Genomic DNA, 71,912 nt, shown 5'->3' with positions numbered 1-71,912 from the left:
CAAGCTCTACATTACTCTCTTGGCACTTTCGATGTGGGACATACAGCGAGATGTTTGCTGCTTTTGCGTTTGGCTGTTGGGAGATTTACAGCACAAAGATATCTAGTTGATTTGAAGCAGTTCCGAGAAAGTTTAAGCATAATCCTCACTTTTCCCTCCTGGCACTTTCCTTTGTGAAGATATAGCAGGATGTATATTGGTTTTGAGGAAAACTCAATGGACAGTGTAGGGAGAAAAGTTCTTGGCTCCTTGAATGCCGTTCCTGGAGACACTGCGATCAATGAGGGAGATATGTCAAGATGTGTGTTGGTTTTGAGGACGGCTCTCTGGAGAGTCTTAGCAAAGAGGTCACACGGATAATGAGAGCAATTCTCAGAGACACTGAGAACAAGCTCCACAATTCCTCCTGGCACTTTCCCTGTAGGAGATACCGCAAGACGTTCCTTACATTGGGCACAGCGCTCTGCAGGATGTTAGCAGAGACTTTCCCGGGACAGTGAAACCCTATGTCAGAGACAGTGAGAAGAAGCCCCAATGGTCCTTCCAGGCATTTTCAGTGTGGGTGCCTTCTCCACGTGGTTCCTGGTTTCACTGCAGCTCTGAAGAGAATGTTAGCAAGGAGGTAACCGGGACAGTGAAAACAGTACTCAAAGACAGGGAGAGCAAGCTCTACATTACTCTCTTGGCACTTTCGATGTGGGACATACAGCGAGATGTTTGCTGCTTTTGCGTTTGGCTGTTGGGAGATTTACAGCACAAAGATATCTAGTTGATTTGAAGCAGTTCCGAGAAAGTTTAAGCATAATCCTCACTTTTCCCTCCTGGCACTTTCCTTTGTGAAGATATAGCAGGATGTATATTGGTTTTGAGGAAAACTCAATGGACAGTGTAGGGAGAAAAGTTCCTGGCTCCTTGAATGCCATTCCTGGAGACACTGCGATCAATGAGGGAGATATGTCAAGATGTGTGTTGGTTTTGAGGACGTCTCTCTGGAGAGTCTTAGCAAAGAGGTCACACGGATAATGAGAGCAATTCTCAGAGACACTGAGAACAAGCTCCACAATTCCTCCTGGCACTTTCCCTGTAGGAGATACCGCAAGACGTTCCTTACATTGGGCACAGCGCTCTGCAGGGTGTTAGCAGAGACTTTCCCGGGACAGTGAAACCCTATGTCAGAGACAGTGAGAAGAAGCCCCAATGGTCCTTCCAGGCATTTTCAGTGTGGGTGCCTTCTCCACGTGGTTCCTGGTTTCACTGCAGCTCTGAAGAGAATGTTAGCAAAGAGGTAACCGGGACAGTGAAAACAGTACTCAAAGACAGGGAGAGCAAGCTCTACATTACTCTCTTGGCACTTTCGATGTGGGACATACAGCGAGATGTTTGCTGCTTTTGCGTTTGGCTGTTGGGAGATTTACAGCACAAAGACATCTAGTTGATTTGAAGCAGTTCCGAGAAAGTCTAAGCATAATCCTCACTTTTCCCTCCTGGCACTTTCCTTTGTGAAGATATAGCAGGATGTATATTGGTTTTGAGGAAAACTCAATGGACAGTGTAGGGAGAAAAGTTCCTGGCTCCTTGAATGCCGTTCCTGGAGACACTGCGATCAATGAGGGAGATATGTCAAGATGTGTGTTGGTTTTGAAGACGGCTCTCTGGAGAGTCTTAGCAAAGAGGTCACACGGATAATGAGAGCAATTCTCAGAGACACTGAGAACAAGCTCCACAATTCCTCCTGGCACTTTCCCTGTAGGAGATACCGCAAGACGTTCCTTACATTGGGCACAGCGCTCTGCAGGGTGTTAGCAGAGACTTTCCCGGGACAGTGAAACCCTATGTCAGAGACAGTGAGAAGAAGCCCCAATGGTCCTTCCAGGCATTTTCAGTGTGGGTGCCTTCTCCACGTGGTTCCTGGTTTCACTGCAGCTCTGAAGAGAATGTTAGCAAAGAGGTAACCGGGACAGTGAAAACAGTACTCAAAGACAGGGAGAGCAAGCTCTACATTACTCTCTTGGCACTTTGGATGTGGGACATACAGCGAGATGTTTGCTGCTTTTGCGTTTGGCTGTTGGGAGATTTACAGCACAAAGACATCTAGTTGATTTGAAGCAGTTCCGAGAAAGTCTAAGCATAATCCTCACTTTTCCCTCCTGGCACTTTCCTTTGTGAAGATATAGCAGGATGTATATTGGTTTTGAGGAAAACTCAATGGACAGTGTAGGGAGAAAAGTTCCTGGCTCCTTGAATGCCGTTCCTGGAGACACTGCGATCAATGAGGGAGATATGTCAAGATGTGTGTTGGTTTTGAGGACGTCTCTCTGGAGAGTCTTAGCAAAGAGGTCACACGGATAATGAGAGCAATTCTCAGAGACACTGAGAACAAGCTCCACAATTCCTCCTGGCACTTTCCCTGTAGGAGATACCGCAAGACGTTTCTGTATATTGGGCACAGCGCTCTGCAGGGTGTTAGCAGAGACTTTCCCGGGACAGTGAAACCCTATGTCAGAGACAGTGAGAAGAAGCCCCAATGGTCCTTCCAGGCATTTTCAGTGTGGGTGCCTTCTCCACGTGGTTCCTGGTGTCACTGCAGCTCTGAAGAGAATGTTAGCAAAGAGGTAACCGGGACAGTGAAAACAGTACTCAAAGACAGGGAGAGCAAGCTCTACATTACTCTCTTGGCACTTTGGATGTGGGACATACAGCGAGATGTTTGCTGCTTTTGCGTTTGGCTGTTGGGAGATTTACAGCACAAAGACATCTAGTTGATTTGAAGCAGTTCCGAGAAAGTCTAAGCATAATCCTCACTTTTCCCTCCTGGCACTTTCCTTTGTGAAGATATAGCAGGATGTATATTGGTTTTGAGGAAAACTCAATGGACAGTGTAGGGAGAAAAGTTCCTGGCTCCTTGAATGCCGTTCCTGGAGACACTGCGATCAATGAGGGAGATATGTCAAGATGTGTGTTGGTTTTGAGGACGTCTCTCTGGAGAGTCTTAGCAAAGAGGTCACACGGATAATGAGAGTAATTCTCAGAGACACTGAGAACAAGCTCCACAATTCCTCCTGGCACTTTCCCTGTAGGAGATACCGCAAGACGGTTCTGTATATTGGGCACAGCGCTCTGCAGGGTGTTAGCAGAGACTTTCCCGGGACAGTGAAACCCTATGTCAGAGACAGTGAGAAGAAGCCCCAATGGTCCTTCCAGGCATTTTCAGTGTGGGTGCCTTCTCCACGTGGTTCCTGGTTTCACTGCAGCTCTGAAGAGACTGTTAGCAAAGAGGTAACCGGGACAGTGAAAACAGTACTCAAAGACAGGGAGAGCAAGCTCTACATTACTCTCTTGGCACTTTGGATGTGGGACATACAGCGAGATGTTTGCTGCTTTTGCGTTTGGCTGTTGGGAGATTTACAGCACAAAGATATCTAGTTGATTTGAAGCAGTTCCGAGAAAGTCTAAGCATAATCCTCACTTTTCCCTCCTGGCACATTCCATGTGGAAGATATAGCAGGATGTATATTGGTTTTGAGGAAAACTCAATGGACAGTGTAGGGAGAAAAGTTCCTGGCTCCTTGAATGCCCTTCCTGGAGACACTGCGATCAATGAGGACGGCTCTCTGGAGAGTCTTAGCAAAGAGGTCACACGGATAATGAGAGCAATTCTCAGAGACACTGAGAACAAGCTCCACAATTCCTCCTGGCACTTTCCCTGTAGGAGATACCGCAAGATGTTTCTGTATATTGGGCACAGCGCTCTGCAGGGTGTTAGCAGAGACTTTCCCGGGACAGTGAAACCCTATGTCAGAGACAGTGAGAAGAAGCCCCAATGGTCCTTCCAGGCATTTTCAGTGTGGGTGCCTTCTCTACGTGGTTCCTGGTTTCACTGCAGCTCTGAAGAGAATGTTAGCAAAGAGGTAACCGGGACAGTGAAAACAGTACTCAAAGACAGGGAGAGCAAGCTCTACATTACTCTCTTGGCACTTTCGATGTGGGACGTACAGCGAGATGTTTGCTGCTTTTGCGTTTGGCTGTTGGGAGATTTACAGCACAAAGATATCTAGTTGATTTGAAGCAGTTCCGAGAAAGTCTAAGCATAATCCTCACTTTTCCTTCCTGGCACTTTCCTTTGTGAAGATATAGCAGGATGTATATTGGTTTTGAGGAAAACTCAATGGACAGTGTAGGGAGAAAAGTTCCTGGCTCCTTGAATGCCGTTCCTGGAGACACTGCGATCAATGAGGGAGATATGTCAAGATGTGTGTTGGTTTTGAGGACGTCTCTCTGGAGAGTCTTAGCAAAGAGGTCACACGGATAATGAGAGTAATTCTCAGAGACACTGAGAACAAGCTCCACAATTCCTCCTGGCACTTTCCCTGTAGGAGATACCGCAAGACGTTCCTTATATTGGGCACAGCGCTCTGCAGTGTGTTAGCAGAGACTTTCCCGGGACAGTGAAACCCTATGTCAGAGACAGTGAGAAGAAGCCCCAATGGTCCTTCCAGGCATTTTCAGTGTGGGTGCCTTCTCCACGTGGTTCCTGGTTTCACTGCAGCTCTGAAGAGAATGTTAGCAAGGAGGTAACCGGGACAGTGAAAACAGTACTCAAAGACAGGGAGAGCAAGCTCTACATTACTCTCTTGGCACTTTCGATGTGGGACATACAGCGAGATGTTTGCTGCTTTTGCGTTTGGCTGTTGGGAGATTTACAGCACAAAGATATCTAGTTGATTTGAAGCAGTTCCGAGAAAGTTTAAGCATAATCCTCACTTTTCCCTCCTGGCACTTTCCTTTGTGAAGATATAGCAGGATGTATATTGGTTTTGAGGAAAACTCAATGGACAGTGTAGGGAGAAAAGTTCCTGGCTCCTTGAATGCCATTCCTGGAGACACTGCGATCAATGAGGGAGATATGTCAAGATGTGTGTTGGTTTTGAGGACGTCTCTCTGGAGAGTCTTAGCAAAGAGGTCACACGGATAATGAGAGCAATTCTCAGAGACACTGAGAACAAGCTCCACAATTCCTCCTGGCACTTTCCCTGTAGGAGATACCGCAAGACGTTCCTTACATTGGGCACAGCGCTCTGCAGGGTGTTAGCAGAGACTTTCCCGGGACAGTGAAACCCTATGTCAGAGACAGTGAGAAGAAGCCCCAATGGTCCTTCCAGGCATTTTCAGTGTGGGTGCCTTCTCCACGTGGTTCCTGGTTTCACTGCAGCTCTGAAGAGAATGTTAGCAAAGAGGTAACCGGGACAGTGAAAACAGTACTCAAAGACAGGGAGAGCAAGCTCTACATTACTCTCTTGGCACTTTCGATGTGGGACATACAGCGAGATGTTTGCTGCTTTTGCGTTTGGCTGTTGGGAGATTTACAGCACAAAGACATCTAGTTGATTTGAAGCAGTTCCGAGAAAGTCTAAGCATAATCCTCACTTTTCCCTCCTGGCACTTTCCTTTGTGAAGATATAGCAGGATGTATATTGGTTTTGAGGAAAACTCAATGGACAGTGTAGGGAGAAAAGTTCCTGGCTCCTTGAATGCCCTTCCTGGAGACACTGCGATCAATGAGGACGGCTCTCTGGAGAGTCTTAGCAAAGAGGTCACACGGATAATGAGAGCAATTCTCAGAGACACTGAGAACAAGCTCCACAATTCCTCCTGGCACTTTCCCTGTAGGAGATACCGCAAGATGTTTCTGTATATTGGGCACAGCGCTCTGCAGGGTGTTAGCAGAGACTTTCCCGGGACAGTGAAACCCTATGTCAGAGACAGTGAGAAGAAGCCCCAATGGTCCTTCCAGGCATTTTCAGTGTGGGTGCCTTCTCTACGTGGTTCCTGGTTTCACTGCAGCTCTGAAGAGAATGTTAGCAAAGAGGTAACCGGGACAGTGAAAACAGTACTCAAAGACAGGGAGAGCAAGCTCTACATTACTCTCTTGGCACTTTCGATGTGGGACGTACAGCGAGATGTTTGCTGCTTTTGCGTTTGGCTGTTGGGAGATTTACAGCACAAAGATATCTAGTTGATTTGAAGCAGTTCCGAGAAAGTCTAAGCATAATCCTCACTTTTCCTTCCTGGCACTTTCCTTTGTGAAGATATAGCAGGATGTATATTGGTTTTGAGGAAAACTCAATGGACAGTGTAGGGAGAAAAGTTCCTGGCTCCTTGAATGCCGTTCCTGGAGACACTGCGATCAATGAGGGAGATATGTCAAGATGTGTGTTGGTTTTGAGGACGTCTCTCTGGAGAGTCTTAGCAAAGAGGTCACACGGATAATGAGAGTAATTCTCAGAGACACTGAGAACAAGCTCCACAATTCCTCCTGGCACTTTCCCTGTAGGAGATACCGCAAGACGTTCCTTATATTGGGCACAGCGCTCTGCAGTGTGTTAGCAGAGACTTTCCCGGGACAGTGAAACCCTATGTCAGAGACAGTGAGAAGAAGCCCCAATGGTCCTTCCAGGCATTTTCAGTGTGGGTGCCTTCTCCACGTGGTTCCTGGTTTCACTGCAGCTCTGAAGAGAATGTTAGCAAGGAGGTAACCGGGACAGTGAAAACAGTACTCAAAGACAGGGAGAGCAAGCTCTACATTACTCTCTTGGCACTTTCGATGTGGGACATACAGCGAGATGTTTGCTGCTTTTGCGTTTGGCTGTTGGGAGATTTACAGCACAAAGACATCTAGTTGATTTGAAGCAGTTCCGAGAAAGTCTAAGCATAATCCTCACTTTTCCCTCCTGGCACTTTCCTTTGTGAAGATATAGCAGGATGTATATTGGTTTTGAGGAAAACTCAATGGACAGTGTAGGGAGAAAAGTTCCTGGCTCCTTGAATGCCCTTCCTGGAGACACTGCGATCAATGAGGACGGCTCTCTGGAGAGTCTTAGCAAAGAGGTCACAGGGATAATGAGAGCAATTCTCAGAGACACTGAGAACAAGCTCCACAATTCCTCCTGGCACTTTCCCTGTAGGAGATACCGCAAGATGTTTCTGTATATTGGGCACAGCGCTCTGCAGGGTGTTAGCAGAGACTTTCCCGGGACAGTGAAACCCTATGTCAGAGACACTGAGAAGAAGCCCCAATGGTCCTTCCAGGCATTTTCAGTGTGGGTGCCTTCTCTACGTGGTTCCTGGTTTCACTGCAGCTCTGAAGAGAATGTTAGCAAAGAGGTAACCGGGACAGTGAAAACAGTACTCAAAGACAGGGAGAGCAAGCTCTACATTACTCTCTTGGCACTTTCGATGTGGGACGTACAGCGAGATGTTTGCTGCTTTTGCGTTTGGCTGTTGGGAGATTTACAGCACAAAGATATCTAGTTGATTTGAAGCAGTTCCGAGAAAGTCTAAGCATAATCCTCACTTTTCCCTCCTGGCACTTTCCTTTGTGAAGATATAGCAGGATGTATATTGGTTTTGAGGAAAACTCAATGGACAGTGTAGGGAGAAAAGTTCCTGGCTCCTTGAATGCCGTTCCTGGAGACACTGCGATCAATGAGGGAGATATGTCAAGATGTGTGTTGGTTTTGAGGACGTCTCTCTGGAGAGTCTTAGCAAAGAGGTCACACGGATAATGAGAGTAATTCTCAGAGACACTGAGAACAAGCTCCACAATTCCTCCTGGCACTTTCCCTGTAGGAGATACCGCAAGACGTTCCTTATATTGGGCACAGCGCTCTGCAGGGTGTTAGCAGAGACTTTCCCGGGACAGTGAAACCCTATGTCAGAGACAGTGAGAAGAAGCCCCAATGGTCCTTCCAGGCATTTTCAGTGTGGGTGCCTTCTCCACGTGGTTCCTGGTTTCACTGCAGCTCTGAAGAGAATGTTAGCAAGGAGGTAACCGGGACAGTGAAAACAGTACTCAAAGACAGGGAGAGCAAGCTCTACATTACTCTCTTGGCACTTTCGATGTGGGACATACAGCGAGATGTTTGCTGCTTTTGCGTTTGGCTGTTGGGAGATTTACAGCACAAAGATATCTAGTTGATTTGAAGCAGTTCCGAGAAAGTTTAAGCATAATCCTCACTTTTCCCTCCTGGCACTTTCCTTTGTGAAGATATAGCAGGATGTATATTGGTTTTGAGGAAAACTCAATGGACAGTGTAGGGAGAAAAGTTCCTGGCTCCTTGAATGCCATTCCTGGAGACACTGCGATCAATGAGGGAGATATGTCAAGATGTGTGTTGGTTTTGAGGACGTCTCTCTGGAGAGTCTTAGCAAAGAGGTCACACGGATAATGAGAGCAATTCTCAGAGACACTGAGAACAAGCTCCACAATTCCTCCTGGCACTTTCCCTGTAGGAGATACCGCAAGACGTTCCTTACATTGGGCACAGCGCTCTGCAGGGTGTTAGCAGAGACTTTCCCGGGACAGTGAAACCCTATGTCAGAGACAGTGAGAAGAAGCCCCAATGGTCCTTCCAGGCATTTTCAGTGTGGGTGCCTTCTCCACGTGGTTCCTGGTTTCACTGCAGCTCTGAAGAGAATGTTAGCAAAGAGGTAACCGGGACAGTGAAAACAGTACTCAAAGACAGGGAGAGCAAGCTCTACATTACTCTCTTGGCACTTTCGATGTGGGACATACAGCGAGATGTTTGCTGCTTTTGCGTTTGGCTGTTGGGAGATTTACAGCACAAAGACATCTAGTTGATTTGAAGCAGTTCCGAGAAAGTCTAAGCATAATCCTCACTTTTCCCTCCTGGCACTTTCCTTTGTGAAGATATAGCAGGATGTATATTGGTTTTGAGGAAAACTCAATGGACAGTGTAGGGAGAAAAGTTCCTGGCTCCTTGAATGCCCTTCCTGGAGACACTGCGATCAATGAGGACGGCTCTCTGGAGAGTCTTAGCAAAGAGGTCACAGGGATAATGAGAGCAATTCTCAGAGACACTGAGAACAAGCTCCACAATTCCTCCTGGCACTTTCCCTGTAGGAGATACCGCAAGATGTTTCTGTATATTGGGCACAGCGCTCTGCAGGGTGTTAGCAGAGACTTTCCCGGGACAGTGAAACCCTATGTCAGAGACACTGAGAAGAAGCCCCAATGGTCCTTCCAGGCATTTTCAGTGTGGGTGCCTTCTCTACGTGGTTCCTGGTTTCACTGCAGCTCTGAAGAGAATGTTAGCAAAGAGGTAACCGGGACAGTGAAAACAGTACTCAAAGACAGGGAGAGCAAGCTCTACATTACTCTCTTGGCACTTTCGATGTGGGACGTACAGCGAGATGTTTGCTGCTTTTGCGTTTGGCTGTTGGGAGATTTACAGCACAAAGATATCTAGTTGATTTGAAGCAGTTCCGAGAAAGTCTAAGCATAATCCTCACTTTTCCCTCCTGGCACTTTCCTTTGTGAAGATATAGCAGGATGTATATTGGTTTTGAGGAAAACTCAATGGACAGTGTAGGGAGAAAAGTTCCTGGCTCCTTGAATGCCGTTCCTGGAGACACTGCGATCAATGAGGGAGATATGTCAAGATGTGTGTTGGTTTTGAGGACGTCTCTCTGGAGAGTCTTAGCAAAGAGGTCACACGGATAATGAGAGTAATTCTCAGAGACACTGAGAACAAGCTCCACAATTCCTCCTGGCACTTTCCCTGTAGGAGATACCGCAAGACGTTCCTTATATTGGGCACAGCGCTCTGCAGGGTGTTAGCAGAGACTTTCCCGGGACAGTGAAACCCTATGTCAGAGACAGTGAGAAGAAGCCCCAATGGTCCTTCCAGGCATTTTCAGTGTGGGTGCCTTCTCCACGTGGTTCCTGGTTTCACTGCAGCTCTGAAGAGAATGTTAGCAAGGAGGTAACCGGGACAGTGAAAACAGTACTCAAAGACAGGGAGAGCAAGCTCTACATTACTCTCTTGGCACTTTCGATGTGGGACATACAGCGAGATGTTTGCTGCTTTTGCGTTTGGCTGTTGGGAGATTTACAGCACAAAGATATCTAGTTGATTTGAAGCAGTTCCGAGAAAGTTTAAGCATAATCCTCACTTTTCCCTCCTGGCACTTTCCTTTGTGAAGATATAGCAGGATGTATATTGGTTTTGAGGAAAACTCAATGGACAGTGTAGGGAGAAAAGTTCCTGGCTCCTTGAATGCCATTCCTGGAGACACTGCGATCAATGAGGGAGATATGTCAAGATGTGTGTTGGTTTTGAGGACGTCTCTCTGGAGAGTCTTAGCAAAGAGGTCACACGGATAATGAGAGCAATTCTCAGAGACACTGAGAACAAGCTCCACAATTCCTCCTGGCACTTTCCCTGTAGGAGATACCGCAAGACGTTCCTTACATTGGGCACAGCGCTCTGCAGGGTGTTAGCAGAGACTTTCCCGGGACAGTGAAACCCTATGTCAGAGACAGTGAGAAGAAGCCCCAATGGTCCTTCCAGGCATTTTCAGTGTGGGTGCCTTCTCCACGTGGTTCCTGGTTTCACTGCAGCTCTGAAGAGAATGTTAGCAAAGAGGTAACCGGGACAGTGAAAACAGTACTCAAAGACAGGGAGAGCAAGCTCTACATTACTCTCTTGGCACTTTCGATGTGGGACATACAGCGAGATGTTTGCTGCTTTTGCGTTTGGCTGTTGGGAGATTTACAGCACAAAGACATCTAGTTGATTTGAAGCAGTTCCGAGAAAGTCTAAGCATAATCCTCACTTTTCCCTCCTGGCACTTTCCTTTGTGAAGATATAGCAGGATGTATATTGGTTTTGAGGAAAACTCAATGGACAGTGTAGGGAGAAAAGTTCCTGGCTCCTTGAATGCCCTTCCTGGAGACACTGCGATCAATGAGGACGGCTCTCTGGAGAGTCTTAGCAAAGAGGTCACAGGGATAATGAGAGCAATTCTCAGAGACACTGAGAACAAGCTCCACAATTCCTCCTGGCACTTTCCCTGTAGGAGATACCGCAAGATGTTTCTGTATATTGGGCACAGCGCTCTGCAGGGTGTTAGCAGAGACTTTCCCGGGACAGTGAAACCCTATGTCAGAGACACTGAGAAGAAGCCCCAATGGTCCTTCCAGGCATTTTCAGTGTGGGTGCCTTCTCTACGTGGTTCCTGGTTTCACTGCAGCTCTGAAGAGAATGTTAGCAAAGAGGTAACCGGGACAGTGAAAACAGTACTCAAAGACAGGGAGAGCAAGCTCTACATTACTCTCTTGGCACTTTCGATGTGGGACGTACAGCGAGATGTTTGCTGCTTTTGCGTTTGGCTGTTGGGAGATTTACAGCACAAAGATATCTAGTTGATTTGAAGCAGTTCCGAGAAAGTCTAAGCATAATCCTCACTTTTCCCTCCTGGCACTTTCCTTTGTGAAGATATAGCAGGATGTATATTGGTTTTGAGGAAAACTCAATGGACAGTGTAGGGAGAAAAGTTCCTGGCTCCTTGAATGCCGTTCCTGGAGACACTGCGATCAATGAGGGAGATATGTCAAGATGTGTGTTGGTTTTGAGGACGTCTCTCTGGAGAGTCTTAGCAAAGAGGTCACACGGATAATGAGAGTAATTCTCAGAGACACTGAGAACAAGCTCCACAATTCCTCCTGGCACTTTCCCTGTAGGAGATACCGCAAGACGTTCCTTATATTGGGCACAGCGCTCTGCAGGGTGTTAGCAGAGACTTTCCCGGGACAGTGAAACCCTATGTCAGAGACAGTGAGAAGAAGCCCCAATGGTCCTTCCAGGCATTTTCAGTGTGGGTGCCTTCTCCACGTGGTTCCTGGTTTCACTGCAGCTCTGAAGAGAATGTTAGCAAGGAGGTAACCAGGACAGTGAAAACAGTACTCAAAGACAGGGAGAGCAAGCTCTACATTACTCTCTTGGCACTTTCGATGTGGGACATACAGCGAGATGTTTGCTGCTTTTGCGTTTGGCTGTTGGGAGATTTACAGCACAAAGATATCTAGTTGATTTGAAGCAGTTCCGAGAAAGTTTAAGCATAATCCTCACTTTTCCCTCCTGGCACTTTCCTTTGTGAAGATATAGCAGGATGTATATTGGTTTTGAGGAAAACTCAATGGACAGTGTAGGGAGAAAAGTTCCTGGCTCCTTGAATGCCATTCCTGGAGACACTGCGATCAATGAGGGAGATATGTCAAGATGTGTGTTGGTTTTGAGGACGTCTCTCTGGAGAGTCTTAGCAAAGAGGTCACACGGATAATGAGAGCAATTCTCAGAGACACTGAGAACAAGCTCCACAATTCCTCCTGGCACTTTCCCTGTAGGAGATACCGCAAGACGTTCCTTACATTGGGCACAGCGCTCTGCAGGGTGTTAGCAGAGACTTTCCCGGGACAGTGAAACCCTATGTCAGAGACAGTGAGAAGAAGCCCCAATGGTCCTTCCAGGCATTTTCAGTGTGGGTGCCTTCTCCACGTGGTTCCTGGTTTCACTGCAGCTCTGAAGAGAATGTTAGCAAAGAGGTAACCGGGACAGTGAAAACAGTACTCAAAGACAGGGAGAGCAAGCTCTACATTACTCTCTTGGCACTTTCGATGTGGGACATACAGCGAGATGTTTGCTGCTTTTGCGTTTGGCTGTTGGGAGATTTACAGCACAAAGACATCTAGTTGATTTGAAGCAGTTCCGAGAAAGTCTAAGCATAATCCTCACTTTTCCCTCCTGGCACTTTCCTTTGTGAAGATATAGCAGGATGTATATTGGTTTGGAGGAAAACTCAATGGACAGTGTAGGGAGAAAAGTTCCTGGCTCCTTGAATGCCGTTCCTGGAGACACTGCGATCAATGAGGGAGATATGTCAAGATGTGTGTTGGTTTTGAGGACGGCTCTCTGGAGAGTCTTAGCAAAGAGGTCACACGGATAATGAGAGCAATTCTCAGAGACACTGAGAACAAGCTCCACAATTCCTCCTGGCACTTTCCCTGTAGGAGATACCGCAAGACGTTCCTTATATTGGGCACAGCGCTCTGCAGGGTGTTAGCAGAGACTTTCCCGGGACAGTGAAACCCTATGTCAGAGACAGTGAGAAGAAGCCCCAATGGTCCTTCCAGGCATTTTCAGTGTGGGTGCCTTCTCCACGTGGTTCCTGGTTTCACTGCAGCTCTGAAGAGAATGTTAGCAAGGAGGTAACCGGGACAGTGAAAACAGTACTCAAAGACAGGGAGAGCAAGCTCTACATTACTCTCTTGGCACTTTCGATGTGGGACATACAGCGAGATGTTTGCTGCTTTTGCGTTTGGCTGTTGGGAGATTTACAGCACAAAGATATCTAGTTGATTTGAAGCAGTTCCGAGAAAGTTTAAGCATAATCCTCACTTTTCCCTCCTGGCACTTTCCTTTGTGAAGATATAGCAGGATGTATATTGGTTTTGAGGAAAACTCAATGGACAGTGTAGGGAGAAAAGTTCTTGGCTCCTTGAATGCCGTTCCTGGAGACACTGCGATCAATGAGGGAGATATGTCAAGATGTGTGTTGGTTTTGAGGACGTCTCTCTGGAGAGTCTTAGCAAAGAGGTCACACGGATAATCAGAGCAATTCTCAGAGACACTGAGAACAAGCTCCACAATTCCTCCTGGCACTTTCCCTGTAGGAGATACCGCAAGACGTTCCTTATATTGGGCACAGCGCTCTGCAGGGTGTTAGCAGAGACTTTCCCGGGACAGTGAAACCCTATGTCAGAGACAGTGAGAAGAAGCCCCAATGGTCCTTCCAGGCATTTTCAGTGTGGGTGCCTTCTCCACGTGGTTCCTGGTTTCACTGCAGCTCTGAAGAGAATGTTAGCAAGGAGGTAACCGGGACAGTGAAAACAGTACTCAAAGACAGGGAGAGCAAGCTCTACATTACTCTCTTGGCACTTTCGATGTGGGACATACAGCGAGATGTTTGCTGCTTTTGCGTTTGGCTGTTGGGAGATTTACAGCACAAAGATATCTAGTTGATTTGAAGCAGTTCCGAGAAAGTTTAAGCATAATCCTCACTTTTCCCTCCTGGCACTTTCCTTTGTGAAGATATAGCAGGATGTATATTGGTTTTGAGGAAAACTCAATGGACAGTGTAGGGAGAAAAGTTCCTGGCTCCTTGAATGCCATTCCTGGAGACACTGCGATCAATGAGGGAGATATGTCAAGATGTGTGTTGGTTTTGAGGACGTCTCTCTGGAGAGTCTTAGCAAAGAGGTCACACGGATAATGAGAGCAATTCTCAGAGACACTGAGAACAAGCTCCACAATTCCTCCTGGCACTTTCCCTGTAGGAGATACCGCAAGACGTTCCTTACATTGGGCACAGCGCTCTGCAGGGTGTTAGCAGAGACTTTCCCGGGACAGTGAAACCCTATGTCAGAGACAGTGAGAAGAAGCCCCAATGGTCCTTCCAGGCATTTTCAGTGTGGGTGCCTTCTCCACGTGGTTCCTGGTTTCACTGCAGCTCTGAAGAGAATGTTAGCAAAGAGGTAACCGGGACAGTGAAAACAGTACTCAAAGACAGGGAGAGCAAGCTCTACATTACTCTCTTGGCACTTTCGATGTGGGACATACAGCGAGATGTTTGCTGCTTTTGCGTTTGGCTGTTGGGAGATTTACAGCACAAAGACATCTAGTTGATTTGAAGCAGTTCCGAGAAAGTCTAAGCATAATCCTCACTTTTCCCTCCTGGCACTTTCCTTTGTGAAGATATAGCAGGATGTATATTGGTTTTGAGGAAAACTCAATGGACAGTGTAGGGAGAAAAGTTCCTGGCTCCTTGAATGCCGTTCCTGGAGACACTGCGATCAATGAGGGAGATATGTCAAGATGTGTGTTGGTTTTGAGGACGGCTCTCTGGAGAGTCTTAGCAAAGAGGTCACACGGATAATGAGAGCAATTCTCAGAGACACTGAGAACAAGCTCCACAATTCCTCCTGGCACTTTCCCTGTAGGAGATACCGCAAGACGTTCCTTATATTGGGCACAGCGCTCTGCAGGGTGTTAGCAGAGACTTTCCCGGGACAGTGAAACCCTATGTCAGAGACAGTGAGAAGAAGCCCCAATGGTCCTTCCAGGCATTTTCAGTGTGGGTGCCTTCTCCACGTGGTTCCTGGTTTCACTGCAGCTCTGAAGAGAATGTTAGCAAGGAGGTAACCGGGACAGTGAAAACAGTACTCAAAGACAGGGAGAGCAAGCTCTACATTACTCTCTTGGCACTTTCGATGTGGGACATACAGCGAGATGTTTGCTGCTTTTGCGTTTGGCTGTTGGGAGATTTACAGCACAAAGATATCTAGTTGATTTGAAGCAGTTCCGAGAAAGTTTAAGCATAATCCTCACTTTTCCCTCCTGGCACTTTCCTTTGTGAAGATATAGCAGGATGTATATTGGTTTTGAGGAAAACTCAATGGACAGTGTAGGGAGAAAAGTTCTTGGCTCCTTGAATGCCGTTCCTGGAGACACTGCGATCAATGAGGGAGATATGTCAAGATGTGTGTTGGTTTTGAGGACGGCTCTCTGGAGAGTCTTAGCAAAGAGGTCACACGGATAATGAGAGCAATTCTCAGAGACACTGAGAACAAGCTCCACAATTCCTCCTGGCACTTTCCCTGTAGGAGATACCGCAAGACGTTCCTTACATTGGGCACAGCGCTCTGCAGGGTGTTAGCAGAGACTTTCCCGGGACAGTGAAACCCTATGTCAGAGACAGTGAGAAGAAGCCCCAATGGTCCTTCCAGGCATTTTCAGTGTGGGTGCCTTCTCCACGTGGTTCCTGGTTTCACTGCAGCTCTGAAGAGAATGTTAGCAAAGAGGTAACCGGGACAGTGAAAACAGTACTCAAAGACAGGGAGAGCAAGCTCTACATTACTCTCTTGGCACTTTGGATGTGGGACATACAGCGAGATGTTTGCTGCTTTTGCGTTTGGCTGTTGGGAGATTTACAGCACAAAGACATCTAGTTGATTTGAAGCAGTTCCGAGAAAGTCTAAGCATAATCCTCACTTTTCCCTCCTGGCACTTTCCTTTGTGAAGATATAGCAGGATGTATATTGGTTTTGAGGAAAACTCAATGGACAGTGTAGGGAGAAAAGTTCCTGGCTCCTTGAATGCCGTTCCTGGAGACACTGCGATCAATGAGGGAGATATGTCAAGATGTGTGTTGGTTTTGAGGACGTCTCTCTGGAGAGTCTTAGCAAAGAGGTCACATGGATAATGAGAGTAATTCTCAGAGACACTGAGAACAAGCTCCACAATTCCTCCTGGCACTTTCCCTGTAGGAGATACCGCAAGACGTTCCTTATATTGGGCACAGCGCTCTGCAGGGTGTTAGCAGAGACTTTCCCGGGACAGTGAAACCCTATGTCAGAGACAGTGAGAAGAAGCCCCAATGGTCCTTCCAGGCATTTTCAGTGTGGGTGCCTTCTCCACGTGGTTCCTGGTTTCACTGCAGCTCTGAAGAGAATGTTAGCAAAGAGGTAACCGGGACAGTGAAAACAGTACTCAAAGACAGGGAGAGCAAGCTCTACATTACTCTCTTGGCACTTTCGATGTGGGACATACAGCGAGATGTTTGCTGCTTTTGCGTTTGGCTGTTGGGAGATTTACAGCACAAAGACATCTAGTTGATTTGAAGCAGTTCCGAGAAAGTCTAAGCATAATCCTCACTTTTCCCTCCTGGCACTTTCCTTTGTGAAGATATAGCAGGATGTATATTGGTTTTGAGGAAAACTCAATGGACAGTGTAGGGAGAAAAGTTCCTGGCTCCTTGAATGCCGTTCCTGGAGACACTGCGATCAATGAGGGAGATATGTCAAGATGTGTGTTGGTTTTGAGGACGGCTCTCTGGAGAGTCTTAGCAAAGAGGTCACACGGATAATGAGAGCAATTCTCAGAGACACTGAGAACAAGCTCCACAATTCCTCCTGGCACTTTCCCTGTAGGAGATACCGCAAGACGTTCCTTATATTGGGCACAGCGCTCTGCAGGGTGTTAGCAGAGACTTTCCCGGGACAGTGAAACCCTATGTCAGAGACAGTGAGAAGAAGCCCCAATGGTCCTTCCAGGCATTTTCAGTGTGGGTGCCTTCTCCACGTGGTTCCTGGTTTCACTGCAGCTCTGAAGAGAATGTTAGCAAGGAGGTAACCGGGACAGTGAAAACAGTACTCAAAGACAGGGAGAGCAAGCTCTACATTACTCTCTTGGCACTTTCGATGTGGGACATACAGCGAGATGTTTGCTGCTTTTGCGTTTGGCTGTTGGGAGATTTACAGCACAAAGATATCTAGTTGATTTGAAGCAGTTCCGAGAAAGTTTAAGCATAATCCTCACTTTTCCCTCCTGGCACTTTCCTTTGTGAAGATATAGCAGGATGTATATTGGTTTTGAGGAAAACTCAATGGACAGTGTAGGGAGAAAAGTTCTTGGCTCCTTGAATGCCGTTCCTGGAGACACTGCGATCAATGAGGGAGATATGTCAAGATGTGTGTTGGTTTTGAGGACGGCTCTCTGGAGAGTCTTAGCAAAGAGGTCACACGGATAATGAGAGCAATTCTCAGAGACACTGAGAACAAGCTCCACAATTCCTCCTGGCACTTTCCCTGTAGGAGATACCGCAAGACGTTCCTTACATTGGGCACAGCGCTCTGCAGGGTGTTAGCAGAGACTTTCCCGGGACAGTGAAACCCTATGTCAGAGACAGTGAGAAGAAGCCCCAATGGTCCTTCCAGGCATTTTCAGTGTGGGTGCCTTCTCCACGTGGTTCCTGGTTTCACTGCAGCTCTGAAGAGAATGTTAGCAAAGAGGTAACCGGGACAGTGAAAACAGTACTCAAAGACAGGGAGAGCAAGCTCTACATTACTCTCTTGGCACTTTGGATGTGGGACATACAGCGAGATGTTTGCTGCTTTTGCGTTTGGCTGTTGGGAGATTTACAGCACAAAGACATCTAGTTGATTTGAAGCAGTTCCGAGAAAGTCTAAGCATAATCCTCACTTTTCCCTCCTGGCACTTTCCTTTGTGAAGATATAGCAGGATGTATATTGGTTTTGAGGAAAACTCAATGGACAGTGTAGGGAGAAAAGTTCCTGGCTCCTTGAATGCCGTTCCTGGAGACACTGCGATCAATGAGGGAGATATGTCAAGATGTGTGTTGGTTTTGAGGACGTCTCTCTGGAGAGTCTTAGCAAAGAGGTCACATGGATAATGAGAGTAATTCTCAGAGACACTGAGAACAAGCTCCACAATTCCTCCTGGCACTTTCCCTGTAGGAGATACCGCAAGACGTTCCTTATATTGGGCACAGCGCTCTGCAGGGTGTTAGCAGAGACTTTCCCGGGACAGTGAAACCCTATGTCAGAGACAGTGAGAAGAAGCCCCAATGGTCCTTCCAGGCATTTTCAGTGTGGGTGCCTTCTCCACGTGGTTCCTGGTTTCACTGCAGCTCTGAAGAGAATGTTAGCAAGGAGGTAACCGGGACAGTGAAAACAGTACTCAAAGACAGGGAGAGCAAGCTCTACATTACTCTCTTGGCACTTTCGATGTGGGACATACAGCGAGATGTTTGCTGCTTTTGCGTTTGGCTGTTGGGAGATTTACAGCACAAAGATATCTAGTTGATTTGAAGCAGTTCCGAGAAAGTTTAAGCATAATCCTCACTTTTCCCTCCTGGCACTTTCCTTTGTGAAGATATAGCAGGATGTATATTGGTTTTGAGGAAAACTCAATGGACAGTGTAGGGAGAAAAGTTCCTGGCTCCTTGAATGCCATTCCTGGAGACACTGCGATCAATGAGGGAGATATGTCAAGATGTGTGTTGGTTTTGAGGACGTCTCTCTGGAGAGTCTTAGCAAAGAGGTCACACGGATAATGAGAGCAATTCTCAGAGACACTGAGAACAAGCTCCACAATTCCTCCTGGCACTTTCCCTGTAGGAGATACCGCAAGACGGTTCTGTATATTGGGCACAGCGCTCTGCAGGGTGTTAGCAGAGACTTTCCCGGGACAGTGAAACCCTATGTCAGAGACACTGAGAAGAAGCCCCAATGGTCCTTCCAGGCATTTTCAGTGTGGGTGCCTTCTCCACGTGGTTCCTGGTTTCACTGCAGCTCTGAAGAGAATGTTAGCAAAGAGGTAACCGGGACAGTGAAAACAGTACTCAAAGACAGGGAGAGCAAGCTCTACATTACTCTCTTGGCACTTTCGATGTGGGACATACAGCGAGATGTTTGCTGCTTTTGCGTTTGGCTGTTGGGAGATTTACAGCACAAAGACATCTAGTTGATTTGAAGCAGTTCCGAGAAAGTCTAAGCATAATCCTCACTTTTCCCTCCTGGCACTTTCCTTTGTGAAGATATAGCAGGATGTATATTGGTTTTGAGGAAAACTCAATGGACAGTGTAGGGAGAAAAGTTCCTGGCTCCTTGAATGCCGTTCCTGGAGACACTGCGATCAATGAGGGAGATATGTCAAGATGTGTGTTGGTTTTGAGGACGGCTCTCTGGAGAGTCTTAGCAAAGAGGTCACACGGATAATGAGAGCAATTCTCAGAGACACTGAGAACAAGCTCCACAATTCCTCCTGGCACTTTCCCTGTAGGAGATACCGCAAGACGTTCCTTATATTGGGCACAGCGCTCTGCAGGGTGTTAGCAGAGACTTTCCCGGGACAGTGAAACCCTATGTCAGAGACAGTGAGAAGAAGCCCCAATGGTCCTTCCAGGCATTTTCAGTGTGGGTGCCTTCTCCACGTGGTTCCTGGTTTCACTGCAGCTCTGAAGAGAATGTTAGCAAAGAGGTAACCGGGACAGTGAAAACAGTACTCAAAGACAGGGAGAGCAAGCTCTACATTACTCTCTTGGCACTTTGGATGTGGGACATACAGCGAGATGTTTGCTGCTTTTGCGTTTGGCTGTTGGGAGATTTACAGCACAAAGATATCTAGTTGATTTGAAGCAGTTCCGAGAAAGTCTAAGCATAATCCTCACTTTTCCCTCCTGGCACTTTCCTTTGTGAAGATATAGCAGGATGTATATTGGTTTTGAGGAAAACTCAATGGACAGTGTAGGGAGAAAAGTTCCTGGCTCCTTGAATGCCGTTCCTGGAGACACTGCGATCAATGAGGGAGATATGTCAAGATGTGTGTTGGTTTTGAGGACGTCTCTCTGGAGAGTCTTAGCAAAGAGGTCACACGGATAATGAGAGCAATTCTCAGAGACACTGAGAACAAGCTCCACAATTCCTCCTGGCACTTTCCCTGTAGGAGATACCGCAAGACGTTTCTGTATATTGGGCACAGCGCTCTGCAGGGTGTTAGCAGAGACTTTCCCGGGACAGTGAAACCCTATGTCAGAGACAGTGAGAAGAAGCCCCAATGGTCCTTCCAGGCATTTTCAGTGTGGGTGCCTTCTCCACGTGGTTCCTGGTGTCACTGCAGCTCTGAAGAGAATGTTAGCAAAGAGGTAACCGGGACAGTGAAAACAGTACTCAAAGACAGGGAGAGCAAGCTCTACATTACTCTCTTGGCACTTTCGATGTGGGACATACAGCGAGATGTTTGCTGCTTTTGCGTTTGGCTGTTGGGAGATTTACAGCACAAAGACATCTAGTTGATTTGAAGCAGTTCCGAGAAAGTCTAAGCATAATCCTCACTTTTCCCTCCTGGCACTTTCCTTTGTGAAGATATAGCAGGATGTATATTGGTTTTGAGGAAAACTCAATGGACAGTGTAGGGAGAAAAGTTCCTGGCTCCTTGAATGCCGTTCCTGGAGACACTGCGATCAATGAGGGAGATATGTCAAGATGTGTGTTGGTTTTGAGGCCGTCTCTCTGGAGAGTCTTAGCAAAGAGGTCACACGGATAATGAGAGTAATTCTCAGAGACACTGAGAACAAGCTCCACAATTCCTCCTGGCACTTTCCCTGTAGGAGATACCGCAAGACGGTTCTGTATATTGGGCACAGCGCTCTGCAGGGTGTTAGCAGAGACTTTCCCGGGACAGTGAAACCCTATGTCAGAGACAGTGAGAAGAAGCCCCAATGGTCCTTCCAGGCATTTTCAGTGTGGGTGCCTTCTCCACGTGGTTCCTGGTTTCACTGCAGCTCTGAAGAGACTGTTAGCAAAGAGGTAACCGGGACAGTGAAAACAGTACTCAAAGACAGGGAGAGCAAGCTCTACATTACTCTCTTGGCACTTTGGATGTGGGACATACAGCGAGATGTTTGCTGCTTTTGCGTTTGGCTGTTGGGAGATTTACAGCACAAAGATATCTAGTTGATTTGAAGCAGTTCCGAGAAAGTCTAAGCATAATCCTCACTTTTCCCTCCTGGCACTTTCCTTTGTGAAGATATAGCAGGATGTATATTGGTTTTGAGGAAAACTCAATGGACAGTGTAGGGAGAAAAGTTCCTGGCTCCTTGAATGCCCTTCCTGGAGACACTGCGATCAATGAGGACGGCTCTCTGGAGAGTCTTAGCAAAGAGGTCACAGGGATAATGAGAGCAATTCTCAGAGACACTGAGAACAAGCTCCACAATTCCTCCTGGCACTTTCCCTGTAGGAGATACCGCAAGACGTTCCTTATATTGGGCACAGCGCTCTGCAGGGTGTTAGCAGAGACTTTCCTGGGACAGTGAAACCCTATGTCAGAGACAGTGAGAAGAAGCCCCAATGGTCCTTCCAGGCATTTTCAGTGTGGGTGCCTTCTCCACGTGGTTCCTGGTTTCACTGCAGCTCTGAAGAGAATGTTAGCAAAGAGGTAACCGGGACAGTGAAAACAGTACTCAAAGACAGGGAGAGCAAGCTCTACATTACTCTCTTGGCACTTTGGATGTGGGACATACAGCGAGATGTTTGCTGCTTTTGCGTTTGGCTGTTGGGAGATTTACAGCACAAAGACATCTAGTTGATTTGAAGCAGTTCCGAGAAAGTCTAAGCATAATCCTCACTTTTCCCTCCTGGCACTTTCCTTTGTGAAGATATAGCAGGATGTATATTGGTTTTGAGGAAAACTCAATGGACAGTGTAGGGAGAAAAGTTCCTGGCTCCTTGAATGCCGTTCCTGGAGACACTGCGATCAATGAGGGAGATATGTCAAGATGTGTGTTGGTTTTGAGGACGTCTCTCTGGAGAGTCTTAGCAAAGAGGTCACACGGATAATGAGAGTAATTCTCAGAGACACTGAGAACAAGCTCCACAATTCCTCCTGGCACTTTCCCTGTAGGAGATACCGCAAGATGTTTCTGTATATTGGGCACAGCGCTCTGCAGGGTGTTAGCAGAGACTTTCCCGGGACAGTGAAACCCTATGTCAGAGACACTGAGAAGAAGCCCCAATGGTCCTTCCAGGCATTTTCAGTGTGGGTGCCTTCTCTACGTGGTTCCTGGTTTCACTGCAGCTCTGAAGAGAATGTTAGCAAAGAGGTAACCGGGACAGTGAAAACAGTACTCAAAGACAGGGAGAGCAAGCTCTACATTACTCTCTTGGCACTTTGGATGTGGGACATACAGCGAGATGTTTGCTGCTTTTGCGTTTGGCTGTTGGGAGATTTACAGCACAAAGATATCTAGTTGATTTGAAGCAGTTCCGAGAAAGTCTAAGCATAATCCTCACTTTTCCCTCCTGGCACATTCCATGTGGAAGATATAGCAGGATGTATATTGGTTTTGAGGAAAACTCAATGGACAGTGTAGGGAGAAAAGTTCCTGGCTCCTTGAATGCCCTTCCTGGAGACACTGCGATCAATGAGGACGGCTCTCTGGAGAGTCTTAGCAAAGAGGTCACAGGGATAATGAGAGCAATTCTCAGAGACACTGAGAACAAGCTCCACAATTCCTCCTGGCACTTTCCCTGTAGGAGATACCGCAAGATGTTTCTGTATATTGGGCACAGCGCTCTGCAGGGTGTTAGCAGAGACTTTCCCGGGACAGTGAAACCCTATGTCAGAGACACTGAGAAGAAGCCCCAATGGTCCTTCCAGGCATTTTCAGTGTGGGTGCCTTCTCTACGTGGTTCCTGGTTTCACTGCAGCTCTGAAGAGAATGTTAGCAAAGAGGTAACCGGGACAGTGAAAACAGTACTCAAAGACAGGGAGAGCAAGCTCTACATTACTCTCTTGGCACTTTCGATGTGGGACGTACAGCGAGATGTTTGCTGCTTTTGCGTTTGGCTGTTGGGAGATTTACAGCACAAAGATATCTAGTTGATTTGAAGCAGTTCCGAGAAAGTCTAAGCATAATCCTCACTTTTCCTTCCTGGCACTTTCCTTTGTGAAGATATAGCAGGATGTATATTGGTTTTGAGGAAAACTCAATGGACAGTGTAGGGAGAAAAGTTCCTGGCTCCTTGAATGCCGTTCCTGGAGACACTGCGATCAATGAGGGAGATATGTCAAGATGTGTGTTGGTTTTGAGGACGTCTCTCTGGAGAGTCTTAGCAAAGAGGTCACACGGATAATGAGAGTAATTCTCAGAGACACTGAGAACAAGCTCCACAATTCCTCCTGGCACTTTCCCTGTAGGAGATACCGCAAGACGTTCCTTATATTGGGCACAGCGCTCTGCAGGGTGTTAGCAGAGACTTTCCCGGGACAGTGAAACCCTATGTCAGAGACAGTGAGAAGAAGCCCCAATGGTCCTTCCAGGCATTTTCAGTGTGGGTGCCTTCTCCACGTGGTTCCTGGTTTCACTGCAGCTCTGAAGAGAATGTTAGCAAGGAGGTAACCGGGACAGTGAAAACAGTACTCAAAGACAGGGAGAGCAAGCTCTACATTACTCTCTTGGCACTTTCGATGTGGGACATACAGCGAGATGTTTGCTGCTTTTGCGTTTGGCTGTTGGGAGATTTACAGCACAAAGATATCTAGTTGATTTGAAGCAGTTCCGAGAAAGTTTAAGCATAATCCTCACTTTTCCCTCCTGGCACTTTCCTTTGTGAAGATATAGCAGGATGTATATTGGTTTTGAGGAAAACTCAATGGACAGTGTAGGGAGAAAAGTTCCTGGCTCCTTGAATGCCGTTCCTGGAGACACTGCGATCAATGAGGGAGATATGTCAAGATGTGTGTTGGTTTTGAGGACGGCTCTCTGGAGAGTCTTAGCAAAGAGGTCACACGGATAATGAGAGCAATTCTCAGAGACACTGAGAACAAGCTCCACAATTCCTCCTGGCACTTTCCCTGTAGGAGATACCGCAAGACGTTCCTTATATTGGGCACAGCGCTCTGCAGGGTGTTAGCAGAGACTTTCCCGGGACAGTGAAACCCTATGTCAGAGACAGTGAGAAGAAGCCCCAATGGTCCTTCCAGGCATTTTCAGTGTGGGTGCCTTCTCCACGTGGTTCCTGGTTTCACTGCAGCTCTGAAGAGAATGTTAGCAAGGAGGTAACCGGGACAGTGAAAACAGTACTCAAAGACAGGGAGAGCAAGCTCTACATTACTCTCTTGGCACTTTCGATGTGGGACATACAGCGAGATGTTTGCTGCTTTTGCGTTTGGCTGTTGGGAGATTTACAGCACAAAGATATCTAGTTGATTTGAAGCAGTTCCGAGAAAGTTTAAGCATAATCCTCACTTTTCCCTCCTGGCACTTTCCTTTGTGAAGATATAGCAGGATGTATATTGGTTTTGAGGAAAACTCAATGGACAGTGTAGGGAGAAAAGTTCTTGGCTCCTTGAATGCCGTTCCTGGAGACACTGCGATCAATGAGGGAGATATGTCAAGATGTGTGTTGGTTTTGAGGACGGCTCTCTGGAGAGTCTTAGCAAAGAGGTCACACGGATAATGAGAGCAATTCTCAGAGACACTGAGAACAAGCTCCACAATTCCTCCTGGCACTTTCCCTGTAGGAGATACCGCAAGACGTTCCTTACATTGGGCACAGCGCTCTGCAGGGTGTTAGCAGAGACTTTCCCGGGACAGTGAAACCCTATGTCAGAGACAGTGAGAAGAAGCCCCAATGGTCCTTCCAGGCATTTTCAGTGTGGGTGCCTTCTCCACGTGGTTCCTGGTTTCACTGCAGCTCTGAAGAGAATGTTAGCAAAGAGGTAACCGGGACAGTGAAAACAGTACTCAAAGACAGGGAGAGCAAGCTCTACATTACTCTCTTGGCACTTTGGATGTGGGACATACAGCGAGATGTTTGCTGCTTTTGCGTTTGGCTGTTGGGAGATTTACAGCACAAAGACATCTAGTTGATTTGAAGCAGTTCCGAGAAAGTCTAAGCATAATCCTCACTTTTCCCTCCTGGCACTTTCCTTTGTGAAGATATAGCAGGATGTATATTGGTTTTGAGGAAAACTCAATGGACAGTGTAGGGAGAAAAGTTCCTGGCTCCTTGAATGCCGTTCCTGGAGACACTGCGATCAATGAGGGAGATATGTCAAGATGTGTGTTGGTTTTGAGGACGTCTCTCTGGAGAGTCTTAGCAAAGAGGTCACACGGATAATGAGAGTAATTCTCAGAGACACTGAGAACAAGCTCCACAATTCCTCCTGGCACTTTCCCTGTAGGAGATACCGCAAGACGTTCCTTATATTGGGCACAGCGCTCTGCAGGGTGTTAGCAGAGACTTTCCCGGGACAGTGAAACCCTATGTCAGAGACAGTGAGAAGAAGCCCCAATGGTCCTTCCAGGCATTTTCAGTGTGGGTGCCTTCTCCACGTGGTTCCTGGTTTCACTGCAGCTCTGAAGAGAATGTTAGCAAGGAGGTAACCGGGACAGTGAAAACAGTACTCAAAGACAGGGAGAGCAAGCTCTACATTACTCTCTTGGCACTTTCGATGTGGGACATACAGCGAGATGTTTGCTGCTTTTGCGTTTGGCTGTTGGGAGATTTACAGCACAAAGATATCTAGTTGATTTGAAGCAGTTCCGAGAAAGTTTAAGCATAATCCTCACTTTTCCCTCCTGGCACTTTCCTTTGTGAAGATATAGCAGGATGTATATTGGTTTTGAGGAAAACTCAATGGACAGTGTAGGGAGAAAAGTTCCTGGCTCCTTGAATGCCATTCCTGGAGACACTGCGATCAATGAGGGAGATATGTCAAGATGTGTGTTGGTTTTGAGGACGTCTCTCTGGAGAGTCTTAGCAAAGAGGTCACACGGATAATGAGAGCAATTCTCAGAGACACTGAGAACAAGCTCCACAATTCCTCCTGGCACTTTCCCTGTAGGAGATACCGCAAGACGTTCCTTACATTGGGCACAGCGCTCTGCAGGGTGTTAGCAGAGACTTTCCCGGGACAGTGAAACCCTATGTCAGAGACAGTGAGAAGAAGCCCCAATGGTCCTTCCAGGCATTTTCAGTGTGGGTGCCTTCTCCACGTGGTTCCTGGTTTCACTGCAGCTCTGAAGAGAATGTTAGCAAAGAGGTAACCGGGACAGTGAAAACAGTACTCAAAGACAGGGAGAGCAAGCTCTACATTACTCTCTTGGCACTTTGGATGTGGGACATACAGCGAGATGTTTGCTGCTTTTGCGTTTGGCTGTTGGGAGATTTACAGCACAAAGACATCTAGTTGATTTGAAGCAGTTCCGAGAAAGTCTAAGCATAATCCTCACTTTTCCCTCCTGGCACTTTCCTTTGTGAAGATATAGCAGGATGTATATTGGTTTTGAGGAAAACTCAATGGACAGTGTAGGGAGAAAAGTTCCTGGCTCCTTGAATGCCGTTCCTGGAGACACTGCGATCAATGAGGGAGATATGTCAAGATGTGTGTTGGTTTTGAGGACGTCTCTCTGGAGAGTCTTAGCAAAGAGGTCACACGGATAATGAGAGTAATTCTCAGAGACACTGAGAACAAGCTCCACAATTCCTCCTGGCACTTTCCCTGTAGGAGATACCGCAAGACGTTCCTTATATTGGGCACAGCGCTCTGCAGGGTGTTAGCAGAGACTTTCCCGGGACAGTGAAACCCTATGTCAGAGACAGTGAGAAGAAGCCCCAATGGTCCTTCCAGGCATTTTCAGTGTGGGTGCCTTCTCCACGTGGTTCCTGGTTTCACTGCAGCTCTGAAGAGAATGTTAGCAAGGAGGTAACCGGGACAGTGAAAACAGTACTCAAAGACAGGGAGAGCAAGCTCTACATTACTCTCTTGGCACTTTCGATGTGGGACATACAGCGAGATGTTTGCTGCTTTTGCGTTTGGCTGTTGGGAGATTTACAGCACAAAGATATCTAGTTGATTTGAAGCAGTTCCGAGAAAGTTTAAGCATAATCCTCACTTTTCCCTCCTGGCACTTTCCTTTGTGAAGATATAGCAGGATGTATATTGGTTTTGAGGAAAACTCAATGGACAGTGTAGGGAGAAAAGTTCCTGGCTCCTTGAATGCCATTCCTGGAGACACTGCGATCAATGAGGGAGATATGTCAAGATGTGTGTTGGTTTTGAGGACGTCTCTCTGGAGAGTCTTAGCAAAGAGGTCACACGGATAATGAGAGCAATTCTCAGAGACACTGAGAACAAGCTCCACAATTCCTCCTGGCACTTTCCCTGTAGGAGATACCGCAAGACGTTCCTTACATTGGGCACAGCGCTCTGCAGGGTGTTAGCAGAGACTTTCCCGGGACAGTGAAACCCTATGTCAGAGACAGTGAGAAGAAGCCCCAATGGTCCTTCCAGGCATTTTCAGTGTGGGTGCCTTCTCCACGTGGTTCCTGGTTTCACTGCAGCTCTGAAGAGAATGTTAGCAAAGAGGTAACCGGGACAGTGAAAACAGTACTCAAAGACAGGGAGAGCAAGCTCTACATTACTCTCTTGGCACTTTCGATGTGGGACATACAGCGAGATGTTTGCTGCTTTTGCGTTTGGCTGTTGGGAGATTTACAGCACAAAGACATCTAGTTGATTTGAAGCAGTTCCGAGAAAGTCTAAGCATAATCCTCACTTTTCCCTCCTGGCACTTTCCTTTGTGAAGATATAGCAGGATGTATATTGGTTTTGAGGAAAACTCAATGGACAGTGTAGGGAGAAAAGTTCCTGGCTCCTTGAATGCCGTTCCTGGAGACACTGCGATCAATGAGGGAGATATGTCAAGATGTGTGTTGGTTTTGAGGACGGCTCTCTGGAGAGTCTTAGCAAAGAGGTCACACGGATAATGAGAGCAATTCTCAGAGACACTGAGAACAAGCTCCACAATTCCTCCTGGCACTTTCCCTGTAGGAGATACCGCAAGACGTTCCTTATATTGGGCACAGCGCTCTGCAGGGTGTTAGCAGAGACTTTCCCGGGACAGTGAAACCCTATGTCAGAGACAGTGAGAAGAAGCCCCAATGGTCCTTCCAGGCATTTTCAGTGTGGGTGCCTTCTCCACGTGGTTCCTGGTTTCACTGCAGCTCTGAAGAGAATGTTAGCAAGGAGGTAACCGGGACAGTGAAAACAGTACTCAAAGACAGGGAGAGCAAGCTCTACATTACTCTCTTGGCACTTTCGATGTGGGACATACAGCGAGATGTTTGCTGCTTTTGCGTTTGGCTGTTGGGAGATTTACAGCACAAAGATATCTAGTTGATTTGAAGCAGTTCCGAGAAAGTTTAAGCATAATCCTCACTTTTCCCTCCTGGCACTTTCCTTTGTGAAGATATAGCAGGATGTATATTGGTTTTGAGGAAAACTCAATGGACAGTGTAGGGAGAAAAGTTCTTGGCTCCTTGAATGCCGTTCCTGGAGACACTGCGATCAATGAGGGAGATATGTCAAGATGTGTGTTGGTTTTGAGGACGGCTCTCTGGAGAGTCTTAGCAAAGAGGTCACACGGATAATGAGAGCAATTCTCAGAGACACTGAGAACAAGCTCCACAATTCCTCCTGGCACTTTCCCTGTAGGAGATACCGCAAGACGTTCCTTACATTGGGCACAGCGCTCTGCAGGGTGTTAGCAGAGACTTTCCCGGGACAGTGAAACCCTATGTCAGAGACAGTGAGAAGAAGCCCCAATGGTCCTTCCAGGCATTTTCAGTGTGGGTGCCTTCTCCACGTGGTTCCTGGTTTCACTGCAGCTCTGAAGAGAATGTTAGCAAAGAGGTAACCGGGACAGTGAAAACAGTACTCAAAGACAGGGAGAGCAAGCTCTACATTACTCTCTTGGCACTTTGGATGTGGGACATACAGCGAGATGTTTGCTGCTTTTGCGTTTGGCTGTTGGGAGATTTACAGCACAAAGACATCTAGTTGATTTGAAGCAGTTCCGAGAAAGTCTAAGCATAATCCTCACTTTTCCCTCCTGGCACTTTCCTTTGTGAAGATATAGCAGGATGTATATTGGTTTTGAGGAAAACTCAATGGACAGTGTAGGGAGAAAAGTTCCTGGCTCCTTGAATGCCGTTCCTGGAGACACTGCGATCAATGAGGGAGATATGTCAAGATGTGTGTTGGTTTTGAGGACGTCTCTCTGGAGAGTCTTAGCAAAGAGGTCACACGGATAATGAGAGTAATTCTCAGAGACACTGAGAACAAGCTCCACAATTCCTCCTGGCACTTTCCCTGTAGGAGATACCGCAAGACGTTCCTTATATTGGGCACAGCGCTCTGCAGGGTGTTAGCAGAGACTTTCCCGGGACAGTGAAACCCTATGTCAGAGACAGTGAGAAGAAGCCCCAATGGTCCTTCCAGGCATTTTCAGTGTGGGTGCCTTCTCCACGTGGTTCCTGGTTTCACTGCAGCTCTGAAGAGAATGTTAGCAAGGAGGTAACCGGGACAGTGAAAACAGTACTCAAAGACAGGGAGAGCAAGCTCTACATTACTCTCTTGGCACTTTCGATGTGGGACATACAGCGAGATGTTTGCTGCTTTTGCGTTTGGCTGTTGGGAGATTTACAGCACAAAGATATCTAGTTGATTTGAAGCAGTTCCGAGAAAGTTTAAGCATAATCCTCACTTTTCCCTCCTGGCACTTTCCTTTGTGAAGATATAGCAGGATGTATATTGGTTTTGAGGAAAACTCAATGGACAGTGTAGGGAGAAAAGTTCCTGGCTCCTTGAATGCCATTCCTGGAGACACTGCGATCAATGAGGGAGATATGTCAAGATGTGTGTTGGTTTTGAGGACGTCTCTCTGGAGAGTCTTAGCAAAGAGGTCACACGGATAATGAGAGCAATTCTCAGAGACACTGAGAACAAGCTCCACAATTCCTCCTGGCACTTTCCCTGTAGGAGATACCGCAAGACGTTCCTTACATTGGGCACAGCGCTCTGCAGGGTGTTAGCAGAGACTTTCCCGGGACAGTGAAACCCTATGTCAGAGACAGTGAGAAGAAGCCCCAATGGTCCTTCCAGGCATTTTCAGTGTGGGTGCCTTCTCCACGTGGTTCCTGGTTTCACTGCAGCTCTGAAGAGAATGTTAGCAAAGAGGTAACCGGGACAGTGAAAACAGTACTCAAAGACAGGGAGAGCAAGCTCTACATTACTCTCTTGGCACTTTCGATGTGGGACATACAGCGAGATGTTTGCTGCTTTTGCGTTTGGCTGTTGGGAGATTTACAGCACAAAGACATCTAGTTGATTTGAAGCAGTTCCGAGAAAGTCTAAGCATAATCCTCACTTTTCCCTCCTGGCACTTTCCTTTGTGAAGATATAGCAGGATGTATATTGGTTTTGAGGAAAACTCAATGGACAGTGTAGGGAGAAAAGTTCCTGGCTCCTTGAATGCCGTTCCTGGAGACACTGCGATCAATGAGGGAGATATGTCAAGATGTGTGTTGGTTTTGAGGACGGCTCTCTGGAGAGTCTTAGCAAAGAGGTCACACGGATAATGAGAGCAATTCTCAGAGACACTGAGAACAAGCTCCACAATTCCTCCTGGCACTTTCCCTGTAGGAGATACCGCAAGACGTTCCTTATATTGGGCACAGCGCTCTGCAGGGTGTTAGCAGAGACTTTCCCGGGACAGTGAAACCCTATGTCAGAGACAGTGAGAAGAAGCCCCAATGGTCCTTCCAGGCATTTTCAGTGTGGGTGCCTTCTCCACGTGGTTCCTGGTTTCACTGCAGCTCTGAAGAGAATGTTAGCAAGGAGGTAACCGGGACAGTGAAAACAGTACTCAAAGACAGGGAGAGCAAGCTCTACATTACTCTCTTGGCACTTTCGATGTGGGACATACAGCGAGATGTTTGCTGCTTTTGCGTTTGGCTGTTGGGAGATTTACAGCACAAAGATATCTAGTTGATTTGAAGCAGTTCCGAGAAAGTTTAAGCATAATCCTCACTTTTCCCTCCTGGCACTTTCCTTTGTGAAGATATAGCAGGATGTATATTGGTTTTGAGGAAAACTCAATGGACAGTGTAGGGAGAAAAGTTCTTGGCTCCTTGAATGCCGTTCCTGGAGACACTGCGATCAATGAGGGAGATATGTCAAGATGTGTGTTGGTTTTGAGGACGGCTCTCTGGAGAGTCTTAGCAAAGAGGTCACACGGATAATGAGAGCAATTCTCAGAGACACTGAGAACAAGCTCCACAATTCCTCCTGGCACTTTCCCTGTAGGAGATACCGCAAGACGTTCCTTACATTGGGCACAGCGCTCTGCAGGGTGTTAGCAGAGACTTTCCCGGGACAGTGAAACCCTATGTCAGAGACAGTGAGAAGAAGCCCCAATGGTCCTTCCAGGCATTTTCAGTGTGGGTGCCTTCTCCACGTGGTTCCTGGTTTCACTGCAGCTCTGAAGAGAATGTTAGCAAAGAGGTAACCGGGACAGTGAAAACAGTACTCAAAGACAGGGAGAGCAAGCTCTACATTACTCTCTTGGCACTTTGGATGTGGGACATACAGCGAGATGTTTGCTGCTTTTGCGTTTGGCTGTTGGGAGATTTACAGCACAAAGACATCTAGTTGATTTGAAGCAGTTCCGAGAAAGTCTAAGCATAATCCTCACTTTTCCCTCCTGGCACTTTCCTTTGTGAAGATATAGCAGGATGTATATTGGTTTTGAGGAAAACTCAATGGACAGTGTAGGGAGAAAAGTTCCTGGCTCCTTGAATGCCGTTCCTGGAGACACTGCGATCAATGAGGGAGATATGTCAAGATGTGTGTTGGTTTTGAGGACGGCTCTCTGGAGAGTCTTAGCAAAGAGGTCACACGGATAATGAGAGTAATTCTCAGAGACACTGAGAACAAGCTCCACAATTCCTCCTGGCACTTTCCCTGTAGGAGATACCGCAAGACGTTCCTTATATTGGGCACAGCGCTCTGCAGGGTGTTAGCAGAGACTTTCCCGGGACAGTGAAACCCTATGTCAGAGACAGTGAGAAGAAGCCCCAATGGTCCTTCCAGGCATTTTCAGTGTGGGTGCCTTCTCCACGTGGTTCCTGGTTTCACTGCAGCTCTGAAGAGAATGTTAGCAAGGAGGTAACCGGGACAGTGAAAACAGTACTCAAAGACAGGGAGAGCAAGCTCTACATTACTCTCTTGGCACTTTCGATGTGGGACATACAGCGAGATGTTTGCTGCTTTTGCGTTTGGCTGTTGGGAGATTTACAGCACAAAGATATCTAGTTGATTTGAAGCAGTTCCGAGAAAGTTTAAGCATAATCCTCACTTTTCCCTCCTGGCACTTTCCTTTGTGAAGATATAGCAGGATGTATATTGGTTTTGAGGAAAACTCAATGGACAGTGTAGGGAGAAAAGTTCCTGGCTCCTTGAATGCCATTCCTGGAGACACTGCGATCAATGAGGGAGATATGTCAAGATGTGTGTTGGTTTTGAGGACGTCTCTCTGGAGAGTCTTAGCAAAGAGGTCACACGGATAATGAGAGCAATTCTCAGAGACACTGAGAACAAGCTCCACAATTCCTCCTGGCACTTTCCCTGTAGGAGATACCGCAAGACGTTCCTTACATTGGGCACAGCGCTCTGCAGGGTGTTAGCAGAGACTTTCCCGGGACAGTGAAACCCTATGTCAGAGACAGTGAGAAGAAGCCCCAATGGTCCTTCCAGGCATTTTCAGTGTGGGTGCCTTCTCCACGTGGTTCCTGGTTTCACTGCAGCTCTGAAGAGAATGTTAGCAAAGAGGTAACCGGGACAGTGAAAACAGTACTCAAAGACAGGGAGAGCAAGCTCTACATTACTCTCTTGGCACTTTGGATGTGGGACATACAGCGAGATGTTTGCTGCTTTTGCGTTTGGCTGTTGGGAGATTTACAGCACAAAGACATCTAGTTGATTTGAAGCAGTTCCGAGAAAGTCTAAGCATAATCCTCACTTTTCCCTCCTGGCACTTTCCTTTGTGAAGATATAGCAGGATGTATATTGGTTTTGAGGAAAACTCAATGGACAGTGTAGGGAGAAAAGTTCCTGGCTCCTTGAATGCCGTTCCTGGAGACACTGCGATCAATGAGGGAGATATGTCAAGATGTGTGTTGGTTTTGAGGACGTCTCTCTGGAGAGTCTTAGCAAAGAGGTCACACGGATAATGAGAGTAATTCTCAGAGACACTGAGAACAAGCTCCACAATTCCTCCTGGCACTTTCCCTGTAGGAGATACCGCAAGACGTTCCTTATATTGGGCACAGCGCTCTGCAGGGTGTTAGCAGAGACTTTCCCGGGACAGTGAAACCCTATGTCAGAGACAGTGAGAAGAAGCCCCAATGGTCCTTCCAGGCATTTTCAGTGTGGGTGCCTTCTCCACGTGGTTCCTGGTTTCACTGCAGCTCTGAAGAGAATGTTAGCAAGGAGGTAACCGGGACAGTGAAAACAGTACTCAAAGACAGGGAGAGCAAGCTCTACATTACTCTCTTGGCACTTTCGATGTGGGACATACAGCGAGATGTTTGCTGCTTTTGCGTTTGGCTGTTGGGAGATTTACAGCACAAAGATATCTAGTTGATTTGAAGCAGTTCCGAGAAAGTTTAAGCATAATCCTCACTTTTCCCTCCTGGCACTTTCCTTTGTGAAGATATAGCAGGATGTATATTGGTTTTGAGGAAAACTCAATGGACAGTGTAGGGAGAAAAGTTCCTGGCTCCTTGAATGCCATTCCTGGAGACACTGCGATCAATGAGGGAGATATGTCAAGATGTGTGTTGGTTTTGAGGACGTCTCTCTGGAGAGTCTTAGCAAAGAGGTCACACGGATAATGAGAGCAATTCTCAGAGACACTGAGAACAAGCTCCACAATTCCTCCTGGCACTTTCCCTGTAGGAGATACCGCAAGACGTTCCTTACATTGGGCACAGCGCTCTGCAGGGTGTTAGCAGAGACTTTCCCGGGACAGTGAAACCCTATGTCAGAGACAGTGAGAAGAAGCCCCAATGGTCCTTCCAGGCATTTTCAGTGTGGGTGCCTTCTCCACGTGGTTCCTGGTTTCACTGCAGCTCTGAAGAGAATGTTAGCAAAGAGGTAACCGGGACAGTGAAAACAGTACTCAAAGACAGGGAGAGCAAGCTCTACATTACTCTCTTGGCACTTTGGATGTGGGACATACAGCGAGATGTTTGCTGCTTTTGCGTTTGGCTGTTGGGAGATTTACAGCACAAAGACATCTAGTTGATTTGAAGCAGTTCCGAGAAAGTCTAAGCATAATCCTCACTTTTCCCTCCTGGCACTTTCCTTTGTGAAGATATAGCAGGATGTATATTGGTTTTGAGGAAAACTCAATGGACAGTGTAGGGAGAAAAGTTCCTGGCTCCTTGAATGCCGTTCCTGGAGACACTGCGATCAATGAGGGAGATATGTCAAGATGTGTGTTGGTTTTGAGGACGGCTCTCTGGAGAGTCTTAGCAAAGAGGTCACACGGATAATGAGAGCAATTCTCAGAGACACTGAGAACAAGCTCCACAATTCCTCCTGGCACTTTCCCTGTAGGAGATACCGCAAGACGTTCCTTATATTGGGCACAGCGCTCGGCAGGGTGTTAGCAGAGACTTTCCCGGGACAGTGAAACCCTATGTCAGAGACAGTGAGAGGAAGCCCCAATGGTCCTTCCAGGCATTTTCAGTGTGGGTGCCTTCTCCACGTGGTTCCTGGTTTCACTGCAGCTCTGAAGAGAATGTTAGCAAAGAGGTAACCGGGACAGTGAAAACAGTACTCAAAGACAGGGAGAGCAAGCTCTACATTACTCTCTTGGCACTTTGGATGTGGGACATACAGCGAGATGTTTGCTGCTTTTGCGTTTGGCTGTTGGGAGATTTACAGCACAAAGACATCTAGTTGATTTGAAGCAGTTCCGAGAAAGTCTAAGCATAATCCTCACTTTTCCCTCCTGGCACATTCCATGTGGAAGATATAGCAGGATGTATATTGGTTTTGAGGAAAACTCAATGGACAGTGTAGGGAGAAAAGTTCCTGGCTCCTTGAATGCCCTTCCTGGAGACACTGCGATCAATGAGGACGGCTCTCTGGAGAGTCTTAGCAAAGAGGTCACAGGGATAATGAGAGCAATTCTCAGAGACACTGAGAACAAGCTCCACAATTCCTCCTGGCACTTTCCCTGTAGGAGATACCGCAAGACGTTCCTTATATTGGGCACAGCGCTCTGCAGGGTGTTAGCAGAGACTTTCCCGGGACAGTGAAACCCTATGTCAGAGACAGTGAGAAGAAGCCCCAATGGTCCTTCCAGGCATTTTCAGTGTGGGTGCCTTCTCCACGTGGTTCCTGGTTTCACTGCAGCTCTGAAGAGAATGTTAGCAAAGAGGTAACCGGGACAGTGAAAACAGTACTCAAAGACAGGGAGAGCAAGCTCTACATTACTCTCTTGGCACTTTCGATGTGGGACATACAGCGAGATGTTTGCTGCTTTTGCGTTTGGCTGTTGGGAGATTTACAGCACAAAGACATCTAGTTGATTTGAAGCAGTTCCGAGAAAGTCTAAGCATAATCCTCACTTTTCCCTCCTGGCACTTTCCTTTGTGAAGATATAGCAGGATGTATATTGGTTTTGAGGAAAACTCAATGGACAGTGTAGGGAGAAAAGTTCCTGGCTCCTTGAATGCCGTTCCTGGAGACACTGCGATCAATGAGGGAGATATGTCAAGATGTGTGTTGGTTTTGAGGACGTCTCTCTGGAGAGTCTTAGCAAAGAGGTCACACGGATAATGAGAGTAATTCTCAGAGACACTGAGAACAAGCTCCACAATTCCTCCTGGCACTTTCCCTGTAGGAGATACCGCAAGACGGTTCTGTATATTGGGCACAGCGCTCTGCAGGGTGTTAGCAGAGACTTTCCCGGGACAGTGAAACCCTATGTCAGAGACACTGAGAAGAAGCCCCAATGGTCCTTCCAGGCATTTTCAGTGTGGGTGCCTTCTCTACGTGGTTCCTGGTTTCACTGCAGCTCTGAAGAGAATGTTAGCAAAGAGGTAACCGGGACAGTGAAAACAGTACTCAAAGACAGGGAGAGCAAGCTCTACATTACTCTCTTGGCACTTTGGATGTGGGACATACAGCGAGATGTTTGCTGCTTTTGCGTTTGGCTGTTGGGAGATTTACAGCACAAAGATATCTAGTTGATTTGAAGCAGTTCCGAGAAAGTCTAAGCATAATCCTCACTTTTCCCTCCTGGCACATTCCATGTGGAAGATATAGCAGGATGTATATTGGTTTTGAGGAAAACTCAATGGACAGTGTAGGGAGAAAAGTTCCTGGCTCCTTGAATGCCCTTCCTGGAGACACTGCGATCAATGAGGACGGCTCTCTGGAGAGTCTTAGCAAAGAGGTCACACGGATAATGAGAGCAATTCTCAGAGACACTGAGAACAAGCTCCACAATTCCTCCTGGCACTTTCCCTGTAGGAGATACCGCAAGACGGTTCTGTATATTGGGCACAGCGCTCTGCAGGGTGTTAGCAGAGACTTTCCCGGGACAGTGAAACCCTATGTCAGAGACACTGAGAAGAAGCCCCAATGGTCCTTCCAGGCATTTTCAGTGTGGGTGCCTTCTCCACGTGGTTCCTGGTGTCACTGCAGCTCTGAAGAGACTGTTAGCAAAGAGGTAATCGGGACAGTGAAAACAGTACTCAAAGACAGGGAGAGCAAGCTCTACATTACTCTCTTGGCACTTTCGATGTGGGACATACAGCGAGATGTTTGCTGCTTTTGCGTTTGGCTGTTGGGAGATTTACAGCACAAAGATATCTAGTTGATTTGAAGCAGTTCCGAGAAAGTTTAAGCATAATCCTCACTTTTCCCTCCTGGCACTTTCCTTTGTGAAGATATAGCAGGATGTATATTGGTTTTGAGGAAAACTCAATGGACAGTGTAGGGAGAAAAGTTCCTGGCTCCTTGAATGCCGTTCCTGGAGACACTGCGATCAATGAGGGAGATATGTCAAGATGTGTGTTGGTTTTGAGGACGTCTCTCTGGAGAGTCTTAGCAAAGAGGTCACACGGATAATGAGAGCAATTCTCAGAGACACTGAGAACAAGCTCCACAATTCCTCCTGGCACTTTCCCTGTAGGAGATACCGCAAGACGTTCCTTACATTGGGCACAGCGCTCTGCAGGGTGTTAGCAGAGACTTTCCCGGGACAGTGAAACCCTATGTCAGAGACAGTGAGAAGAAGCCCCAATGGTCCTTCCAGGCATTTTCAGTGTGGGTGCCTTCTCCACGTGGTTCCTGGTTTCACTGCAGCTCTGAAGAGAATGTTAGCAAAGAGGTAACCGGGACAGTGAAAACAGTACTCAAAGACAGGGAGAGCAAGCTCTACATTACTCTCTTGGCACTTTCGATGTGGGACATACAGCGAGATGTTTGCTGCTTTTGCGTTTGGCTGTTGGGAGATTTACAGCACAAAGACATCTAGTTGATTTGAAGCAGTTCCGAGAAAGTCTAAGCATAATCCTCACTTTTCCCTCCTGGCACTTTCCTTTGTGAAGATATAGCAGGATGTATATTGGTTTTGAGGAAAACTCAATGGACAGTGTAGGGAGAAAAGTTCCTGGCTCCTTGAATGCCGTTCCTGGAGACACTGCGATCAATGAGGGAGATATGTCAAGATGTGTGTTGGTTTTGAGGACGTCTCTCTGGAGAGTCTTAGCAAAGAGGTCACACGGATAATGAGAGTAATTCTCAGAGACACTGAGAACAAGCTCCACAATTCCTCCTGGCACTTTCCCTGTAGGAGATACCGCAAGACGTTCCTTATATTGGGCACAGCGCTCTGCAGGGTGTTAGCAGAGACTTTCCCGGGACAGTGAAACCCTATGTCAGAGACAGTGAGAAGAAGCCCCAATGGTCCTTCCAGGCATTTTCAGTGTGGGTGCCTTCTCCACGTGGTTCCTGGTTTCACTGCAGCTCTGAAGAGAATGTTAGCAAGGAGGTAACCGGGACAGTGAAAACAGTACTCAAAGACAGGGAGAGCAAGCTCTACATTACTCTCTTGGCACTTTGGATGTGGGACATACAGCGAGATGTTTGCTGCTTTTGCGTTTGGCTGCTGGGAGATTTACAGCACAAAGATATCTAGTTGATTTGAAGCAGTTCCGAGAAAGTTTAAGCATAATCCTCACTTTTCCCTCCTGGCACTTTCCTTTGTGAAGATATAGCAGGATGTATATTGGTTTTGAGGAAAACTCAATGGACAGTGTAGGGAGAAAAGTTCCTGGCTCCTTGAATGCCATTCCTGGAGACACTGCGATCAATGAGGGAGATATGTCAAGATGTGTGTTGGTTTTGAGGACGGCTCTCTGGAGAGTCTTAGCAAAGAGGTCACACGGATAATGAGAGCAATTCTCAGAGACACTGAGAACAAGCTCCACAATTCCTCCTGGCACTTTCCCTGTAGGAGATACCGCAAGACGTTCCTTACATTGGGCACAGCGCTCTGCAGGGTGTTAGCAGAGACTTTCCCGGGACAGTGAAACCCTATGTCAGAGACAGTGAGAAGAAGCCCCAATGGTCCTTCCAGGCATTTTCAGTGTGGGTGCCTTCTCCACGTGGTTCCTGGTTTCACTGCAGCTCTGAAGAGAATGTTAGCAAAGAGGTAACCGGGACAGTGAAAACAGTACTCAAAGACAGGGAGAGCAAGCTCTACATTACTCTCTTGGCACTTTCGATGTGGGACATACAGCGAGATGTTTGCTGCTTTTGCGTTTGGCTGTTGGGAGATTTACAGCACAAAGACATCTAGTTGATTTGAAGCAGTTCCGAGAAAGTCTAAGCATAATCCTCACTTTTCCCTCCTGGCACATTCCATGTGGAAGATATAGCAGGATGTATATTGGTTTTGAGGAAAACTCAATGGACAGTGTAGGGAGAAAAGTTCCTGGCTCCTTGAATGCCGTTCCTGGAGACACTGCGATCAATGAGGGAGATATGTCAAGATGTGTGTTGGTTTTGAGGACGGCTCTCTGGAGAGTCTTAGCAAAGAGGTCACACGGATAATGAGAGCAATTCTCAGAGACACTGAGAACAAGCTCCACAATTCCTCCTGGCACTTTCCCTGTAGGAGATACCGCAAGACGTTCCTTATATTGGGCACAGCGCTCTGCAGGGTGTTAGCAGAGACTTTCCCGGGACAGTGAAACCCTATGTCAGAGACAGTGAGAAGAAGCCCCAATGGTCCTTCCAGGCATTTTCAGTGTGGGTGCCTTCTCCACGTGGTTCCTGGTTTCACTGCAGCTCTGAAGAGAATGTTAGCAAGGAGGTAACCGGGACAGTGAAAACAGTACTCAAAGACAGGGAGAGCAAGCTCTACATTACTCTCTTGGCACTTTCGATGTGGGACATACAGCGAGATGTTTGCTGCTTTTGCGTTTGGCTGTTGGGAGATTTACAGCACAAAGATATCTAGTTGATTTGAAGCAGTTCCGAGAAAGTTTAAGCATAATCCTCACTTTTCCCTCCTGGCACTTTCCTTTGTGAAGATATAGCAGGATGTATATTGGTTTTGAGGAAAACTCAATGGACAGTGTAGGGAGAAAAGTTCTTGGCTCCTTGAATGCCGTTCCTGGAGACACTGCGATCAATGAGGGAGATATGTCAAGATGTGTGTTGGTTTTGAGGACGGCTCTCTGGAGAGTCTTAGCAAAGAGGTCACACGGATAATGAGAGCAATTCTCAGAGACACTGAGAACAAGCTCCACAATTCCTCCTGGCACTTTCCCTGTAGGAGATACCGCAAGACGTTCCTTACATTGGGCACAGCGCTCTGCAGGGTGTTAGCAGAGACTTTCCCGGGACAGTGAAACCCTATGTCAGAGACAGTGAGAAGAAGCCCCAATGGTCCTTCCAGGCATTTTCAGTGTGGGTGCCTTCTCCACGTGGTTCCTGGTTTCACTGCAGCTCTGAAGAGAATGTTAGCAAAGAGGTAACCGGGACAGTGAAAACAGTACTCAAAGACAGGGAGAGCAAGCTCTACATTACTCTCTTGGCACTTTCGATGTGGGACATACAGCGAGATGTTTGCTGCTTTTGCGTTTGGCTGTTGGGAGATTTACAGCACAAAGACATCTAGTTGATTTGAAGCAGTTCCGAGAAAGTCTAAGCATAATCCTCACTTTTCCCTCCTGGCACTTTCCTTTGTGAAGATATAGCAGGATGTATATTGGTTTTGAGGAAAACTCAATGGACAGTGTAGGGAGAAAAGTTCCTGGCTCCTTGAATGCCGTTCCTGGAGACACTGCGATCAATGAGGGAGATATGTCAAGATGTGTGTTGGTTTTGAGGACGTCTCTCTGGAGAGTCTTAGCAAAGAGGTCACACGGATAATGAGAGTAATTCTCAGAGACACTGAGAACAAGCTCCACAATTCCTCCTGGCACTTTCCCTGTAGGAGATACCGCAAGACGTTCCTTATATTGGGCACAGCGCTCTGCAGGGTGTTAGCAGAGACTTTCCCGGGACAGTGAAACCCTATGTCAGAGACAGTGAGAAGAAGCCCCAATGGTCCTTCCAGGCATTTTCAGTGTGGGTGCCTTCTCCACGTGGTTCCTGGTTTCACTGCAGCTCTGAAGAGAATGTTAGCAAGGAGGTAACCGGGACAGTGAAAACAGTACTCAAAGACAGGGAGAGCAAGCTCTACATTACTCTCTTGGCACTTTCGATGTGGGACATACAGCGAGATGTTTGCTGCTTTTGCGTTTGGCTGTTGGGAGATTTACAGCACAAAGATATCTAGTTGATTTGAAGCAGTTCCGAGAAAGTTTAAGCATAATCCTCACTTTTCCCTCCTGGCACTTTCCTTTGTGAAGATATAGCAGGATGTATATTGGTTTTGAGGAAAACTCAATGGACAGTGTAGGGAGAAAAGTTCCTGGCTCCTTGAATGCCATTCCTGGAGACACTGCGATCAATGAGGGAGATATGTCAAGATGTGTGTTGGTTTTGAGGACGTCTCTCTGGAGAGTCTTAGCAAAGAGGTCACAGGGATAATGAGAGCAATTCTCAGAGACACTGAGAACAAGCTCCACAATTCCTCCTGGCACTTTCCCTGTAGGAGATACCGCAAGACGTTCCTTACATTGGGCACAGCGCTCTGCAGGGTGTTAGCAGAGACTTTCCCGGGACAGTGAAACCCTATGTCAGAGACAGTGAGAAGAAGCCCCAATGGTCCTTCCAGGCATTTTCAGTGTGGGTGCCTTCTCCACGTGGTTCCTGGTTTCACTGCAGCTCTGAAGAGAATGTTAGCAAAGAGGTAACCGGGACAGTGAAAACAGTACTCAAAGACAGGGAGAGCAAGCTCTACATTACTCTCTTGGCACTTTCGATGTGGGACATACAGCGAGATGTTTGCTGCTTTTGCGTTTGGCTGTTGGGAGATTTACAGCACAAAGACATCTAGTTGATTTGAAGCAGTTCCGAGAAAGTCTAAGCATAATCCTCACTTTTCCCTCCTGGCACTTTCCTTTGTGAAGATATAGCAGGATGTATATTGGTTTTGAGGAAAACTCAATGGACAGTGTAGGGAGAAAAGTTCCTGGCTCCTTGAATGCCGTTCCTGGAGACACTGCGATCAATGAGGGAGATATGTCAAGATGTGTGTTGGTTTTGAGGACGGCTCTCTGGAGAGTCTTAGCAAAGAGGTCACACGGATAATGAGAGCAATTCTCAGAGACACTGAGAACAAGCTCCACAATTCCTCCTGGCACTTTCCCTGTAGGAGATACCGCAAGACGTTCCTTATATTGGGCACAGCGCTCTGCAGGGTGTTAGCAGAGACTTTCCCGGGACAGTGAAACCCTATGTCAGAGACAGTGAGAAGAAGCCCCAATGGTCCTTCCAGGCATTTTCAGTGTGGGTGCCTTCTCCACGTGGTTCCTGGTTTCACTGCAGCTCTGAAGAGAATGTTAGCAAGGAGGTAACCGGGACAGTGAAAACAGTACTCAAAGACAGGGAGAGCAAGCTCTACATTACTCTCTTGGCACTTTGGATGTGGGACATACAGCGAGATGTTTGCTGCTTTTGCGTTTGGCTGTTGGGAGATTTACAGCACAAAGATATCTAGTTGATTTGAAGCAGTTCCGAGAAAGTCTAAGCATAATCCTCACTTTTCCCTCCTGGCACTTTCCTTTGTGAAGATATAGCAGGATGTATATTGGTTTTGAGGAAAACTCAATGGACAGTGTAGGGAGAAAAGTTCCTGGCTCCTTGAATGCCATTCCTGGAGACACTGCGATCAATGAGGGAGATATGTCAAGATGTGTGTTGGTTTTGAGGACGTCTCTCTGGAGAGTCTTAGCAAAGAGGTCACACGGATAATGAGAGCAATTCTCAGAGACACTGAGAACAAGCTCCACAATTCCTCCTGGCACTTTCCCTGTAGGAGATACCGCAAGACGTTCCTTACATTGGGCACAGCGCTCTGCAGGGTGTTAGCAGAGACTTTCCCGGGACAGTGAAACCCTATGTCAGAGACAGTGAGAAGAAGCCCCAATGGTCCTTCCAGGCATTTTCAGTGTGGGTGCCTTCTCCACGTGGTTCCTGGTTTCACTGCAGCTCTGAAGAGAATGTTAGCAAAGAGGTAACCGGGACAGTGAAAACAGTACTCAAAGACAGGGAGAGCAAGCTCTACATTACTCTCTTGGCACTTTCGATGTGGGACATACAGCGAGATGTTTGCTGCTTTTGCGTTTGGCTGTTGGGAGATTTACAGCACAAAGACATCCAGTTGATTTGAAGCAGTTCCGAGAAAGTCTAAGCATAATCCTCACTTTTCCCTCCTGGCACTTTCCTTTGTGAAGATATAGCAGGATGTATATTGGTTTTGAGGAAAACTCAATGGACAGTGTAGGGAGAAAAGTTCCTGGCTCCTTGAATGCCGTTCCTGGAGACACTGCGATCAATGAGGGAGATATGTCAAGATGTGTGTTGGTTTTGAGGACGTCTCTCTGGAGAGTCTTAGCAAAGAGGTCACAGGGATAATGAGAGCAATTCTCAGAGACACTGAGAACAAGCTCCACAATTCCTCCTGGCACTTTCCCTGTAGGAGATACCGCAAGACGTTCCTTATATTGGGCACAGCGCTCTGCAGGGTGTTAGCAGAGACTTTCCCGGGACAGTGAAACCCTATGTCAGAGACACTGAGAAGAAGCCCCCATGTTCCTTCCAGGCATTTTCAGTGTGGGTGCCTTCTCCACGTGGTTCCTGGTTTCACTGCAGCTCTGAAGAGAATGTTAGCAAGGAGGTAACCGGGACAGTGAAAACAGTACTCAAAGACAGGGAGAGCAAGCTCTACATTACTCTCTTGGCACTTTCGATGTGGGACATACAGCGAGATGTTTGCTGCTTTTGCGTTTGGCTGTTGGGAGATTTACAGCACAAAGACATCTAGTTGATTTGAAGCAGTTCCGAGAAAGTCTAAGCATAATCCTCACTTTTCCCTCCTGGCACTTTCCTTTGTGAAGATATAGCAGGATGTATATTGGTTTTGAGGAAAACTCAATGGACAGTGTAGGGAGAAAAGTTCCTGGCTCCTTGAATGCCGTTCCTGGAGACACTGCGATCAATGAGGGAGATATGTCAAGATGTGTGTTGGTTTTGAGGACGGCTCTCTGGAGAGTCTTAGCAAAGAGGTCACACGGATAATGAGAGTAATTCTCAGAGACACTGAGAACAAGCTCCACAATTCCTCCTGGCACTTTCCCTGTAGGAGATACCGCAAGACGTTCCTTATATTGGGCACAGCGCTCTGCAGGGTGTTAGCAGAGACTTTCCCGGGACAGTGAAACCCTATGTCAGAGACACTGAGAAGAAGCCCCAATGGTCCTTCCAGGCATTTTCAGTGTGGGTGCCTTCTCCACGTGGTTCCTGGTTTCACTGCAGCTCTGAAGAGAATGTTAGCAAGGAGGTAACCGGGACAGTGAAAACAGTACTCAAAGACAGGGAGAGCAAGCTCTACATTATTTTCTTGGCACTTTCGATGTGGGACGTACAGCGAGATGTTTGCTGCTTTTGCGTTTGGCTGTTGGGAGATTTACAGCACAAAGATATCTAGTTGATTTGAAGCAGTTCCGAGAAAGTCTAAGCATAATCCTCACTTTTCCTTCCTGGCACTTTCCTTTGTGAAGATATAGCAGGATGTATATTGGTTTTGAGGAAAACTCAATGGACAGTGTAGGGAGAAAAGTTCCTGGCTCCTTGAATGCCGTTCCTGGAGACACTGCGATCAATGAGGGAGATATGTCAAGATGTGTGTTGGTTTTGAGGACGGCTCTCTGGAGAGTCTTAGCAAAGAGGTCACACGGATAATGAGAGTAATTCTCAGAGACACTGAGAACAAGCTCCACAATTCCTCCTGGCACTTTCCCTGTAGGAGATACCGCAAGACGTTCCTTATATTGGGCACAGCGCTCTGCAGGGTATTAGCAGAGACTTTCCCGGGACAGTGAAACCCTATGTCAGAGACAGTGAGAAGAAGCCCCAATGGTCCTTCCAGGCATTTTCAGTGTGGGTGCCTTCTCCACGTGGTTCCTGGTTTCACTGCAGCTCTGAAGAGAATGTTAGCAAGGAGGTAACCGGGACAGTGAAAACAGTACTCAAAGACAGGGAGAGCAAGCTCTACATTACTCTCTTGGCACTTTGGATGTGGGACATACAGCGAGATGTTTGCTGCTTTTGCGTTTGGCTGTTGGGAGATTTACAGCACAAAGATATCTAGTTGATTTGAAGCAGTTCCGAGAAAGTTTAAGCATAATCCTCACTTTTCCCTCCTGGCACTTTCCTTTGTGGAGATATAGCAGGATGTATATTGGTTTTGAGGAAAACTCAATGGACAGTGTAGGGAGAAAAGTTCCTGGCTCCTTGAATGCCGTTCCTGGAGACACTGCGATCAATGAGGGAGATATGTCAAGATGTGTGTTGGTTTTGAGGACGTCTCTCTGGAGAGTCTTAGCAAAGAGGTCACACGGATAATGAGAGCAATTCTCAGAGACACTGAGAACAAGCTCCACAATTCCTCCTGGCACTTTCCCTGTAGGAGATACCGCAAGACGTTCCTTACATTGGGCACAGCGCTCTGCAGGGTGTTAGCAGAGACTTTCCCGGGACAGTGAAACCCTATGTCAGAGACAGTGAGAAGAAGCCCCAATGGTCCTTCCAGGCATTTTCAGTGTGGGTGCCTTCTCCACGTGGTTCCTGGTTTCACTGCAGCTCTGAAGAGAATGTTAGCAAAGAGGTAACCGGGACAGTGAAAACAGTACTCAAAGACAGGGAGAGCAAGCTCTACATTACTCTCTTGGCACTTTCGATGTGGGACATACAGCGAGATGTTTGCTGCTTTTGCGTTTGGCTGTTGGGAGATTTACAGCACAAAGACATCTAGTTGATTTGAAGCAGTTCCGAGAAAGTCTAAGCATAATCCTCACTTTTCCCTCCTGGCACTTTCCTTTGTGAAGATATAGCAGGATGTATATTGGTTTTGAGGAAAACTCAATGGACAGTGTAGGGAGAAAAGTTCCTGGCTCCTTGAATGCCGTTCCTGGAGACACTGCGATCAATGAGGGAGATATGTCAAGATGTGTGTTGGTTTTGAGGACGTCTCTCTGGAGAGTCTTAGCAAAGAGGTCACACGGATAATGAGAGCAATTCTCAGAGACACTGAGAACAAGCTCCACAATTCCTCCTGGCACTTTCCCTGTAGGAGATACCGCAAGACGTTCCTTACATTGGGCACAGCGCTCTGCAGGGTGTTAGCAGAGACTTTCCCGGGACAGTGAAACCCTATGTCAGAGACAGTGAGAAGAAGCCCCAATGGTCCTTCCAGGCATTTTCAGTGTGGGTGCCTTCTCCACGTGGTTCCTGGTTTCACTGCAGCTCTGAAGAGAATGTTAGCATAGAGGTAACCGGGACAGTGAAAACAGTACTCAAAGACAGGGAGAGCAAGCTCTACATTACTCTCTTGGCACTTTGGATGTGGGACATACAGCGAGATGTTTGCTGCTTTTGCGTTTGGCTGTTGGGAGATTTACAGCACAAAGACATCTAGTTGATTTGAAGCAGTTCCGAGAAAGTCTAAGCATAATCCTCACTTTTCCCTCCTGGCACTTTCCTTTGTGAAGATATAGCAGGATGTATATTGGTTTTGAGGAAAACTCAATGGACAGTGTAGGGAGAAAAGTTCCTGGCTCCTTGAATGCCGTTCCTGGAGACACTGCGATCAATGAGGGAGATATGTCAAGATGTGTGTTGGTTTTGAGGACGTCTCTCTGGAGAGTCTTAGCAAAGAGGTCACACGGATAATGAGAGTAATTCTCAGAGACACTGAGAACAAGCTCCACAATTCCTCCTGGCACTTTCCCTGTAGGAGATACCGCAAGACGTTCCTTATATTGGGCACAGCGCTCTGCAGGGTGTTAGCAGAGACTTTCCCGGGACAGTGAAACCCTATGTCAGAGACAGTGAGAAGAAGCCCCAATGGTCCTTCCAGGCATTTTCAGTGTGGGTGCCTTCTCCACGTGGTTCCTGGTTTCACTGCAGCTCTGAAGAGAATGTTAGCAAGGAGGTAACCGGGACAGTGAAAACAGTACTCAAAGACAGGGAGAGCAAGCTCTACATTACTCTCTTGGCACTTTCGATGTGGGACATACAGCGAGATGTTTGCTGCTTTTGCGTTTGGCTGTTGGGAGATTTACAGCACAAAGATATCTAGTTGATTTGAAGCAGTTCCGAGAAAGTTTAAGCATAATCCTCACTTTTCCCTCCTGGCACTTTCCTTTGTGAAGATATAGCAGGATGTATATTGGTTTTGAGGAAAACTCAATGGACAGTGTAGGGAGAAAAGTTCCTGGCTCCTTGAATGCCATTCCTGGAGACACTGCGATCAATGAGGGAGATATGTCAAGATGTGTGTTGGTTTTGAGGACGTCTCTCTGGAGAGTCTTAGCAAAGAGGTCACACGGATAATGAGAGCAATTCTCAGAGACACTGAGAACAAGCTCCACAATTCCTCCTGGCACTTTCCCTGTAGGAGATACCGCAAGACGTTCCTTACATTGGGCACAGCGCTCTGCAGGGTGTTAGCAGAGACTTTCCCGGGACAGTGAAACCCTATGTCAGAGACAGTGAGAAGAAGCCCCAATGGTCCTTCCAGGCATTTTCAGTGTGGGTGCCTTCTCCACGTGGTTCCTGGTTTCACTGCAGCTCTGAAGAGAATGTTAGCAAAGAGGTAATCGGGACAGTGAAAACAGTACTCAAAGACAGGGAGAGCAAGCTCTACATTACTCTCTTGGCACTTTCGATGTGGGACATACAGCGAGATGTTTGCTGCTTTTGCGTTTGGCTGTTGGGAGATTTACAGCACAAAGACATCTAGTTGATTTGAAGCAGTTCCGAGAAAGTCTAAGCATAATCCTCACTTTTCCCTCCTGGCACTTTCCTTTGTGAAGATATAGCAGGATGTATATTGGTTTTGAGGAAAACTCAATGGACAGTGTAGGGAGAAAAGTTCCTGGCTCCTTGAATGCCGTTCCTGGAGACACTGCGATCAATGAGGGAGATATGTCAAGATGTGTGTTGGTTTTGAGGACGTCTCTCTGGAGAGTCTTAGCAAAGAGGTCACACGGATAATGAGAGCAATTCTCAGAGACACTGAGAACAAGCTCCACAATTCCTCCTGGCACTTTCCCTGTAGGAGATACCGCAAGACGTTCCTTATATTGGGCACAGCGCTCTGCAGGGTGTTAGCAGAGACTTTCCCGGGACAGTGAAACCCTATGTCAGAGACACTGAGAAGAAGCCCCCATGTTCCTTCCAGGCATTTTCAGTGTGGGTGCCTTCTCCACGTGGTTCCTGGTTTCACTGCAGCTCTGAAGAGAATGTTAGCAAGGAGGTAACCGGGACAGTGAAAACAGTACTCAAAGACAGGGAGAGCAAGCTCTACATTACTCTCTTGGCACTTTCGATGTGGGACATACAGCGAGATGTTTGCTGCTTTTGCGTTTGGCTGTTGGGAGATTTACAGCACAAAGACATCTAGTTGATTTGAAGCAGTTCCGAGAAAGTCTAAGCAAAATCCTCACTTTTCCCTCCTGGCACTTTCCTTTGTGAAGATATAGCAGGATGTATATTGGTTTTGAGGAAAACTCAATGGACAGTGTAGGGAGAAAAGTTCCTGGCTCCTTGAATGCCGTTCCTGGAGACACTGCGATCAATGAGGGAGATATGTCAAGATGTGTGTTGGTTTTGAGGACGGCTCTCTGGAGAGTCTTAGCAAAGAGGTCACACGGATAATGAGAGCAATTCTCAGAGACACTGAGAACAAGCTCCACAATTCCTCCTGGCACTTTCCCTGTAGGAGATACCGCAAGACGTTCCTTACATTGGGCACAGCGCTCTGCAGGGTGTTAGCAGAGACTTTCCCGGGACAGTGAAACCCTATGTCAGAGACAGTGAGAAGAAGCCCCAATGGTCCTTCCAGGCATTTTCAGTGTGGGTGCCTTCTCCACGTGGTTCCTGGTTTCACTGCAGCTCTGAAGAGACTGTTAGCAAAGAGGTAACCGGGACAGTGAAAACAGTACTCAAAGACAGGGAGAGCAAGCTCTACATTACTCTCTTGGCACTTTCGATGTGGGACATACAGCGAGATGTTTGCTGCTTTTGCGTTTGGCTGTTGGGAGATTTACAGCACAAAGACATCTAGTTGATTTGAAGCAGTTCCGAGAAAGTCTAAGCATAATCCTCACTTTTCCCTCCTGGCACTTTCCTTTGTGAAGATATAGCAGGATGTATATTGGTTTTGAGGAAAACTCAATGGACAGTGTAGGGAGAAAAGTTCCTGGCTCCTTGAATGCCGTTCCTGGAGACACTGCGATCAATGAGGGAGATATGTCAAGATGTGTGTTGGTTTTGAGGACGTCTCTCTGGAGAGTCTTAGCAAAGAGGTCACACGGATAATGAGAGTAATTCTCAGAGACACTGAGAACAAGCTCCACAATTCCTCCTGGCACTTTCCCTGTAGGAGATACCGCAAGACGTTCCTTATATTGGGCACAGCGCTCTGCAGGGTGTTAGCAGAGACTTTCCCGGGACAGTGAAACCCTATGTCAGAGACAGTGAGAAGAAGCCCCAATGGTCCTTCCAGGCATTTTCAGTGTGGGTGCCTTCTCCACGTGGTTCCTGGTTTCACTGCAGCTCTGAAGAGAATGTTAGCAAGGAGGTAACCGGGACAGTGAAAACAGTACTCAAAGACAGGGAGAGCAAGCTCTACATTACTCTCTTGGCACTTTGGATGTGGGACATACAGCGAGATGTTTGCTGCTTTTGCGTTTGGCTGTTGGGAGATTTACAGCACAAAGATATCTAGTTGATTTGAAGCAGTTCCGAGAAAGTTTAAGCATAATCCTCACTTTTCCCTCCTGGCACTTTCCTTTGTGAAGATATAGCAGGATGTATATTGGTTTTGAGGAAAACTCAATGGACAGTGTAGGGAGAAAAGTTCCTGGCTCCTTGAATGCCATTCCTGGAGACACTGCGATCAATGAGGGAGATATGTCAAGATGTGTGTTGGTTTTGAGGACGTCTCTCTGGAGAGTCTTAGCAAAGAGGTCACACGGATAATGAGAGCAATTCTCAGAGACACTGAGAACAAGCTCCACAATTCCTCCTGGCACTTTCCCTGTAGGAGATACCGCAAGACGTTCCTTACATTGGGCACAGCGCTCTGCAGGGTGTTAGCAGAGACTTTCCCGGGACAGTGAAACCCTATGTCAGAGACAGTGAGAAGAAGCCCCAATGGTCCTTCCAGGCATTTTCAGTGTGGGTGCCTTCTCCACGTGGTTCCTGGTTTCACTGCAGCTCTGAAGAGAATGTTAGCAAAGAGGTAACCGGGACAGTGAAAACAGTACTCAAAGACAGGGAGAGCAAGCTCTACATTACTCTCTTGGCACTTTCGATGTGGGACATACAGCGAGATGTTTGCTGCTTTTGCGTTTGGCTGTTGGGAGATTTACAGCACAAAGACATCTAGTTGATTTGAAGCAGTTCCGAGAAAGTCTAAGCATAATCCTCACTTTTCCCTCCTGGCACTTTCCTTTGTGAAGATATAGCAGGATGTATATTGGTTTTGAGGAAAACTCAATGGACAGTGTAGGGAGAAAAGTTCCTGGCTCCTTGAATGCCGTTCCTGGAGACACTGCGATCAATGAGGGAGATATGTCAAGATGTGTGTTGGTTTTGAGGACGTCTCTCTGGAGAGTCTTAGCAAAGAGGTCACACGGATAATGAGAGTAATTCTCAGAGACACTGAGAACAAGCTCCACAATTCCTCCTGGCACTTTCCCTGTAGGAGATACCGCAAGACGTTCCTTATATTGGGCACAGCGCTCTGCAGGGTGTTAGCAGAGACTTTCCCGGGACAGTGAAACCCTATGTCAGAGACAGTGAGAAGAAGCCCCAATGGTCCTTCCAGGCATTTTCAGTGTGGGTGCCTTCTCCACGTGGTTCCTGGTTTCACTGCAGCTCTGAAGAGAATGTTAGCAAGGAGGTAACCGGGACAGTGAAAACAGTACTCAAAGACAGGGAGAGCAAGCTCTACATTACTCTCTTGGCACTTTGGATGTGGGACATACAGCGAGATGTTTGCTGCTTTTGCGTTTGGCTGTTGGGAGATTTACAGCACAAAGACATCTAGTTGATTTGAAGCAGTTCCGAGAAAGTTTAAGCATAATCCTCACTTTTCCCTCCTGGCACTTTCCTTTGTGAAGATATAGCAGGATGTATATTGGTTTTGAGGAAAACTCAATGGACAGTGTAGGGAGAAAAGTTCCTGGCTCCTTGAATGCCATTCCTGGAGACACTGCGATCAATGAGGGAGATATGTCAAGATGTGTGTTGGTTTTGAGGACGTCTCTCTGGAGAGTCTTAGCAAAGAGGTCACACGGATAATGAGAGCAATTCTCAGAGACACTGAGAACAAGCTCCACAATTCCTCCTGGCACTTTCCCTGTAGGAGATACCGCAAGACGTTCCTTACATTGGGCACAGCGCTCTGCAGGGTGTTAGCAGAGACTTTCCCGGGACAGTGAAACCCTATGTCAGAGACACTGAGAAGAAGCCCCCATGTTCCTTCCAGGCATTTTCAGTGTGGGTGCCTTCTCCACGTGGTTCCTGGTTTCACTGCAGCTCTGAAGAGAATGTTAGCAAGGAGGTAACCGGGACAGTGAAAACAGTACTCAAAGACAGGGAGAGCAAGCTCTACATTACTCTCTTGGCACTTTCGATGTGGGACATACAGCGAGATGTTTGCTGCTTTTGCGTTTGGCTGTTGGGAGATTTACAGCACAAAGACATCTAGTTGATTTGAAGCAGTTCCGAGAAAGTCTAAGCATAATCCTCACTTTTCCCTCCTGGCACTTTCCTTTGTGAAGATATAGCAGGATGTATATTGGTTTTGAGGAAAACTCAATGGACAGTGTAGGGAGAAAAGTTCCTGGCTCCTTGAATGCCGTTCCTGGAGACACTGCGATCAATGAGGGAGATATGTCAAGATGTGTGTTGGTTTTGAGGACGTCTCTCTGGAGAGTCTTAGCAAAGAGGTCACAGGGATAATGAGAGCAATTCTCAGAGACACTGAGAACAAGCTCCACAATTCCTCCTGGCACTTTCCCTGTAGGAGATACCGCAAGACGTTCCTTATATTGGGCACAGCGCTCTGCAGGGTGTTAGCAGAGACTTTCCCGGGACAGTGAAACCCTATGTCAGAGACAGTGAGAAGAAGCCCCAATGGTCCTTCCAGGCATTTTCAGTGTGGGTGCCTTCTCCACGTGGTTCCTGGTTTCACTGCAGCTCTGAAGAGAATGTTAGCAAGGAGGTAACCGGGACAGTGAAAACAGTACTCAAAGACAGGGAGAGCAAGCTCTACATTACTCTCTTGGCACTTTGGATGTGGGACATACAGCGAGATGTTTGCTGCTTTTGCGTTTGGCTGTTGGGAGATTTACAGCACAAAGACATCTAGTTGATTTGAAGCAGTTCCGAGAAAGTCTAAGCAAAATCCTCACTTTTCCCTCCTGGCACTTTCCTTTGTGAAGATATAGCAGGATGTATATTGGTTTTGAGGAAAACTCAATGGACAGTGTAGGGAGAAAAGTTCCTGGCTCCTTGAATGCCATTCCTGGAGACACTGCGATCAATGAGGGAGATATGTCAAGATGTGTGTTGGTTTTGAGGACGTCTCTCTGGAGAGTCTTAGCAAAGAGGTCACACGGATAATGAGAGCAATTCTCAGAGACACTGAGAACAAGCTCCACAATTCCTCCTGGCACTTTCCCTGTAGGAGATACCGCAAGACGTTCCTTACATTGGGCACAGCGCTCTGCAGGGTGTTAGCAGAGACTTTCCCGGGACAGTGAAACCCTATGTCAGAGACAGTGAGAAGAAGCCCCAATGGTCCTTCCAGGCATTTTCAGTGTGGGTGCCTTCTCCACGTGGTTCCTGGTTTCACTGCAGCTCTGAAGAGAATGTTAGCAAAGAGGTAATCGGGACAGTGAAAACAGTACTCAAAGACAGGGAGAGCAAGCTCTACATTACTCTCTTGGCACTTTGGATGTGGGACATACAGCGAGATGTTTGCTGCTTTTGCGTTTGGCTGTTGGGAGATTTACAGCACAAAGACATCTAGTTGATTTGAAGCAGTTCCGAGAAAGTCTAAGCATAATCCTCACTTTTCCCTCCTGGCACTTTCCTTTGTGAAGATATAGCAGGATGTATATTGGTTTTGAGGAAAACTCAATGGACAGTGTAGGGAGAAAAGTTCCTGGCTCCTTGAATGCCGTTCCTGGAGACACTGCGATCAATGAGGGAGATATGTCAAGATGTGTGTTGGTTTTGAGGACGTCTCTCTGGAGAGTCTTAGCAAAGAGGTCACAGGGATAATGAGAGCAATTCTCAGAGACACTGAGAACAAGCTCCACAATTCCTCCTGGCACTTTCCCTGTAGGAGATACCGCAAGACGTTCCTTATATTGGGCACAGCGCTCTGCAGGGTGTTAGCAGAGACTTTCCCGGGACAGTGAAACCCTATGTCAGAGACAGTGAGAAGAAGCCCCCATGTTCCTTCCAGGCATTTTCAGTGTGGGTGCCTTCTCCACGTGGTTCCTGGTTTCACTGCAGCTCTGAAGAGAATGTTAGCAAGGAGGTAACCGGGACAGTGAAAACAGTACTCAAAGACAGGGAGAGCAAGCTCTACATTACTCTCTTGGCACTTTGGATGTGGGACATACAGCGAGATGTTTGCTGCTTTTGCGTTTGGCTGTTGGGAGATTTACAGCACAAAGACATCTAGTTGATTTGAAGCAGTTCCGAGAAAGTCTAAGCAAAATCCTCACTTTTCCCTCCTGGCACTTTCCTTTGTGAAGATATAGCAGGATGTATATTGGTTTTGAGGAAAACTCAATGGACAGTGTAGGGAGAAAAGTTCCTGGCTCCTTGAATGCCGTTCCTGGAGACACTGCGATCAATGAGGGAGATATGTCAAGATGTGTGTTGGTTTTGAGGACGTCTCTCTGGAGAGTCTTAGCAAAGAGGTCACACGGATAATGAGAGCAATTCTCAGAGACACTGAGAACAAGCTCCACAATTCCTCCTGGCACTTTCCCTGTAGGAGATACCGCAAGACGTTCCTTACATTGGGCACAGCGCTCTGCAGGGTGTTAGCAGAGACTTTCCCGGGACAGTGAAACCCTATGTCAGAGACAGTGAGAAGAAGCCCCAATGGTCCTTCCAGGCATTTTCAGTGTGGGTGCCTTCTCCACGTGGTTCCTGGTTTCACTGCAGCTCTGAAGAGAATGTTAGCAAAGAGGTAACCGGGACAGTGAAAACAGTACTCAAAGACAGGGAGAGCAAGCTCTACATTACTCTCTTGGCACTTTCGATGTGGGACATACAGCGAGATGTTTGCTGCTTTTGCGTTTGGCTGTTGGGAGATTTACAGCACAAAGACATCTAGTTGATTTGAAGCAGTTCCGAGAAAGTCTAAGCATAATCCTCACTTTTCCCTCCTGGCACTTTCCTTTGTGAAGATATAGCAGGATGTATATTGGTTTTGAGGAAAACTCAATGGACAGTGTAGGGAGAAAAGTTCCTGGCTCCTTGAATGCCGTTCCTGGAGACACTGCGATCAATGAGGGAGATATGTCAAGATGTGTGTTGGTTTTGAGGACGTCTCTCTGGAGAGTCTTAGCAAAGAGGTCACAGGGATAATGAGAGCAATTCTCAGAGACACTGAGAACAAGCTCCACAATTCCTCCTGGCACTTTCCCTGTAGGAGATACCGCAAGACGTTCCTTATATTGGGCACAGCGCTCTGCAGGGTGTTAGCAGAGACTTTCCCGGGACAGTGAAACCCTATGTCAGAGACAGTGAGAAGAAGCCCCCATGTTCCTTCCAGGCATTTTCAGTGTGGGTGCCTTCTCCACGTGGTTCCTGGTTTCACTGCAGCTCTGAAGAGAATGTTAGCAAGGAGGTAACCGGGACAGTGAAAACAGTACTCAAAGACAGGGAGAGCAAGCTCTACATTACTCTCTTGGCACTTTGGATGTGGGACATACAGCGAGATGTTTGCTGCTTTTGCGTTTGGCTGTTGGGAGATTTACAGCACAAAGACATCTAGTTGATTTGAAGCAGTTCCGAGAAAGTCTAAGCAAAATCCTCACTTTTCCCTCCTGGCACTTTCCTTTGTGAAGATATAGCAGGATGTATATTGGTTTTGAGGAAAACTCAATGGACAGTGTAGGGAGAAAAGTTCCTGGCTCCTTGAATGCCGTTCCTGGAGACACTGCGATCAATGAGGGAGATATGTCAAGATGTGTGTTGGTTTTGAGGACGTCTCTCTGGAGAGTCTTAGCAAAGAGGTCACACGGATAATGAGAGCAATTCTCAGAGACACTGAGAACAAGCTCCACAATTCCTCCTGGCACTTTCCCTGTAGGAGATACCGCAAGACGTTCCTTACATTGGGCACAGCGCTCTGCAGGGTGTTAGCAGAGACTTTCCCGGGACAGTGAAACCCTATGTCAGAGACAGTGAGAAGAAGCCCCAATGGTCCTTCCAGGCATTTTCAGTGTGGGTGCCTTCTCCACGTGGTTCCTGGTTTCACTGCAGCTCTGAAGAGAATGTTAGCAAAGAGGTAACCGGGACAGTGAAAACAGTACTCAAAGACAGGGAGAGCAAGCTCTACATTACTCTCTTGGCACTTTCGATGTGGGACATACAGCGAGATGTTTGCTGCTTTTGCGTTTGGCTGTTGGGAGATTTACAGCACAAAGACATCTAGTTGATTTGAAGCAGTTCCGAGAAAGTCTAAGCATAATCCTCACTTTTCCCTCCTGGCACTTTCCTTTGTGAAGATATAGCAGGATGTATATTGGTTTTGAGGAAAACTCAATGGACAGTGTAGGGAGAAAAGTTCCTGGCTCCTTGAATGCCGTTCCTGGAGACACTGCGATCAATGAGGGAGATATGTCAAGATGTGTGTTGGTTTTGAGGACGTCTCTCTGGAGAGTCTTAGCAAAGAGGTCACACGGATAATGAGAGTAATTCTCAGAGACACTGAGAACAAGCTCCACAATTCCTCCTGGCACTTTCCCTGTAGGAGATACCGCAAGACGTTCCTTATATTGGGCACAGCGCTCTGCAGGGTGTTAGCAGAGACTTTCCCGGGACAGTGAAACCCTATGTCAGAGACAGTGAGAAGAAGCCCCAATGGTCCTTCCAGGCATTTTCAGTGTGGGTGCCTTCTCCACGTGGTTCCTGGTTTCACTGCAGCTCTGAAGAGAATGTTAGCAAGGAGGTAACCGGGACAGTGAAAACAGTACTCAAAGACAGGGAGAGCAAGCTCTACATTACTCTCTTGGCACTTTGGATGTGGGACATACAGCGAGATGTTTGCTGCTTTTGCGTTTGGCTGTTGGGAGATTTACAGCACAAAGATATCTAGTTGATTTGAAGCAGTTCCGAGAAAGTTTAAGCATAATCCTCACTTTTCCCTCCTGGCACTTTCCTTTGTGAAGATATAGCAGGATGTATATTGGTTTTGAGGAAAACTCAATGGACAGTGTAGGGAGAAAAGTTCCTGGCTCCTTGAATGCCATTCCTGGAGACACTGCGATCAATGAGGGAGATATGTCAAGATGTGTGTTGGTTTTGAGGACGTCTCTCTGGAGAGTCTTAGCAAAGAGGTCACACGGATAATGAGAGCAATTCTCAGAGACACTGAGAACAAGCTCCACAATTCCTCCTGGCACTTTCCCTGTAGGAGATACCGCAAGACGTTCCTTACATTGGGCACAGCGCTCTGCAGGGTGTTAGCAGAGACTTTCCCGGGACAGTGAAACCCTATGTCAGAGACAGTGAGAAGAAGCCCCAATGGTCCTTCCAGGCATTTTCAGTGTGGGTGCCTTCTCCACGTGGTTCCTGGTTTCACTGCAGCTCTGAAGAGAATGTTAGCAAAGAGGTAACCGGGACAGTGAAAACAGTACTCAAAGACAGGGAGAGCAAGCTCTACATTACTCTCTTGGCACTTTCGATGTGGGACATACAGCGAGATGTTTGCTGCTTTTGCGTTTGGCTGTTGGGAGATTTACAGCACAAAGACATCTAGTTGATTTGAAGCAGTTCCGAGAAAGTCTAAGCATAATCCTCACTTTTCCCTCCTGGCACTTTCCTTTGTGAAGATATAGCAGGATGTATATTGGTTTTGAGGAAAACTCAATGGACAGTGTAGGGAGAAAAGTTCTTGGCTCCTTGAATGCCGTTCCTGGAGACACTGCGATCAATGAGGGAGATATGTCAAGATGTGTGTTGGTTTTGAGGACGGCTCTCTGGAGAGTCTTAGCAAAGAGGTCACACGGATAATGAGAGCAATTCTCAGAGACACTGAGAACAAGCTCCACAATTCCTCCTGGCACTTTCCCTGTAGGAGATACCGCAAGACGTTCCTTACATTGGGCACAGCGCTCTGCAGGGTGTTAGCAGAGACTTTCCCGGGACAGTGAAACCCTATGTCAGAGACAGTGAGAAGAAGCCCCAATGGTCCTTCCAGGCATTTTCAGTGTGGGTGCCTTCTCCACGTGGTTCCTGGTTTCACTGCAGCTCTGAAGAGAATGTTAGCAAAGAGGTAACCGGGACAGTGAAAACAGTACTCAAAGACAGGGAGAGCAAGCTCTACATTACTCTCTTGGCACTTTCGATGTGGGACATACAGCGAGATGTTTGCTGCTTTTGCGTTTGGCTGTTGGGAGATTTACAGCACAAAGACATCTAGTTGATTTGAAGCAGTTCCGAGAAAGTCTAAGCATAATCCTCACTTTTCCCTCCTGGCACTTTCCTTTGTGAAGATATAGCAGGATGTATATTGGTTTTGAGGAAAACTCAATGGACAGTGTAGGGAGAAAAGTTCCTGGCTCCTTGAATGCCCTTCCTGGAGACACTGCGATCAATGAGGGAGATATGTCAAGATGTGTGTTGGTTTTGAGGACGTCTCTCTGGAGAGTCTTAGCAAAGAGGTCACACGGATAATGAGAGTAATTCTCAGAGACACTGAGAACAAGCTCCACAATTCCTCCTGGCACTTTCCCTGTAGGAGATACCGCAAGACGTTCCTTATATTGGGCACAGCGCTCTGCAGGGTGTTAGCAGAGACTTTCCCGGGACAGTGAAACCCTATGTCAGAGACAGTGAGAAGAAGCCCCAATGGTCCTTCCAGGCATTTTCAGTGTGGGTGCCTTCTCCACGTGGTTCCTGGTTTCACTGCAGCTCTGAAGAGAATGTTAGCAAGGAGGTAACCGGGACAGTGAAAACAGTACTCAAAGACAGGGAGAGCAAGCTCTACATTACTCTCTTGGCACTTTGGATGTGGGACATACAGCGAGATGTTTGCTGCTTTTGCGTTTGGCTGTTGGGAGATTTACAGCACAAAGATATCTAGTTGATTTGAAGCAGTTCCGAGAAAGTTTAAGCATAATCCTCACTTTTCCCTCCTGGCACTTTCCTTTGTGAAGATATAGCAGGATGTATATTGGTTTTGAGGAAAACTCAATGGACAGTGTAGGGAGAAAAGTTCCTGGCTCCTTGAATGCCATTCCTGGAGACACTGCGATCAATGAGGGAGATATGTCAAGATGTGTGTTGGTTTTGAGGACGTCTCTCTGGAGAGTCTTAGCAAAGAGGTCACACGGATAATGAGAGCAATTCTCAGAGACACTGAGAACAAGCTCCACAATTCCTCCTGGCACTTTCCCTGTAGGAGATACCGCAAGACGTTCCTTACATTGGGCACAGCGCTCTGCAGGGTGTTAGCAGAGACTTTCCCGGGACAGTGAAACCCTATGTCAGAGACAGTGAGAAGAAGCCCCAATGGTCCTTCCAGGCATTTTCAGTGTGGGTGCCTTCTCCACGTGGTTCCTGGTTTCACTGCAGCTCTGAAGAGAATGTTAGCAAAGAGGTAACCGGGACAGTGAAAACAGTACTCAAAGACAGGGAGAGCAAGCTCTACATTACTCTCTTGGCACTTTCGATGTGGGACATACAGCGAGATGTTTGCTGCTTTTGCGTTTGGCTGTTGGGAGATTTACAGCACAAAGACATCTAGTTGATTTGAAGCAGTTCCGAGAAAGTCTAAGCATAATCCTCACTTTTCCCTCCTGGCACTTTCCTTTGTGAAGATATAGCAGGATGTATATTGGTTTTGAGGAAAACTCAATGGACAGTGTAGGGAGAAAAGTTCCTGGCTCCTTGAATGCCGTTCCTGGAGACACTGCGATCAATGAGGGAGATATGTCAAGATGTGTGTTGGTTTTGAGGACGTCTCTCTGGAGAGTCTTAGCAAAGAGGTCACACGGATAATGAGAGCAATTCTCAGAGACACTGAGAACAAGCTCCACAATTCCTCCTGGCACTTTCCCTGTAGGAGATACCGCAAGACGTTCCTTACATTGGGCACAGCGCTCTGCAGGGTGTTAGCAGAGACTTTCCCGGGACAGTGAAACCCTATGTCAGAGACACTGAGAAGAAGCCCCCATGTTCCTTCCAGGCATTTTCAGTGTGGGTGCCTTCTCCACGTGGTTCCTGGTTTCACTGCAGCTCTGAAGAGAATGTTAGCAAGGAGGTAACCGGGACAGTGAAAACAGTACTCAAAGACAGGGAGAGCAAGCTCTACATTACTCTCTTGGCACTTTCGATGTGGGACATACAGCGAGATGTTTGCTGCTTTTGCGTTTGGCTGTTGGGAGATTTACAGCACAAAGACATCTAGTTGATTTGAAGCAGTTCCGAGAAAGTCTAAGCATAATCCTCACTTTTCCCTCCTGGCACTTTCCTTTGTGAAGATATAGCAGGATGTATATTGGTTTTGAGGAAAACTCAATGGACAGTGTAGGGAGAAAAGTTCTTGGCTCCTTGAATGCCGTTCCTGGAGACACTGCGATCAATGAGGGAGATATGTCAAGATGTGTGTTGGTTTTGAGGACGGCTCTCTGGAGAGTCTTAGCAAAGAGGTCACACGGATAATGAGAGCAATTCTCAGAGACACTGAGAACAAGCTCCACAATTCCTCCTGGCACTTTCCCTGTAGGAGATACCGCAAGACGTTCCTTACATTGGGCACAGCGCTCTGCAGGGTGTTAGCAGAGACTTTCCCGGGACAGTGAAACCCTATGTCAGAGACAGTGAGAAGAAGCCCCAATGGTCCTTCCAGGCATTTTCAGTGTGGGTGCCTTCTCCACGTGGTTCCTGGTTTCACTGCAGCTCTGAAGAGAATGTTAGCAAAGAGGTAACCGGGACAGTGAAAACAGTACTCAAAGACAGGGAGAGCAAGCTCTACATTACTCTCTTGGCACTTTCGATGTGGGACATACAGCGAGATGTTTGCTGCTTTTGCGTTTGGCTGTTGGGAGATTTACAGCACAAAGACATCTAGTTGATTTGAAGCAGTTCCGAGAAAGTCTAAGCATAATCCTCACTTTTCCCTCCTGGCACTTTCCTTTGTGAAGATATAGCAGGATGTATATTGGTTTTGAGGAAAACTCAATGGACAGTGTAGGGAGAAAAGTTCTTGGCTCCTTGAATGCCGTTCCTGGAGACACTGCGATCAATGAGGGAGATATGTCAAGATGTGTGTTGGTTTTGAGGACGGCTCTCTGGAGAGTCTTAGCAAAGAGGTCACACGGATAATGAGAGCAATTCTCAGAGACACTGAGAACAAGCTCCACAATTCCTCCTGGCACTTTCCCTGTAGGAGATACCGCAAGACGTTCCTTACATTGGGCACAGCGCTCTGCAGGGTGTTAGCAGAGACTTTCCCGGGACAGTGAAACCCTATGTCAGAGACAGTGAGAAGAAGCCCCAATGGTCCTTCCAGGCATTTTCAGTGTGGGTGCCTTCTCCACGTGGTTCCTGGTTTCACTGCAGCTCTGAAGAGAATGTTAGCAAAGAGGTAACCGGGACAGTGAAAACAGTACTCAAAGACAGGGAGAGCAAGCTCTACATTACTCTCTTGGCACTTTCGATGTGGGACATACAGCGAGATGTTTGCTGCTTTTGCGTTTGGCTGTTGGGAGATTTACAGCACAAAGACATCTAGTTGATTTGAAGCAGTTCCGAGAAAGTCTAAGCATAATCCTCACTTTTCCCTCCTGGCACTTTCCTTTGTGAAGATATAGCAGGATGTATATTGGTTTTGAGGAAAACTCAATGGACAGTGTAGGGAGAAAAGTTCCTGGCTCCTTGAATGCCGTTCCTGGAGACACTGCGATCAATGAGGGAGATATGTCAAGATGTGTGTTGGTTTTGAGGACGTCTCTCTGGAGAGTCTTAGCAAAGAGGTCACACGGATAATGAGAGTAATTCTCAGAGACACTGAGAACAAGCTCCACAATTCCTCCTGGCACTTTCCCTGTAGGAGATACCGCAAGACGTTCCTTATATTGGGCACAGCGCTCTGCAGGGTGTTAGCAGAGACTTTCCCGGGACAGTGAAACCCTATGTCAGAGACAGTGAGAAGAAGCCCCAATGGTCCTTCCAGGCATTTTCAGTGTGGGTGCCTTCTCCACGTGGTTCCTGGTTTCACTGCAGCTCTGAAGAGAATGTTAGCAAGGAGGTAACCGGGACAGTGAAAACAGTACTCAAAGACAGGGAGAGCAAGCTCTACATTACTCTCTTGGCACTTTGGATGTGGGACATACAGCGAGATGTTTGCTGCTTTTGCGTTTGGCTGTTGGGAGATTTACAGCACAAAGATATCTAGTTGATTTGAAGCAGTTCCGAGAAAGTTTAAGCATAATCCTCACTTTTCCCTCCTGGCACTTTCCTTTGTGAAGATATAGCAGGATGTATATTGGTTTTGAGGAAAACTCAATGGACAGTGTAGGGAGAAAAGTTCCTGGCTCCTTGAATGCCATTCCTGGAGACACTGCGATCAATGAGGGAGATATGTCAAGATGTGTGTTGGTTTTGAGGACGTCTCTCTGGAGAGTCTTAGCAAAGAGGTCACACGGATAATGAGAGCAATTCTCAGAGACACTGAGAACAAGCTCCACAATTCCTCCTGGCACTTTCCCTGTAGGAGATACCGCAAGACGTTCCTTACATTGGGCACAGCGCTCTGCAGGGTGTTAGCAGAGACTTTCCCGGGACAGTGAAACCCTATGTCAGAGACAGTGAGAAGAAGCCCCAATGGTCCTTCCAGGCATTTTCAGTGTGGGTGCCTTCTCCACGTGGTTCCTGGTTTCACTGCAGCTCTGAAGAGAATGTTAGCAAAGAGGTAACCGGGACAGTGAAAACAGTACTCAAAGACAGGGAGAGCAAGCTCTACATTACTCTCTTGGCACTTTCGATGTGGGACATACAGCGAGATGTTTGCTGCTTTTGCGTTTGGCTGTTGGGAGATTTACAGCACAAAGACATCTAGTTGATTTGAAGCAGTTCCGAGAAAGTCTAAGCATAATCCTCACTTTTCCCTCCTGGCACTTTCCTTTGTGAAGATATAGCAGGATGTATATTGGTTTTGAGGAAAACTCAATGGACAGTGTAGGGAGAAAAGTTCCTGGCTCCTTGAATGCCGTTCCTGGAGACACTGCGATCAATGAGGGAGATATGTCAAGATGTGTGTTGGTTTTGAGGACGTCTCTCTGGAGAGTCTTAGCAAAGAGGTCACACGGATAATGAGAGCAATTCTCAGAGACACTGAGAACAAGCTCCACAATTCCTCCTGGCACTTTCCCTGTAGGAGATACCGCAAGACGTTCCTTATATTGGGCGCAGCGCTCTGCAGGGTGTTAGCAGAGACTTTCCCGGGACAGTGAAACCCTATGTCAGAGACACTGAGAAGAAGCCCCCATGTTCCTTCCAGGCATTTTCAGTGTGGGTGCCTTCTCCACGTGGTTCCTGGTTTCACTGCAGCTCTGAAGAGAATGTTAGCAAGGAGGTAACCGGGACAGTGAAAACAGTACTCAAAGACAGGGAGAGCAAGCTCTACATTACTCTCTTGGCACTTTGGATGTGGGACATACAGCGAGATGTTTGCTGCTTTTGCGTTTGGCTGTTGGGAGATTTACAGCACAAAGACATCTAGTTGATTTGAAGCAGTTCCGAGAAAGTCTAAGCATAATCCTCACTTTTCCCTCCTGGCACTTTCCTTTGTGAAGATATAGCAGGATGTATATTGGTTTTGAGGAAAACTCAATGGACAGTGTAGGGAGAAAAGTTCTTGGCTCCTTGAATGCCGTTCCTGGAGACACTGCGATCAATGAGGGAGATATGTCAAGATGTGTGTTGGTTTTGAGGACGGCTCTCTGGAGAGTCTTAGCAAAGAGGTCACACGGATAATGAGAGCAATTCTCAGAGACACTGAGAACAAGCTCCACAATTCCTCCTGGCACTTTCCCTGTAGGAGATACCGCAAGACGTTCCTTACATTGGGCACAGCGCTCTGCAGGGTGTTAGCAGAGACTTTCCCGGGACAGTGAAACCCTATGTCAGAGACAGTGAGAAGAAGCCCCAATGGTCCTTCCAGGCATTTTCAGTGTGGGTGCCTTCTCCACGTGGTTCCTGGTTTCACTGCAGCTCTGAAGAGAATGTTAGCAAAGAGGTAACCGGGACAGTGAAAACAGTACTCAAAGACAGGGAGAGCAAGCTCTACATTACTCTCTTGGCACTTTGGATGTGGGACATACAGCGAGATGTTTGCTGCTTTTGCGTTTGGCTGTTGGGAGATTTACAGCACAAAGACATCTAGTTGATTTGAAGCAGTTCCGAGAAAGTCTAAGCATAATCCTCACTTTTCCCTCCTGGCACTTTCCTTTGTGAAGATATAGCAGGATGTATATTGGTTTTGAGGAAAACTCAATGGACAGTGTAGGGAGAAAAGTTCCTGGCTCCTTGAATGCCGTTCCTGGAGACACTGCGATCAATGAGGGAGATATGTCAAGATGTGTGTTGGTTTTGAGGACGTCTCTCTGGAGAGTCTTAGCAAAGAGGTCACACGGATAATGAGAGTAATTCTCAGAGACACTGAGAACAAGCTCCACAATTCCTCCTGGCACTTTCCCTGTAGGAGATACCGCAAGACGTTCCTTATATTGGGCACAGCGCTCTGCAGGGTGTTAGCAGAGACTTTCCCGGGACAGTGAAACCCTATGTCAGAGACAGTGAGAAGAAGCCCCAATGGTCCTTCCAGGCATTTTCAGTGTGGGTGCCTTCTCCACGTGGTTCCTGGTTTCACTGCAGCTCTGAAGAGAATGTTAGCAAGGAGGTAACCGGGACAGTGAAAACAGTACTCAAAGACAGGGAGAGCAAGCTCTACATTACTCTCTTGGCACTTTGGATGTGGGACATACAGCGAGATGTTTGCTGCTTTTGCGTTTGGCTGTTGGGAGATTTACAGCACAAAGACATCTAGTTGATTTGAAGCAGTTCCGAGAAAGTTTAAGCATAATCCTCACTTTTCCCTCCTGGCACTTTCCTTTGTGAAGATATAGCAGGATGTATATTGGTTTTGAGGAAAACTCAATGGACAGTGTAGGGAGAAAAGTTCCTGGCTCCTTGAATGCCATTCCTGGAGACACTGCGATCAATGAGGGAGATATGTCAAGATGTGTGTTGGTTTTGAGGACGGCTCTCTGGAGAGTCTTAGCAAAGAGGTCACACGGATAATGAGAGCAATTCTCAGAGACACTGAGAACAAGCTCCACAATTCCTCCTGGCACTTTCCCTGTAGGAGATACCGCAAGACGTTCCTTATATTGGGCACAGCGCTCTGCAGGGTGTTAGCAGAGACTTTCCCGGGACAGTGAAACCCTATGTCAGAGACACTGAGAAGAAGCCCCCATGTTCCTTCCAGGCATTTTCAGTGTGGGTGCCTTCTCCACGTGGTTCCTGGTTTCACTGCAGCTCTGAAGAGAATGTTAGCAAGGAGGTAACCGGGACAGTGAAAACAGTACTCAAAGACAGGGAGAGCAAGCTCTACATTACTCTCTTGGCACTTTGGATGTGGGACATACAGCGAGATGTTTGCTGCTTTTGCGTTTGGCTGTTGGGAGATTTACAGCACAAAGACATCTAGTTGATTTGAAGCAGTTCCGAGAAAGTCTAAGCATAATCCTCACTTTTCCCTCCTGGCACTTTCCTTTGTGAAGATATAGCAGGATGTATATTGGTTTTGAGGAAAACTCAATGGACAGTGTAGGGAGAAAAGTTCCTGGCTCCTTGAATGCCGTTCCTGGAGACACTGCGATCAATGAGGGAGATATGTCAAGATGTGTGTTGGTTTTGAGGACGGCTCTCTGGAGAGTCTTAGCAAAGAGGTCACACGGATAATGAGAGTAATTCTCAGAGACACTGAGAACAAGCTCCACAATTCCTCCTGGCACTTTCCCTGTAGGAGATACCGCAAGACGTTCCTTATATTGGGCACAGCGCTCTGCAGGGTGTTAGCAGAGACTTTCCCGGGACAGTGAAACCCTATGTCAGAGACAGTGAGAAGAAGCCCCAATGGTCCTTCCAGTCATTTTCAGTGTGGGTGCCTTCTCCACGTGGTTCCTGGTTTCACTGCAGCTCTGAAGAGAATGTTAGCAAGGAGGTAACCGGGACAGTGAAAACAGTACTCAAAGACAGGGAGAGCAAGCTCTACATTACTCTCTTGGCACTTTCGATGTGGGACATACAGCGAGATGTTTGCTGCTTTTGCGTTTGGCTGTTGGGAGATTTACAGCACAAAGACATCTAGTTGATTTGAAGCAGTTCCGAGAAAGTCTAAGCATAATCCTCACTTTTCCCTCCTGGCACTTTCCTTTGTGAAGATATAGCAGGATGTATATTGGTTTTGAGGAAAACTCAATGGACAGTGTAGGGAGAAAAGTTCCTGGCTCCTTGAATGCCGTTCCTGGAGACACTGCGATCAATGAGGGAGATATGTCAAGATGTGTGTTGGTTTTGAGGACGGCTCTCTGGAGAGTCTTAGCAAAGAGGTCACACGGATAATGAGAGTAATTCTCAGAGACACTGAGAACAAGCTCCACAATTCCTCCTGGCACTTTCCCTGTAGGAGATACCGCAAGACGTTCCTTATATTGGGCACAGCGCTCTGCAGGGTGTTAGCAGAGACTTTCCCGGGACAGTGAAACCCTATGTCAGAGACAGTGAGAAGAAGCCCCAATGGTCCTTCCAGTCATTTTCAGTGTGGGTGCCTTCTCCACGTGGTTCCTGGTTTCACTGCAGCTCTGAAGAGAATGTTAGCAAGGAGGTAACCGGGACAGTGAAAACAGTACTCAAAGACAGGGAGAGCAAGCTCTACATTACTCTCTTGGCACTTTGGATGTGGGACATACAGCGAGATGTTTGCTGCTTTTGCGTTTGGCTGTTGGGAGATTTACAGCACAAAGACATCTAGTTGATTTGAAGCAGTTCCGAGAAAGTCTAAGCATAATCCTCACTTTTCCCTCCTGGCACTTTCCTTTGTGAAGATATAGCAGGATGTATATTGGTTTTGAGGAAAACTCAATGGACAGTGTAGGGAGAAAAGTTCCTGGCTCCTTGAATGCCGTTCCTGGAGACACTGCGATCAATGAGGGAGATATGTCAAGATGTGTGTTGGTTTTGAGGACGGCTCTCTGGAGAGTCTTAGCAAAGAGGTCACACGGATAATGAGAGTAATTCTCAGAGACACTGAGAACAAGCTCCACAATTCCTCCTGGCACTTTCCCTGTAGGAGATACCGCAAGACGTTCCTTATATTGGGCACAGCGCTCTGCAGGGTGTTAGCAGAGACTTTCCCGGGACAGTGAAACCCTATGTCAGAGACAGTGAGAAGAAGCCCCAATGGTCCTTCCAGTCATTTTCAGTGTGGGTGCCTTCTCCACGTGGTTCCTGGTTTCACTGCAGCTCTGAAGAGAATGTTAGCAAGGAGGTAACCGGGACAGTGAAAACAGTACTCAAAGACAGGGAGAGCAAGCTCTACATTACTCTCTTGGCACTTTCGATGTGGGACATACAGCGAGATGTTTGCTGCTTTTGCGTTTGGCTGTTGGGAGATTTACAGCACAAAGACATCTAGTTGATTTGAAGCAGTTCCGAGAAAGTCTAAGCATAATCCTCACTTTTCCCTCCTGGCACTTTCCTTTGTGAAGATATAGCAGGATGTATATTGGTTTTGAGGAAAACTCAATGGACAGTGTAGGGAGAAAAGTTCCTGGCTCCTTGAATGCCGTTCCTGGAGACACTGCGATCAATGAGGGAGATATGTCAAGATGTGTGTTGGTTTTGAGGACGGCTCTCTGGAGAGTCTTAGCAAAGAGGTCACACGGATAATGAGAGTAATTCTCAGAGACACTGAGAACAAGCTCCACAATTCCTCCTGGCACTTTCCCTGTAGGAGATACCGCAAGACGTTCCTTATATTGGGCACAGCGCTCTGCAGGGTGTTAGCAGAGACTTTCCCGGGACAGTGAAACCCTATGTCAGAGACAGTGAGAAGAAGCCCCAATGGTCCTTCCAGTCATTTTCAGTGTGGGTGCCTTCTCCACGTGGTTCCTGGTTTCACTGCAGCTCTGAAGAGAATGTTAGCAAGGAGGTAACCGGGACAGTGAAAACAGTACTCAAAGACAGGGAGAGCAAGCTCTACATTACTCTCTTGGCACTTTGGATGTGGGACATACAGCGAGATGTTTGCTGCTTTTGCGTTTGGCTGTTGGGAGATTTACAGCACAAAGACATCTAGTTGATTTGAAGCAGTTCCGAGAAAGTCTAAGCATAATCCTCACTTTTCCCTCCTGGCACTTTCCTTTGTGAAGATATAGCAGGATGTATATTGGTTTTGAGGAAAACTCAATGGACAGTGTAGGGAGAAAAGTTCCTGGCTCCTTGAATGCCGTTCCTGGAGACACTGCGATCAATGAGGGAGATATGTCAAGATGTGTGTTGGTTTTGAGGACGTCTCTCTGGAGAGTCTTAGCAAAGAGGTCACACGGATAATGAGAGCAATTCTCAGAGACACTGAGAACAAGCTCCACAATTCCTCCTGGCACTTTCCCTGTAGGAGATACCGCAAGACGTTCCTTATATTGGGCACAGCGCTCTGCAGGGTATTAGCAGAGACTTTCCCGGGACAGTGAAACCCTATGTCAGAGACAGTGAGAAGAAGCCCCAATGGTCCTTCCAGGCATTTTCCGTGTGGGTGCCTTCTCCACGTGGTTCCTGGTTTCACTGCAGCTCTGAAGAGAATGTTAGCAAGGAGGTAACCGGGACAGTGAAAACAGTACTCAAAGACAGGGAGAGCAAGCTCTACATTACTCTCTTGGCACTTTGGATGTGGGACATACAGCGAGATGTTTGCTGCTTTTGCGTTTGGCTGTTGGGAGATTTACAGCACAAAGATATCTAGTTGATTTGAAGCAGTTCCGAGAAAGTTTAAGCATAATCCTCACTTTTCCCTCCTGGCACTTTCCTTTGTGGAGATATAGCAGGATGTATATTGGTTTTGAGGAAAACTCAATGGACAGTGTAGGGAGAAAAGTTCCTGGCTCCTTGAATGCCGTTCCTGGAGACACTGCGATCAATGAGGGAGATATGTCAAGATGTGTGTTGGTTTTGAGGACGTCTCTCTGGAGAGTCTTAGCAAAGAGGTCACACGGATAATGAGAGCAATTCTCAGAGACACTGAGAACAAGCTCCACAATTCCTCCTGGCACTTTCCCTGTAGGAGATACCGCAAGACGTTCCTTACATTGGGCACAGCGCTCTGCAGGGTGTTAGCAGAGACTTTCCCGGGACAGTGAAACCCTATGTCAGAGACAGTGAGAAGAAGCCCCAATGGTCCTTCCAGGCATTTTCAGTGTGGGTGCCTTCTCCACGTGGTTCCTGGTTTCACTGCAGCTCTGAAGAGAATGTTAGCAAAGAGGTAACCGGGACAGTGAAAACAGTACTCAAAGACAGGGAGAGCAAGCTCTACATTACTCTCTTGGCACTTTCGATGTGGGACATACAGCGAGATGTTTGCTGCTTTTGCGTTTGGCTGTTGGGAGATTTACAGCACAAAGACATCTAGTTGATTTGAAGCAGTTCCGAGAAAGTCTAAGCATAATCCTCACTTTTCCCTCCTGGCACTTTCCTTTGTGAAGATATAGCAGGATGTATATTGGTTTTGAGGAAAACTCAATGGACAGTGTAGGGAGAAAAGTTCCTGGCTCCTTGAATGCCGTTCCTGGAGACACTGCGATCAATGAGGGAGATATGTCAAGATGTGTGTTGGTTTTGAGGACGGCTCTCTGGAGAGTCTTAGCAAAGAGGTCACAGGGATAATGAGAGCAATTCTCAGAGACACTGAGAACAAGCTCCACAATTCCTCCTGGCACTTTCCCTGTAGGAGATACCGCAAGACGGTTCTGTATATTGGGCACAGCGCTCTGCAGGGTGTTAGCAGAGACTTTCCCGGGACAGTGAAACCCTATGTCAGAGACAGTGAGAAGAAGCCCCAATGGTCCTTCCAGGCATTTTCAGTGTGGGTGCCTTCTCCACGTGGTTCCTGGTTTCACTGCAGCTCTGAAGAGAATGTTAGCAAGGAGGTAACCGGGACAGTGAAAACAGTACTCAAAGACAGGGAGAGCAAGCTCTACATTACTCTCTTGGCACTTTGGATGTGGGACATACAGCGAGATGTTTGCTGCTTTTGCGTTTGGCTGTTGGGAGATTTACAGCACAAAGATATCTAGTTGATTTGAAGCAGTTCCGAGAAAGTTTAAGCATAATCCTCACTTTTCCCTCCTGGCACTTTCCTTTGTGGAGATATAGCAGGATGTATATTGGTTTTGAGGAAAACTCAATGGACAGTGTAGGGAGAAAAGTTCCTGGCTCCTTGAATGCCGTTCCTGGAGACACTGCGATCAATGAGGGAGATATGTCAAGATGTGTGTTGGTTTTGAGGACGTCTCTCTGGAGAGTCTTAGCAAAGAGGTCACACGGATAATGAGAGCAATTCTCAGAGACACTGAGAACAAGCTCCACAATTCCTCCTGGCACTTTCCCTGTAGGAGATACCGCAAGACGTTCCTTACATTGGGCACAGCGCTCTGCAGGGTGTTAGCAGAGACTTTCCCGGGACAGTGAAACCCTATGTCAGAGACAGTGAGAAGAAGCCCCAATGGTCCTTCCAGGCATTTTCAGTGTGGGTGCCTTCTCCACGTGGTTCCTGGTTTCACTGCAGCTCTGAAGAGAATGTTAGCAAAGAGGTAACCGGGACAGTGAAAACAGTACTCAAAGACAGGGAGAGCAAGCTCTACATTACTCTCTTGGCACTTTCGATGTGGGACATACAGCGAGATGTTTGCTGCTTTTGCGTTTGGCTGTTGGGAGATTTACAGCACAAAGACATCTAGTTGATTTGAAGCAGTTCCGAGAAAGTCTAAGCATAATCCTCACTTTTCCCTCCTGGCACTTTCCTTTGTGAAGATATAGCAGGATGTATATTGGTTTTGAGGAAAACTCAATGGACAGTGTAGGGAGAAAAGTTCCTGGCTCCTTGAATGCCGTTCCTGGAGACACTGCGATCAATGAGGGAGATATGTCAAGATGTGTGTTGGTTTTGAGGACGGCTCTCTGGAGAGTCTTAGCAAAGAGGTCACACGGATAATGAGAGTAATTCTCAGAGACACTGAGAACAAGCTCCACAATTCCTCCTGGCACTTTCCCTGTAGGAGATACCGCAAGACGTTCCTTATATTGGGCACAGCGCTCTGCAGGGTGTTAGCAGAGACTTTCCCGGGACAGTGAAACCCTATGTCAGAGACAGTGAGAAGAAGCCCCAATGGTCCTTCCAGTCATTTTCAGTGTGGGTGCCTTCTCCACGTGGTTCCTGGTTTCACTGCAGCTCTGAAGAGAATGTTAGCAAGGAGGTAACCGGGACAGTGAAAACAGTACTCAAAGACAGGGAGAGCAAGCTCTACATTACTCTCTTGGCACTTTGGATGTGGGACATACAGCGAGATGTTTGCTGCTTTTGCGTTTGGCTGTTGGGAGATTTACAGCACAAAGACATCTAGTTGATTTGAAGCAGTTCCGAGAAAGTCTAAGCATAATCCTCACTTTTCCCTCCTGGCACTTTCCTTTGTGAAGATATAGCAGGATGTATATTGGTTTTGAGGAAAACTCAATGGACAGTGTAGGGAGAAAAGTTCCTGGCTCCTTGAATGCCGTTCCTGGAGACACTGCGATCAATGAGGGAGATATGTCAAGATGTGTGTTGGTTTTGAGGACGTCTCTCTGGAGAGTCTTAGCAAAGAGGTCACACGGATAATGAGAGCAATTCTCAGAGACACTGAGAACAAGCTCCACAATTCCTCCTGGCACTTTCCCTGTAGGAGATACCGCAAGACGTTCCTTATATTGGGCACAGCGCTCTGCAGGGTATTAGCAGAGACTTTCCCGGGACAGTGAAACCCTATGTCAGAGACAGTGAGAAGAAGCCCCAATGGTCCTTCCAGGCATTTTCAGTGTGGGTGCCTTCTCCACGTGGTTCCTGGTTTCACTGCAGCTCTGAAGAGAATGTTAGCAAAGAGGTAACCGGGACAGTGAAAACAGTACTCAAAGACAGGGAGAGCAAGCTCTCTCTTGGCACTTTGGATGTGGGACATACAGCGAGATGTTTGCTGCTTTTGCGTTTGGCTGTTGGGAGATTTACAGCACAAAGATATCTAGTTGATTTGAAGCAGTTCCGAGAAAGTCTAAACATAATCCCCACTTCTCCCTCCTGGCACTTTCCATGTGGGAGATATAGCAGGATGTATATTGGTTTTGAGGACAACTCAATGGACAGTGTAGGGAGAAAAGTTCCTGGCTCCTTGAATGCCGTTCCTGGAGACACTGCGATCAATGAGGGAGATATGTCAAGATGTGTGTTGGTTTTGAGGACGTCTCTCTGGAGAGTCTTAGCAAAGAGGTCACAGGGATAATGAGAGCAATTCTCAGAGACACTGAGAACAAGCTCCACAATTCCTCCTGGCACTTTCCCTGTAGGAGATACCGCAAGACGGTTCTGTATATTGGGCACAGCGCTCTGCAGGGTGTTAGCAGAGACTTTCCCGGGACAGTGAAACCCTATGTCAGAGACAGTGAGAAGAAGCCCCAATGGTCCTTCCAGGCATTTTCAGTGTGGGTGCCTTCTCCACGTGGTTCCTGGTT

The sequence above is a fragment of the Larus michahellis genome, chromosome 9 (genome assembly GCF_964199755.1).
Source record: "Larus michahellis chromosome 9, bLarMic1.1, whole genome shotgun sequence".
Taxonomy (NCBI): Eukaryota; Metazoa; Chordata; class Aves; order Charadriiformes; family Laridae; genus Larus; species Larus michahellis.
This window is presented reverse-complemented; position numbering follows the sequence as displayed.